The sequence below is a fragment of the Suncus etruscus genome, chromosome 8 (assembly GCF_024139225.1).
Source record: "Suncus etruscus isolate mSunEtr1 chromosome 8, mSunEtr1.pri.cur, whole genome shotgun sequence".
Lineage (NCBI taxonomy): Eukaryota > Metazoa > Chordata > Mammalia > Eulipotyphla > Soricidae > Suncus > Suncus etruscus.
In genome coordinates, this window is record NC_064855.1 from 34,745,805 (window position 1) to 34,817,893 (window position 72,089).

At 40.2% G+C, this 72,089-nt stretch overlaps 5 non-coding genes and 4 gene segments (V, D, J or C); 5 read left to right on the forward strand and 4 right to left on the reverse strand.

Annotated features, from left to right (window-relative positions):
* Nucleotides 1-1,847: 1,847 nt before the first annotated feature.
* Nucleotides 1,848-1,981, forward strand: LOC126016631 (small nucleolar RNA SNORA51). Its single transcript, XR_007498419.1, has one exon. It is a non-coding gene; the product is annotated as a small nucleolar RNA SNORA51 (small nucleolar RNA).
* Nucleotides 1,982-2,324: 343 nt separating this feature from the next.
* On the reverse strand, nucleotides 2,325-2,853 carry LOC126015871 (immunoglobulin heavy variable 4-30-4-like). The segment is given in 2 exon segments: nucleotides 2,325-2,725; nucleotides 2,808-2,853. Coding segments are annotated over 2 exon segments (447 nt in total).
* Nucleotides 2,854-16,654: 13,801 nt separating this feature from the next.
* Nucleotides 16,655-16,784, forward strand: LOC126017247 (small nucleolar RNA SNORA22). Its single transcript, XR_007498879.1, has one exon. It is a non-coding gene; the product is annotated as a small nucleolar RNA SNORA22 (small nucleolar RNA).
* Nucleotides 16,785-33,923: 17,139 nt separating this feature from the next.
* LOC126016582 (small nucleolar RNA SNORA51) lies at nucleotides 33,924-34,058 on the forward strand. Its single transcript, XR_007498374.1, has one exon. It is a non-coding gene; the product is annotated as a small nucleolar RNA SNORA51 (small nucleolar RNA).
* A 372-nt stretch (nucleotides 34,059-34,430) lies between these two features.
* On the reverse strand, nucleotides 34,431-34,892 carry LOC126015872 (Ig heavy chain V region 1B43-like). The segment is given in 2 exon segments: nucleotides 34,431-34,765; nucleotides 34,847-34,892. Coding segments are annotated over 2 exon segments (381 nt in total).
* Nucleotides 34,893-44,090: 9,198 nt separating this feature from the next.
* LOC126016542 (small nucleolar RNA SNORA51) lies at nucleotides 44,091-44,225 on the forward strand. Its single transcript, XR_007498336.1, has one exon. It is a non-coding gene; the product is annotated as a small nucleolar RNA SNORA51 (small nucleolar RNA).
* A 296-nt stretch (nucleotides 44,226-44,521) lies between these two features.
* LOC126015873 (Ig heavy chain V region 3-6-like) lies at nucleotides 44,522-45,060 on the reverse strand. The segment is given in 2 exon segments: nucleotides 44,522-44,932; nucleotides 45,015-45,060. Coding segments are annotated over 2 exon segments (457 nt in total).
* Nucleotides 45,061-66,248: 21,188 nt separating this feature from the next.
* LOC126016579 (small nucleolar RNA SNORA51) lies at nucleotides 66,249-66,382 on the forward strand. The gene has a single exon (XR_007498372.1). It is a non-coding gene; the product is annotated as a small nucleolar RNA SNORA51 (small nucleolar RNA).
* A 298-nt stretch (nucleotides 66,383-66,680) lies between these two features.
* On the reverse strand, nucleotides 66,681-67,221 carry LOC126015874 (Ig heavy chain V region 1B43-like). The segment is given in 2 exon segments: nucleotides 66,681-67,093; nucleotides 67,176-67,221. Coding segments are annotated over 2 exon segments (459 nt in total).
* Nucleotides 67,222-72,089: the final 4,868 nt, after the last annotated feature.

Consider the following 72,089-nt stretch of genomic DNA (forward strand, 5'->3'; position numbering starts at 1 on the left):
AAACTACAAAGAGGGGCCGGAAAGATAGCATGGAGGTAAGGTAAGATAGCATGGAAGGTCAGTGTTTGGAATCTCAGCTTCCCATATGGTCCCCCTGAGCCTGCCTGGAGAGATTTCTGATCATAGAGCCTGGAGTAACCTCTGAGCGCTGCCAGGCGTGACCCCCCAAAAGAACAACCCCCCAAAACAACAAACAAACACCCTCCAATCCAACAACAACAACAAAAACCAAACAAAGGAAAACAGACCAGCAAATTTTTTTGATGATATATATATATATAATTTATTATTTTTTAATTGTTTTCTTTAAACAACTTTATTATATACATGATTGTGTTTGGGTTTCAGTCATGTAAAGAACACCACCCATCACCAGTGCAACATTCCCATCACCAATGTCCCAAATCTCCCTCCTTCCCATCCAACCCCGCCTGTACTCTAGATAGGCTTTCTATTTCCCTAGTACATTCTCATTATTATGATAGTTCCAAACGTAGTTATTTCTTTAACTAAACTCATCCCTGTTTGTGGTGAGCTTCATGAGGTGAGCTGTAACTGCCAGCTCTTTTCTCTTTTGTGTCTGAAAGTTATTATTGCAAGAATATCTTTAATTTTTCTTAAAACCCATAGATGAGTGAGATCATTCTGCATTTCTCTCTCTCTTATTTCACTCAGCATGATAAATTTCATGTACATCCATGTACAGAAAAATTTCATGACTTCATGTCTCCTGACAGCTGCATAATATTTCATTGTGTATATGTACCACAGTTTCTTTAGCCATTCATCTGTTGTAGGGTATCTTGGCTGTTTCCAGAGTCTAGCTATGATAAGTAGTGCTGAAATGAATATAGGTGTAAGAAAGGAATTTTTGTATTGTATTTTTCTGTTCCTAGGTTATATTCCTAGGAGTGGTATAGCTGGGTCATATGGGAGCTCTATTTCCAGTTTTTGGAGGAATCTCCATATCGCTTTCCATAAGGGTTGAACTAGGCGGCATTCCCACCAGCAGTGGATAAGAGTTTCCTTCTCTCCACATCCCCGCCAACACTGCTTGTTTCATTCTTTGTGATGTGTGCCAATCTCTGGGGTGTGTGGTGGTACCTCATAGTTTTTGATATGCATATCCTTGATGATTAGTGATGTGGAGTATTTTTTATATGTCCTTTGGCCATTTGTATTTCTTCTTTGTCAAAGGATAGAGGAGTTTGCATGAGGAGAGAGAGGGGATATGAAGGAGTGTTAGAGAAGTGTATGAGAGGATGGGCAGAAGTGAGAAAGGGCAGAAATGAGAATCAACAACGAGATTCAACAGAGAGATTCAGCATCAGATTATGCATCATCAATTGAGCATCATTAAAGAAACAGCAGCAGTAGCATGAAGAAAGGGAGTTAGTGAGCTAGGATGCCTGGAAAAAGCAGCTGAAAAGAAGACAGAAACTAAGAGAGCCAGAGGAGTAGAGAAGAAGCGCTAGGAAAAGGCATAGAATCCATTTGAGCAAATGTATATGTTAGGTTAGGACCGTGAAATAAAGCTGGGTAACTCCTGAAACTTCATCTGACTGCTCTGTGAATCTCTCTGCCCTCTTCCTGCAACCTTCAGACCTGCCAGTTCCTAGGGGCTGCAGGAGTCTAGTCGAGCCCAGAAAGGCCTCCTCACTATCCCCACACCAACTCTAGGACTCTTAAATTAATATAGTAAAACACCCCACACATACCTGTACACTAGACATGGTAGGGTGGATAGACACTTGGGATATTGGTCATGGGAATATTGCACTGGTGAAGGTTTTTATATATATTAAAAAAATAAAAAAAAAAAAGAAAAAAGAAAAAAGAAAAGAAAAGGCATCCAATTCTTATCACAGGCTGTGTTCTTTACACTAACTGTATAGAAAGAGGAGGTACAGTAAATGTACTTCATATACACCTCAACCCAGGCCCTTTATGCCTGGCCTGTATTGTGATTTGGGGGACAAAAATATAGTAAAAGATCAGTGGTCCTTACAAAATGGCATCTCTCTTTGTTCAGAACCTGAAAGAGGCTGCCACGTAGCCTTTTCAAAATGTCATCCCTCCTTGTTCAAAAACCTGCTTTTAACAATATCTGAGATTTACAGGGTACTGACAGAATTTAATAAGGAAAAAATTCTAACCCCATCGAAATGTGGGGACAAGGATAAAAGCACTTAGAAAGCTTCAATAGAGGAAAACCAAGTTGTCCAGAGTAAAGCAATCATAGGTCAGTCAGCTGCTGTCCTTTCAGGTGCTGCCTCTACTTAATAGGTTGTGAACGCCCCCCTGGTGCCCGCCATCTCTTGAGGCTATACTCCTATATCTTCCTCAGGTTTGTGTCTGGCCTTGCACTGACTTCCTCTCACAGTGTCTCTTGCACAATAATACACAGCTGTGTCCTCAGGGGTCACAGAGTTCAGCTGCAGGGAGAATTGGTTCTGGTTTGTGTCTCTGGAGATGGAGATGCGGCTCTTCACAGATGGGCTGTAGTAAGTGCGGCTCTTCACAGATCGGCTGTAGTAAGTGCTTCCTTCATAACATATGCACCCCAACCACTGTAGGCCCTTCTCTGTTGGCTGGCGGATCCAGCTCCCGCAGTAACCACTGGTTGTGATGGAAAATCCAGAGACAGAGCAGGTGAGAGAGAGTGTCTTGGAGGGGGTCACCAGTCCTGGGCCTGATTCCTGCAGCTGCACCTGGGACAGGACACCTGAAGACAAAGAGAATAAGTCACTGTCAGTCCCTGCAGTCTCTCCTTTTCTAGAGTCCTGGGTGGTCCTCAGGACACTCACCTGGGGCAGCTGTCCCAAGGCAGAGGAGAAGACCCCACAGTCTCATCTTCTTCTGGCTCAAAGCTCTGCCTTCCCCAGAGACTCAGCCCTGTGTGAGGAGACAGCTGGGAGCTCCCCCAGCCCAGAGTGGATTTGAGCCCAGAGCCTGAAGAGGAATTTGCATAAGGTGATCCGCTCTTATTAATGGGCAATAAAGTCTGACCATGATTCCCTTTCTCCTACTGGGGCACAGAACTCACACACCCTGTCTACTGGTGTTTAGCAGTAGGTTAATGTGGCCCATTGAAACAGGCTATAGGATGGTCCTGACTTTCTCATTGTAATAATGTCAGAGGAAATGAAGATATCGTGTTGTTTTCAATATGATGGTATTTCAAGAATTTCATATAGGTAGTTCATCTTCCCATGTGATGACCTTTAAGAAACTCCAGTATCTACCTTTTAAAAAAATTTTTTATTGAAACTATTGTGATCTACAAAGTCCTTCATAGTTGAATTTCAGATATACAGAGAATCAGGGCCATTCTCAACTCCAGTGTTGACCTCCCTCCACCAATGAACCCAGAGTGCATCCTGTACCACCTCCATTTGTCCCCCTGGCCTGTCAGTTTAACAGGCCCATTTAACTTTAGATTGGTAAAGTTTAAACCTCTTGATTCTATTGTTGTTGAGTTTGGCTTGGTGATTGAATTCTGCCCTTATTTTTTTCTTTACCAATACATCTGAGACCACTTGGCCCCTGACTCCCAGCCTTTCTTTTTTCCATTCTTCTTATATTTATAGAAAAATGCAAAAGTATGCGGTAAAATAAAATAATTTATGTCCCAAGGTTCTTTGAAAAGGATGGGAGCCCCTATTGAAAAGATAAAAAAATTAAAAAAAAGAAAAAAATGTGTGTGTTTACTTTTTTTTTTTCTGCATAGACACAGTAAATGATGGGAGAAATCGAAAGGGAAAACCTTTGGCCTAAAAGCAGGGAGCCCCTATCCATGAAGCATCATGCCACAAAACCAACTGCTGGCTTTGGACATACAAAGTTGTCCAGCTTCAAAATCTCAAGTCCCAGTAAAAGTTCTCAATTCCAGTTGTTACAGTCAGGTTTCTGTAGTTAGAGAACCTGGCTTTTGCACAGATCCTATGTTGAAGTCAAGGTATCATGGAGCACATTCTGGTCAGAATCTACCTTTTTTTTATCCTAACTATGATTTTATTTAATCAGTGCCTGATATCTGTATTTATTAAATTAAAAAAATTAGGAAATTAATGTCCTTCCAGAACCCACTTCTTTCTATGACATATTTATGCTATAAGTTATTCTAGTTACCAATACATGGTTCATGAAGGAGTTAGAATCCCTGACCCAAAGAACTGATGACTTAATATGTAGCCTGTTGTGCTTTTGCTCAGTGCAGACACATGTTGAAGATTATATTTAAATATGCCTAATACATATATTGACATAGTCATTCTGACATTAGTTTTAGTTAATTTTTATTCATGAAACAACATATGTAATTTTCACTATATAAACTGGAAATTAATGCTTGACTGCTCAGGTTTGCTCATTCTTTTTCATCATACAGAATTTGACTCAGTTGCCTTGTTGTGCTCAGTAATCTTGTCAACCTCCACTAGGCACATTTACTGTTGCTCCCTCAGTTGGTTCTGCCATTGTGTAAAAGTCTTCACTGATATTTCTGTGGAAATAATGTTTGTGGAGGAGTAAATTGAGACAAATACAAGGTTTTTGACAAACTTTCCTCATGCAATCAATTAATCTTTGATAAACGGTTAAGAAATGAAAAATGGAACAAGAAAAGCTCCTTCAACAAGTGGTGCTGAGACAGCTAGTCAGCCACATGCAAAAAAAGCAAACTCAGACCTCCATCTAACACCATGCACAAAGGTCAAAACCAAATGAAATAAAGACCTTGATATCAGACCTGCAACCATGAAGTATATAGAACATATTGTGCTCCTTGGTCACTGGCATAATTCATACACCATACACACACACACACACACACACACAAACCAAACCCCCTCAAACAACTCAAGAACAATCAGTGCTAGTGAGGATTGAGTGGGGAGAAAGGAACTCAGTTGGTTCTGCCATTGTGTAAAAGTCTTCACTGATATTTCTGTGGAAATAATGTTTGTGGAGGAGTAAATTGAGACAAATATAAGGTTTTTGACAAACTTTCCTCATGCAATCAATTAATCTTTGATAAACGGTGAAGAAATGAAAAATGGAACAAGAAAAGCTCCTTCAACAAGTGGTGCTGAGACAGCTAGTCAGCCACATGCAAAAAAAGCAAACTCAGACCTCCATCTAACACCATGCACAAAGGTCAAAACCAAATGAAATAAAGACCTTGATATCAGACCTGCAACCATGAAGTATATAGAACATATTGTGCTCCTTGGACACTGGCATAATTCATACACCATACACACACACACACACACACACACACAAACCAAACCCCCTCAAACAACTCAAGAACAATCAGTGCTAGTGAGGATTGAGTGGGGAGAAAGGAACTCTCTTTCACTGCTGGTAGGATTGCATATCCCTTGGTGTTGGTCCCAGATTCTTTTTCTAGTCATTTAGAAAACTGTCATCTTTGTAGGTGGGCCAAGACTCTGGATTTAAGCTACAAACTGAGGATTTTTTTTTTTTTTGCTTTTTGGGTCGCACCCAGTGTCGCTCAGGGGTTATTCCTGGCTATGTCCTCAGAAATCACTCTGGGCTTGGGGGACCATATTGGATGCTGGAGATCAAACTGCAGTTCATCCTAGATTAGCACATGTAAGGCAAATGCCCTATTGCTTGTGACCCTGCTCTGGCCCTCAGTCTAAGTATTTTGACATGTGCTTCATTTTGGGATGCCCCTGCTCATGCTCCATAATTCTGTGATCCCAACACTGGGTAGGGACATCTAGGTTTAGACATACAACCCATGAGCAGTGAAGCCCACCCAGGCAGTCTCTGACCCTGCTCCTCTCCTCTCTGGTCCCTGGTGTGCAGAGCCTGAGCTCAGGTGTCCAGGGATGGTGTTTTATTGTTTCAATATATTTATTTAGGCACTATGATTACAAGCATGTTTGCAGTTGGGATTTAGTTATTAAAACAAATGAACAAAAAACAACTTCCCCTTCAGCAGTGCAACATTACCACCAATACTCTCCATCTCCCTCCTTCCCCACTTTCTTGTATTTAACACATGCATTCTATTTTCTCACTTCCATTGTCAGTGGTTGTCATTGTAGTTATTTCTCTAACTGGACTCACACTCTTTCTGGTAAGCTTCATATCATAGACTGGACCTTCCAGCGCCCATCTCTATTGTCTCCTTGTATTATTATAATGATGTCTTTTAACATTTTTTTTATTTTTTTATTCTGAGAAGAAAGATGCAAAGAAAGAGGACAAGGTAAAGTTACAGTGGGAAGACAATCACCCATAAACAGAATTCTCAGAAGAAATCCCCTTGCTAACAACTTAAATTTGAACTTTCCCCCAAAGAACATTAAGAAAAATAAACAGAACCCATGTACAATTACTTTGTCTCTCAAGTCCCCAGATTGTATTACATTATAACATTTCATAGCAGTGCACAAAGCAGTCTAAAGCCACAAAATTTATGTAACTCCTTTAACATTGAAGGCATAGTATTTTTTTTTTACAGTTCCATGCACATGCATATTAGTTTAAGTTAACCTCAAAAGTTTAAGTGGTTTTCTTAAGGTTTAGAGTCAAAGGAGCCCAGCATAAAATGGTGTTCCAGTGGCAATTGTTGTTTGCATAGTCTCAGCAATTTATGGGGAACATGGAAAGGAAAAGCCTTGACCTAAATACAAGGAGACCCTACCCCTGAAGTTTTCTGGTGTAAGACCAAGTCTAGGTTCCAGGCATACTAGGTTGTCCAACCCAAGTCATTGTCTGTACTTCCAATACACTTTTATTTTTCACACAGTGTCTGTTGTTGGTGTCAGGTTTCTGTAGTTAAAGACCCTGGAACCTGCATATTCTACATTGAATTCAGGATGATGTGGAGAGTCCTCTAATTTCACCTAATAATTAGAAGGTAATGCAGAGAGCCCTGTCCTGAAAGCAGGTCCTTGTTGTTAATTCTTCTCGGAATTAAGGGAAGTCTCTTTTAAGTAGTTCGATGTGAGAGCAGTGGTACTGTCTTCTCTGGTAGAGGATTGCTCCCAGGTGATGTTATAGACAACTTGGTTGTTTCATAGATGGCTTCCCTGGTTCAGGGGTGAATAAAGAATGCTCATTCTTCTGAGGCCTGAGCCAGGTAATTATGTCAATATTCAGGGTGTAACGTCCCATTGCACTACAAGATTTGTATGTTCCTATCTCTATTGGATAGAACTTGTTTGTATGTATAGTATTTTCCTATTTTAATGTGACTATGCAAAAGAGGAACAATGCCACGTGGTGTTATTGTTGCCTATGGGGGTCCCTAGAACAAGTTCAACAATCCCTGTGACTTGGCTATAACATAAACATTATTCTAAGGGACTCTTACCAGAATTCCTTATTGAACAGCTCACAAAGAGAACAAACAAAATTGGGGAAAATTTGTCACTGTATAAGAGAATATTTAGTAAGAATTATCGCTGTTAAGGAAATACATATAAACTATTCAAAAGACATATACGTGTCCCTTTTATGTCTTTTGAAATAGTTGGGGGGCTGTTAAATCCAGTGCACCTCTTTGGTCTGTGATTTGGCCTGTGCAGTACTGAAGTTAAAAAGGGTAAATATGGGCTAATGATGGATGGGGGTGAAAGAGTGAAGGACTAAAAATGAACTTATAGGGGTGTGGGTAAGGGCAGAATACAAGATGGACATTCTGCATATGCAAAACATACCTTACTTATAGGGAATACTATTAATGTATACTGTACATTAATACAGTATATCATGCCCCTGTGCAATATTGAAAATCGAGACCAGTGAGAAGTTGCCAGTGACTGCCTTAGTGCAGCCCAGCAACTCCCAGCACCCCCCAAGCTAGGGACCCACCATTCTGGCTGCCTGGGATGGCACCCAGGGAATGCCTGGAGAATGGGGGAAGAAGAGAGGCATAGCTTGGGGCCTGCCAAGGCTCCCAGCACCCCCAAGCTAGGGAGAGGGCCTTTGGCCTGGGGTCCACTCAAACCCCATGCTGGCTAAGCTAGCCTCCAGATCAAGAAAGGATTTATTAGAGAACGAGAAGCCAGACATCTGCCTGCCCTCCTCCCTGTGCCCTTCCCCCCTAGTGCCGAAAGAGTGGCGGGGAAAGCCTAGGGGCCCCTTTAAGAGAGTCCTCCCAGAACCCACATTTCTGGCCACCTGGGAACAAGCGATGGCCTAGAGACCAGGGTATGAAGAATGGGATTGCTGGGGGCCTGCCAAGGCTACCAGCATTCCCAGGCTTTGGAGAAGTCCTTCGGCCTGGAGTTTCCCAAACCCCATGCCGGCTAGAATATTGATGTCTTTTATTTTTCTTAAGACGTATAGATGAGAGAGAGTATTTTGTGTCTATCTCGCTTCCTCTGACTTATTTCACTTAGCAATAATAGTTTCCATGCCCATTCATGTGTAGTAAAATTTCATGATTTAATTTTTTCTGACTGCACTGTATTCCATTGTGTAGATGTACCACTGTTTCTTTCTTTTTTTTTAAACACTGTGATTACGAACATCATTGTAGTTTGGTTTTAGTCATACAAAGAACACCTCCTTTCATTAGTGCAATATTCCCACCACCAATGCCTCTTATCTCCCTCCTCCCTCACCTCCTGCCTGTATTCAAGACAGGTATTCTACTTCTCCTACTCATTAACATTATCATGGTAGTTGTTAGTGTAGTTATTTTTCTAACTGCACTCAGCACACTTTGTGGTAAGCTTCATATCATGAGCCAGTCTTTCTGGCCCTAATCTCTTGGGATCATAACAATAATATCTGTTTATTTTTCTCAAAACCCATAGATTAGTGAGATTATTTTGTGTCTTTCTCCTTCCCTTTGGCTTTTTTTTACTCAGCATAATAAATTCCACGTACATCTATGTATAGGAAAATTTCATGACTTCATCTCTTCTGATGACTGTATAATATTCCATTGTGTATATGTACCAAGGTTTCTTTATCCAGTTATCCATTGAAGGACATCTTGGTTGTTTCCGGAGTCTGGCTAATGTAAATAGTGCTGCAATGAATATAGCTGTGAGAAAGGGATTTTTTAAATGTATTTTTGTGTTCCTAGGGCATACCCCTAGGAGTGGTATAGCTGGATCATATGAGAGCTCAATTTTCAATTTTTTGAGGAATCTCAATATTGTTTTCCATAAAGGCTGAACTATACAGCATTCCCACCAGCAATGAATGAGAGTTCCTTTCTCCCATGTCCCTGCCAGCACTGATTGTTTTTGTTCTTTGTGATATGTGCCAATCTCTGAGTCATGAGATGGTACCTCATTGTTGTTTTGATTTGCATCCCCCTGATGCTTAGTGATGGGAGCATTTTTTATAGTACCATAGTTTTTTTAGCCACTTAACTGTTGTTGGGAATCTGGACTTTTTTCAGAGTCTGGCTATTGTAAATAGCACTGCAATTAATATATATCTGTGTAGAAGGCATTTTTTGTTGTGTGTGTGTTTTTGTTTTTGTTTTTGTTCCTAGGGTACAGCTGGATCATATGGGAGCTCAATTTCCAATTTTCTGAGGACTTTTCATATTGTTTTTCATCGACTGAACTAGACTGCATTCCCATTAGTAGTGAGTGAGAGTTCCTTTCTCCCCATATCTCCACCAGCACTGTATGTTCTTATTTTGTGATGTGTGCCAGTCTCTGTGGTGTGACATGGTACCATTTGTTTTGATGTTCATCTCCCTGATTATCAGTGACAAAGAGCATATTTTCATGTGTATTATTTCAATATCATGCTGTTTTAGTGACTATACTTTGTTATACAATTTAAAGTTTTTTATTTCTTTCTTCTTGTAGATGTGATGTATGATGTTGATTGATGTTGAACTATCCTTGCATCCTGGGATGAAACCCATTTGGTCATGGTGTATAATTTTTTTGATGTAATGCTGGATTCGGTTTGCTAAGATTTTGTTGGGGATTTTTGCATCTATGTTCATTAGTGAGATTGGTCTGGAGTTTTCTTTCTTGGCAATGTCTTTGCCATCTTTGGGGATGAGTGTGATATTTGCCCCAATAAAAGGACTTAGGAAGGATTCCTGTCTTTTCAATATATTGGAAGAACCTGAGGACCAGTGTTTGTAATTCTTCTCAAAATGTTTGATAAAATTCACCTGTAAAATCCTCTGGACCTGGACTTTTGTTTTTGGGGAGTTTCTTAATTGCTATTTCAAGTTCCTCAGATGTGATTGGACTGTTTACTCTTTCTACATCCTCCTTATTCAGTCTCAGAAGATGATATATTTCCAGAAATCTGTTGGTCTCTTCAGGGTTCTCTAGCTTTAGTACAGTTGTTCATAGAATCCCCTCTTGATGTCTTGGATTTCTTGGGGTTCTTATGTAATCTCTCCCCTTTCATTTGTGTTCCTATTTATTTGAGCGTTTTCCCTTTTTTGTGTGAGTCTTGCCAGCAGTTTGTCTATTTTGTTTATTCTTTCAAAAAACAACTCTTGGTCTCATTAATTTTTTTGTATTGTTTTCTTTGTTTCTATGTTGTTTATTTCTGGCCTGGTTTTTATTATTTCTTTTCTTCTGGCTCTGTTTGTTGTTGCTTTTCCAGCTCCTTGAGGTGTCCTTGTAAACTGTTGATTTTGTCATTTTCCTTTCTCCTGACATAGGTCTGTATTGCTATGAGTTTCCCCCTAATTACTTCTTTTGCTGTGTCCCTTAGATTTTGACAGTTTTTATCCTCATTAGCATTTGTTTTAAGAAATCTTTTTATTTCCTCCTTAATTTTCTCTTTGATCCAGCTATTGTTGAGTAGCATGTTGTTTAATCTTCAGATGTTGGATTTTCACTACAGTTTTTTTTATAATCATCTTGATCTCTGTTGCAATATGGTCTGTTGAGGTGTTTCTAATAATCCTTATGTTTGTGACTGTGCATACGAGGGCCATAAGAACAAGTCCAAAAGTCCCCATGACATGGTACAATCATAAACATTAAACTGGAGGACTCTTTCACCAAAATTCCTTATTGAACAGCTCACAAAGTGAATAAAAGATAAAAAGTGGTTAGAATCGTCACTGTATAAGAGAATATTTAGTAAGACATATACATGTCAGAGAAAAAACACAAAATATTCAAATGACATACGTGTCCATTTTATGTCTTTTGAAATAGTTGGGGTTTGTTAGCTCCAATGCACAGCTTTGAACTGCAATTAGGATTGTGCAGTACTGAAGTTAAAAAGAGTAATGTGGAAACTATTTCTGCCCAGTGTTGGCCTGAATGTGAAAAATTGTAGTGCTGCCTGTGGGTGTCTGTCTCCTGTCCTGTCATGTGAAACTCATGAGAGTGGGCCGAAAAGAGGCTCCAGAAATCTCGCTCTCCCAGAAGCTCATCTAGGGCGGGAACACCAAGGAACTTCTTCATAATGTGAAAACTGGCTATAAGCAGTACTTTGCAGAAGAAGGTCCCTTGCTTGTGATGTCAGGCTGAGAAAATCTACAAAACTACGCCTGCCAGTGGGCCCGACAGTGAAAAATTGTGAGTGCTGCCTGTGGGTGTCTGTCTCCTGTCCTGTCACTTGAATCTCTTGGGAGTGGGCCAATAAGAGGCTCCAGAAGTGCACAGCAGCTTTGCTTGGCTATGCGGCCGTGCACTCTTTCTAAGGAAAGAACATCACAACAAGAAGAAAAAAATCACACTAAAAATTGTGCTGGATGACTGAAGCCCAGGATTTCTCTCTGGACTGTCTTCTCTGATGTGTGGTCAGGCCTAAGATTTGATCCTGTGAGAGGCTTCATCCATGGAGGAGTCCCCTTCCTTGGAGGCAATTTGACCCATCCAGAAAGGGTGGAGCCAGAGGAGTGTGGCTGCATACATCAGTTAGCCAAAGAATACCACCACGACATGTAGAGAAACCCACAATATAAGTGTGACAATGTGGAAACAATGCAGGCCAGCATCAGACATAGAGAATGAAGATGACAATTCTGATGACCAGATAATGACCAACCAACTAATCAACCTCTCAGATAAGGACTTTAGACAAGCAATATGGAAGATGCTCAAAGAACTCAAAGAAACCATGGATTGAATTGAACATAACACTAACAAGAACCAAGAAAATGTGAAGACAGAAATCACAAAACTACAAACTGAAATAATCAACCTCTCAGATAAGGACTTTAGACAAGCAATATGGAAGATGCTCAAAGAACTCAAAGAAACCATGGATTGAGTTGAACATAACACTAACAAGAACCAAGAAAATGTGAAGACAGAAATCACAAAACTACAAACTGAAATAGCATGTCAACTAACAGGCCTGAAAAACTCAGTAAACGAAGTGAATGACAAAATGGATAAGCTCTGGGACAGGGTAACAGAAGCTGAGAATAGAATTGGTGCTGTGGAAGATGAGATACATAACAATTCCATACAGCGGGAGAGATTGGAAAAAAAATTAAAGCAAATGAACAGAAAATGGAAAAATTAGTCAAAGAATGGGAACAGATGAAAAGAGAATTCTATGATAAGCTCAACAGAAACAACCTAAGAATCATTGTAGTCCCAGAGACCGAGGAAGGAAATTTCCAGGAAGAATCAACAGTCAAGAACATCATTAAAAAGGAACTTTCAGAGCTAAAGAATATATGTGATCAAATTCTGCATGCTTGAGAGTACCAACCAAAAGAGACCCCAGAAAAAATACCCCAAGACATATCCTAGTCACAATGACGAATCCCAGAGATAGAGACAGAATTCTGAAAACAGCAAGGTCAAAAAGGGAAATTACATTCAAGGGAGCATCTTTGAGTTTTACAGACCTGTCACCAGAAACACTTTAGGCCAGAAAGCAGTGGTGGGATATTGTGACAAGACTGAATGAAATGAATGCTGCACCTAGAATACTGTACCCAGAAAAACTCACTTTCCGGTTTGACGGAAGATACATGGTTTCACAGACAAAAAACAGCTCAGAAAATTTACAGACTCAAAACCAGTCTTATGAGAAAAACTGCAAGACCTAATTTAAGACAAGACTAACCAAAAGACACACCAAATTTCGATATAAAGATGGCATTAAATCCCAGGACAATTCTTTCTCTCAATGTCAATGGAATAAATGCACCAGTTATGAGACACAAAGTGACTAAATGGATCAAAAAACTTAATCCAACCTACTGCTGCCTACAGGAAATGCGCCTGAATAGTAAGAACAAACATAGATTCAAAGTAAAAGGCTGGAGAAAAATTATCCAAGCAAAGAACAGCCATTGAAAAGCTGGAGTGGCCATCCTAATATCAGATAATGTAAACTTTATACTTAGGAAGGTTTTAATGTGTTGGATACTGTGACTTGATAGTGGCCATTTTGCTGCTCTCTGCCATATTCCAGCTTTTCACCCACAAGCTGCCTACGTGCAGTTTTGCTGTGAGTCCTTGAGCTAACAGGAAAGAATGTGCAGCTGCAGGAGATAATTAACTTTGTAGCCCGGAGGAGAGCAACACGGCCCGGTACCATTCCCAGAAATGAGGTCCCACTCCCTCAACTGCATTCCTGAGTTAACAAGGCATTTTTCATTATGTATATGTTACATTGTCTGTTCAAGATCATTTCTGTAAGAACACTTACCCCCACCTCCTAATTGTTAAGAGTTTAGGAATGTAGCTAGAAGTTCACAAGATGTTTCCATGGAAAATGCACGTTCATCATGACTTGCAGGTTGTCCTGCCCCCTATCCCACTGCCCATTTGCCTTATTTGGAAAATGATTTACTTTCTTTGTTTCATTTAGCCTGAGCTGTAATTTTACCTTATATGGAGCAATGTAGTGGCTTTCGCGCCAAAAGTATGATTGACACTGCCTTTTGCCTGCCTCCTTCACCTTCCCTATATAAGAAGGTGTTGGACTCCATTAAAGTACCTTTGAATGGTCTGATTGTCTTAGGTCGTTATTAGTAACCTCTCTCAGATTTTTCACAGGTGTGGTCGTGCTTCTAGCCCTGCTAAATAAAGGTGCGGTCGTCCGTGATCCTCTCGACTGATTCCTGCTGGCCGGGCCCCTCCGGGGGGCTTGCAGGACCCCGCATTTTGGCGCCCAAACGTGTGGCAGGACCACCACCACACTCGGACGACCAGAGGCGGCGAGTCCGGAGCCATTTCGTAAAACGCAGGTACCCCATCAGGGTCGCGTAGAAATTGGTTAGCCTAACAGACTGCAGTATATCCGTCGTCTCCCCCCCCCCCCCCGCTGCCCCTGATTGGCTTTTGGGGCTTCACCCATAGGATCCGCTACCATGGGTGCCGCATTGAGTACTGAGCTTAAATTCATTCGAGATATACAGTCTGAATTGAAACGCAGACATGTAGAGGTTACCAAAAAATATATTTATAATTTCTTGATGTTTGTTCATGATGTTTTTGCCCTTGGTTCGTTATAACCTGCCCAGAAATTGTTGCATCTACCTGGGATAAGATTGGTAACGAGCTAAGTGATCATTTTAGTGCTAATAATGAACCTGATAAGGAAAAGGTAATTTTACAATATTGGAGTTTGCTTAGAGACATTATTGTTGCCAGAGACAGTGAAGCAACTGCCAGCAGAATTGTCGTGCTGCCGAATCCCATCTTAAACTGGCTTCTTGTGAGTGTTCTCGGGCTCCCTCTCACTCTGACTCTGTTTCTTAATTTCCTTCTTCTTCCTCTGACCCTTTATCTCTGCCCTCAACTACTTCTGCCACTACGACCTCTGTAAAAAATCCTAAACAGCCCTTCACTTCCCTAGCCTCAGCTCCGTCCCTGTTCCACCAAAACCTTTACTCCCCTCACCATCCTCCCCTCCTTAGCCAGCAATTGCAACAGTACAAGGCCTTTAATTGGAAAAGCCTCAAAGAGCCATTTCAAGCTGTAACCTCCTATGACCCCCAAGCCCCTTACACGCTCTCCTGCTTAGAATCTGAAAGCTGAACTCTTTATCTCCTAGGAAGCTGACTTTTTTCCCACTGCAAAGCCCTTGCGGGCAGGAATTCTGATCTCTATGCTCCTATAGCTGGCCTCGCCCCTTTTCATACCTTAAAGGTACAGCACACACTTTCCAGGTCCCAGCTTGCCAACATGGCTCTTGCTGCCCTCCGTGCCTGGAAGTCGCTCCCCAGAGCCGGCATTCCAGCAGCTCCCCCACACGCGGCAACAAACTGTTGCTGCTTTCTCCCCCCCACCCCCTTCTGACTTGAGTTCCCAACTCACCACAATTACATCCATGGTCTCTCACCTCTCTAACAGACCTGATAATGCTCTTAGCTCAAAAACCAGCGCTACTACCTTTCCTGTCTTTCTCCCTAATGGAGAAAGTCTTCCCCCGCCTGCTCAGCAGCCTTCGCAGCAGCTCCCTTCTCAAACGCCTCCCACTGGTCCCCGCACCCCAGGGGAAAAATTCTAAATGCCCAGGACGCTCAGTCCCTAACCATGGCAGATTCCCTCCTCTCACCGCTCCCCCTCTTAAAGCTATAGAAATGAAACTACTTGGCCAAATTGAAGATCTTAAACAAATCTTAAGCCTTCAAAAACAGGCTGCTTCTCTTAATTCACAAGTTTCTGCCCTTCAGGCTTTCCCCCACCCTCCTAAATCTATAGTTGTCTGTCCTCTGCCCACTGAATTCCATGGCCAGGCCCCCCCTCTTGAGAATTCAGAGGGACAAACTAATAAAAGTGAGGCTGAGTGCCATAAAACAGAAACTGCTGCAGTGCCTACAAAAAATTCTAAGAGCCCAGTGAGCAGGATAATTACAAAGTATCAGCTGCTAAGCCATAAAACCTTGCGATATCTACACTTTGCTGTTAAAACTTTTGAGCCTAATGCACCCTTTACTCAGTACATTTTGCTCAAACCAGCCCTCAGCCTCCTTCAGCCTCTTTCCTGCCAGCCTTGGTAAACAGCCAGCTCAGGCCCTGCCACTCCCACTTTAAGCCTTCCAATTCACCTTGAAATACCCAATCTTTGTTATTCAAAAGAAATCTGAAAAGTGGCATCTCTTGCATATTCTCAAATCAATTAATAAAACCATGATCCCCATGGTGCTTTTGCAACCCAGACTCCCCTCTTCGGTTGCCATTCCCTCCAATTCCAATAAATTAGTAATTAATCTTAAAAGATTGCTTTTTTTTCTCTATATCATTACATCCTGCTGACTGTAAAGAATTTGCCTCTAGCCTTCCTGCTGTTAACTGTGCTGGCCCCTCCCCGAGTTATCAGTGGAAGACTCTGCTTCACCTTCTCAGCCCTACACTTCGTCAGAAATGTGTAATTAGGTTTAGTGCATTAAGTGGTGTAAAGTAATTATTAAAACATTGAAAATTAGGAAACTTTTTAAATTCAGGTCTGTAAGGGTTAAAAAATTTTTTTCTAGGGAGAAAAAGCAACAGGAAGATAAGAGCAATAAACTTTTTTTTTATGCCTGTCAGAAAATTTTAGAGCAAGGTCATAATTCTGTCACTTTACAGATAACAAAATATTGGTAAAAGAAAAACTTCTTGGTGTTTTAAAATCCAAACGAACACAAAAGTGTTAAATTTAAGTCTTTTATATTTCTATTAAAATTTTTTATTTTAATTTTTAAGGTATTTACAAAATTATGTGAAAAATAATGTGGTTAGCCTTTTTAAACAATATAGTTAATTTAATGCACAGTGAACACCTAAGTGTGTTGTATAGCACCCTTGGTTTTAACTTTGTGCTACAGCAATGGTTGTTCTTTATTTCTGCATTGAAAGAACTATTATTTTAAGTGCATTCAAAATATCAGCACATTATACAAATCTGTATATTTGTGTCACAGTGAAAAAATAATATTAATAAAAATATATTATATATAATTTTATAAGTAATATTATAAAAGTAACTAAACTTTATAAGCAAATTAACTAGTATTAAATATAATTTTAGTCTTAAGTTCTAAGTGTGTAAATGCATCAGATGTCTTTAACTATATTTTATAATAATCTAAGCATTTAGTTAATTTAGTATATAATATTTTTTTACAAATTATTCACTTAAAGTCTTCAAAGTAAAAACAGTTGTTTGTTTTTTAAAGTCAATTTTTCATACCTTTAATAATCATAGTTCATGCTATTGTGTTTAATCATAAAAAATTTAGCACTTTATTGCAGCTGTCTTACTGTTCTACTGTAAAAACAATTTAAAGAAAACCTATTCATTTACAGCAAATGATTTCATACTTCAGAGTGAAAACTCCTTCTACAGTGCTCATTAACCATTTTACTTAAAAATTTTTTACTGCTTATTAACCATTTTACTTAATGTTTTAAACTTCAAATTAAAATTATTTTAAAAATGTTTTGTGTTAAATCTAAACCTTAAAATTTATTTTCAGCAAAGTTCCACTCCATCTACATTAAGTACTTCTCAAAACTAAAAAAGTTTTTCTACAAAATTTTTTTTTTCTTCTCACAAACATGCTGGCTAAATATTTAAAAGTGCTTGTCAATTTTTTTTAAATAAGTCTTGAATCAATCCTTTTGTCTGTTTATGTGTGTGTTGTGATGAATGAAAGTGGCCATAAGTGTAAAATGTTGTGTTTAGTGTTGTTTTGTTTTGTCTGTTTATTTGTTATCTCTACATTTTATAATAATACAATTTTTAAAGCCTTATCCATTTTTCAAATTTCAATTAATTTTTTCAACCTGGTTCAGTCTGGTCAGTTCACAGACTGGCATCTTGCAACTAAAAATCATGTGTTAAAAATTATGTATTAAGCTAGCTTTGTCCTTCTAAAACATGGCGGAGAGTGTAAGAGATGGCAAACCCCAGATTTCTCAATGGCCATCGGGGATAACTTTTCCCTGGAGAATTTCTGGACTTTGCAGTCACCCGGCTTTCCTGCTATGTGTAAGTTCAAGCCTATAGAATATGTATTTATAGCTAAAAAATAGCATCCAGCTTTAACATAATAACTAGAAGTTTAAGAAAGATCCTTTATATTGTTTAAAAAATTTTTTTAATTGGCAATTGTTAATTATAAATTTTCTTTTATGCCAAAGTCTAACAGAGGTCAAATAACATTCCCGTGGTATTCAAAAATAACTAGTGTAATGTAAATTGCTAATGTTTTCTGCCTGTAAACCCAGTCCAGAAAACTAAGTAAATTCCCAATTTTTATATGAAGTAACCATTTTGCCTCCTGCCAAGCTGTTTTCTTATAAACCTCCTGCAGCCTCCCACAGTCCTGTCTTCATCCACTTCAAAAAAGCCTGTCACCCCTCCTGCTAGCCGCCATTCCTGCAAACCTGTTTCTAACTGACTCCACCTTTGACAATGCTGAATTGAGCACTCTGCCTGGCTGCCCTGGATGCCCACCACTGCCACCAACAACCTCCATTGCAAACAGGTCACGGGCGTGGAACTTTGCTTACTCAAACCATATATGTGCCCCCCTGTTCAACAATCAGACATTTGCAATCAAACCATTATGGATAACAACTCTTCCATCTTCATTGAAGCCCTCAACTCCACTTATTTTGTTTGCTCCACTGAATTTTCTCCCCATATTGTTACTGAAATGTTTCTTGCTTATCATGATTATTATGTTTTAGCTTTGTTAATGCCTAAAATAACCATCAAACCTGTTGGTCCGGTTTCCACCTCGAACCTCATCCTGCAAATGGTCAATGCCTCTGCCCAGGCACTCTCCAACACCAGCTATGAACACTGTTGAATCTGCTATTCAACGGTTTCGCCGTTTTATGAAGGCATCACAACGTTTGAATCTCCTATCTACACCAATGACTCTGAACTTCTTCTCTGGGAAGTTCAGCCTCAGCGTCATTAACTCACTGTTGGACAGGTTGTGAGCTATGGACTCTGCCTTCTGGCCCATCCTCCTCCTCTCAAGTTATTTTAAATCTTATAAATGCCTCTGCTCTAGCCCTCACAGACCCAGATTATGAACGTTGTTGGCTTGGCTTCTCTCCTCAACCCCTACCCTTATCCTTCCGTCTTTCGCCGACGTCGCGAGCCCTTTAGAACTGTTACCCTTGCAGTTCTCCTAGCCGTTGGCACCGCTACTGGTGCTGGCACAGAAATTTACTCACTCAGGCTGTAGAACAAAACATTAATGAAATCAAAAATAGTTTATAATTTCTTACTGATACTGTTAGTTCCCTTGCTAATGTTGTGCTTCAAAATCGTCGTGGTTTAAATCTTGCCCTTATGAAGGAAGGGGGAGTCTGTGTGGCCCTTAAGGAAGAATGCTGTGTATTTAAAGACAAAACTGGATTAGTTAGGGATAGTGTTCTACGTATTGGTAACGGTATGAAGGAGTTCAACGTTTTGACCAAGAACAAGGTTGGTACCAGGGCTGGTTTTTCTCTTCTCCTTGGCTCCATACATTACTGTCCACTATTTTGGGCCCTCTTATTAGCCTCATGCTGCTCCTTTCCTTTAGCCCATAGGCTTTCCGCAAACTTACTGCCCTTGTTAAAAACCAGGTAGATGAGACGGCAAAAACCTCTGTTCAAGTTCACTACCAGCGGTTAACCCAACGTGATTCCTGTGAAAACTTGGCTATTGTCACCAAGCCGCCCTTCCAGCCACTAAGTTTTCAGGAGATAGAGCGCATCACTAATAAATGGAGCTCGCTCCGGTCTTTGTGCTCTCGGCTGTGGAGATGCCTACGATGGGATTAGCAGGGTCCCAGCTAAGGCATGGCACCAAAAGGCTACAGCGCATAATTCAGATCTCTGCACACACCCACAGCATCTGTAGCCACCCTTTTAAAATGCGGCTGATGGCCATGTCCGACCTGGTCAAACCCTGTAGCCTAAGACATGGGTCTTCCACCCACTCACGACTTTCCTTCTTTAATTAGAAGAGAAAGGAGGAGATGTTGGATACTGTGACTTGATAGTGGCCATTTTGCTGCTCTCTGCCATATTCCAGCTTTTCACCCACAAGCTGCCTACGTGCAGTTTTGCTGTGAGTCCTTGAGCTAACAGGAAAGAATGTGCAGCTGCAGGAGATAATTAACTTTGTAGCCTGGAGGAGAGCAACACGGCCCGGTACCATTCCCAGAAATGAGGTCCCACTCCCTCAACTGCATTCCTGAGTTAACAAGGCATTTTTCATTATGTATATGTTACATTGTCTGTTCAAGATCATTTCTGTAAGAACACTTACCCCCACCTCCTAATTGTTAAGAGTTTAGGAATGTAGCTAGAAGGTCACTAGATGTTTCCATGGAAACTGCACGTTCATCATGACTTGCAGGTTGTCCTGCCCCCTATCCCACTGCCCATTTGCCTTATTTGGAAAATGATTTACTTTCTTTGTTTCATTTAGCCTGAGCTGTAATTTTACCTTATATGGAGCAATGTAGTGGCTTTCACGCCAAAAGTATGATTGACACTGCCTTTTGCCTGCCTCCTTCACCTTCCCTATATAAGAAGGTGTTGGACTCCATTAAAGTACCTTTGAACGGTCTGATCATCTTAGGTCGTTATTACTAACCTCTCTCAGATTTTTCACAGGTGTGGTCGTGCTTCTAGCCCTGCTAAATAAAGGTGTGGTCGTCCGTGAGCCTCTCGACTGATTCCTGCTGGCCGGGCCCCTCCAGGGGTCTTGCAGGACCCCGCATTTAGTCTTATGAGAAAAACTGCAAGACCTAATTTAAGACAAGACTAACCAAAAGACACACCAAATTTCGATATAAAGATGGCATTAAATCCCAGGACAATACTTTCTCTCAATGTCAATGGAATAAATGCACCAGTTATGAGACACAGAGTGACTAAATGGATCAAAAAACTTAATCCAACCTTCTGCTGCCTACAGGAAATGCGCCTGAATAGTAAGAACAAATATAGATTCAAAGTAAAAGGCTGGAGAAAAATTATCCAAGCAAAGAACAGCCATTGACAAGCTGGAGTGGCCATACTAATATCAGATAATGTAAACTTTATACTTAGGAAGGTTGTAAGGGACAAAGATAGACATTTTATATTAATCAAGGGGTATGTAGAGCAGGAAGAAATCACTCTCCTAAACATATATTCATAGAATGAAGGGCCAGCAAAATATTTAATACAATTGTTGATAAATCTGAAAGATAATATCAATAACAACACAACAATTGTGGGGGACCTCAACACGGCTTTGTCAACACTGGATAGGTCAACCAGACTGAAACCCAACAAGAATATCCTAGACCTGAGGAGAGAAATGGAAGAAAGAGGCCTAGTGGATATATATAGAACACTTCATCCCCAGAAACCTGGATGTACATTCTTCTCCAATGTACATGGGACATTCTCCAGGATAGACTACATGCTGGCACATAAAACATACCTCAATAGTATCAAGAGGATAGAAATTTTGCAGGCTACTTTCGCTGACCACAAGGGTCTGAAATTATTTGTGAATTCCAAAGGGACTCAGAAGAAAAACTTTAACACCTGGAAGTTAAACAGCCTCATATTGAATAATCAGTGCGTCGAGATGAAATCCAGGAGGAAATCAAAAGATTCCTGGAAACAAATGACAATAAAAACACAAACTATCAGAACTCATGGGACACTGCAAAAGCAGTACTGAGTGGCAAATTTATAGCTTTGCAAACACAGATCAGGAAGGAAAAAGGGGCTTACCTGAGTAGCTTAATTTCGCAGCTCATTTCGTTAGAAAGCCGGAAGCCAGGTCTGCCTGCCCTCTACCCTGTGCCCTTCCCACCCTAGTGCTGGGGAAAACGCCGGAAAAGCTTGGGACCCCATCCAGGAGGGACCACCCGACACCCACCTTGTCTGGCCGCATGGGCTGACACCCAGGGAAGGCCTGGAGGACAGAGGCAGAAGAGGGCATGGTTGGGGTACTATCAAGGCTCCCAGCACACCCAAGTTAGGGAGAAGGCCCTCGACATGGGGTCTTCTCACACCCCATGCCGGGTAGAGCTAGCCTCCAGGACAAAAAAGCGAATGATCTATTTCTATCCTTTAATTTTCAGCCTGTGCCTATCCTGTTTTTTTTAGGTGTGTTTCTTGGAAGCAGCAGATGTCCGGTTTTTGTTTTCTGATTCATCCCTCTACTCTGTGCCTTTTAATAGGGGGAACTTAGTTCATTGATATTTAAAGAGATTACCGCCAGAAAGGGTTGTTGTGCTATTGTATTGAGTAGAGTTCCTGTTGTTATAATTAGGAGTTTGGATTGTGTATGATATCTTTGAGAAGTTCATTTAGAGGTGGTTTGGTTAGCTCAAATAGTGTGAGTTCTTTTTTGTTTAAGAATGTTTTTAGTTCTCCTTCCTATAAAAATGAAAGCTTTGCGGGTAGTGTACCCTAGGTTGAAAGTTTATTTCATTCAGTAGTTTAAACATGTCACTCCACCATCCTCTTGCTTAAATAGTTTCAAATGGAGGTCTGGTTTGATTCTTATGTCCCTTCCTTTGTATTTGATGTTTTTTTTCTCTCCCTTATTGCTTTAAAGAATTCATCTATCTCTTCGTTTTTTTTCCAATTGGATTACCACATGTCTTCGTGTTGGTATGTTAGGGTCTATTTTATTGAGCTCTTTTTGCCTCCTAGATTTGTATTCGTTTTTCTTTCCAGAGGGTGGGAAAATTCTTTGCTATTATTTCCCTCACTACTTGTTCTTCTCCTTTCCCCCTTTCCTTCCCTTCTGGTATTCCTACAATTCATAGGTTATTTCTTTTATCTTTGTTCATTAGGTACCTAACATGTTCCTCCAATGTTTTGTTTCTTGCTTTCTTATTGACTTCTTTCTCATTGTTGTTTTGTAATTTTCCTCAAGTTTCTCTATGCTTTCTTCTAACTGTGAAATTCTATCATGTTTTGCTAACATGTTTTCTATTTCCCCTAATTCCTATGGTAAGGATTCTTTCATTTTCTGCAGAAGTTTTTTGAGTTGGTTAAATTGTTCATCTACAGATTTCTTAAACTTACAGGCTAGTGATTCTTTGATTTTCCCTTTTTAGGGCATTCATTACTGCTTCTAAGTCCTCATCTATTGGGCTCGTGCGTTTTGGTGGGCTCAGAAACTTGATAGGATTTCTCTCCTTTTGCCCAGATGCTAGTGTCTTCCTTAGTTTATCCATATTTCTTGCATCTGGTGGTATAGAATGTTGAGTTTTCTGGTTGTTTAATAAAGTGGCCTGTTGTACTGTTTATATTAGAGGTGGTTGAAGGTATATTAGATTTAGAGTTTATTTTTCCTTAGCCAGGTGGCTTGTCTAAGTATGATTGGGATACTAACAACAACTGCTTCAGTGTTTGCTATCTTGTTTTATGGACAATGGTATTATCTGAGGAAATTGAGTGTTAGGTCTGAGCTGAACTGACGTATGTGTTGCAAGTTAAACTATCTCGTGCGTTCATGCAGATTGTGGTCCTGGGGAGGAGAGTGGGCGGTCTCAACTATGCCCAAAGTTCCCAGGCCAAGAAGTGTGCACTTCCTAGTCTGACAGAGGGGGGAAGAAGTTCTCAAACCTGCTCAAAGATACAGCACCCAGGAACGTGCTCTTACCTGCTGGTGGATGGTTCTTGCTGGGGGAAAGGGAGGTCTCATACCAGCCTAAAGGTCCAGGTGCCCAGGTCCATGCCTTACTGGGCCAGTGGAGGGGGTGTTGCAGAGGTGGTGGTTTCAAACCAGCCTAAGTTTTGGGCTACAGGTTGCATACATACCAGGCCAGCAGATGGGTCCTGAGTGGGGAATGACAGTCCCAAACCAAGCAGAGGTCCAGTTGCCCAGGTCTGCATGCTTACTAGGGCGGTTGAGGGGGACCTAAAGGGGGGAAGGGCACTTCCAAACCAGCCAGATGTCTGTGCCCCCAGGTCTGCGTGCTTACCAGGGTATTATGCTATATTTTCATCAATATTAAATAAGATGTATTTCTTTCTCCAACCATCTGGCCTGACATAGCAGGTGTATTACTCCTTGGATATACACTAAATGCACTATCCTAAATTAAAATTGAGCTCTCATATAATCCAGCTATACCACTCCTAGGGATATACCTAGGAACACAAAAATAGGAACACAAAAGGTCTTCCTCAAAACTATATTCATTGCAGTGCTATTTACAATAGCCAGACTCTGTAGTACATATACACAATGGAATATTATGTAGCCATCAGGAGATATGAAGTCATAAAATTTTCCTATTATACTGAGTGAAATAAATCAGAGGGAGTGAGATTGAGTCAGAATAGTCCCAACTCATCTATGTGTTTTAAGAAAAATAAAAGACATTTTAATAATGCCCAGGGACAATAGAGATGAGGGATGAAAGGACTGGCTCCTGATATGATGATCACCACACAAAGTGGTGAGTGTAGTTAGAAAAATTACTACACTAAGAATTACCATGACAGGGCCGGAGAGATTGCATGGAGGTGGGGCGATTGCCTTTCATGCAGAAGGTCAATGGTTCAAATCCCGGCATCCCATATGGTCCCCCATGCCTGCCAGGAGCTATTTCTGAGTGTGGAGCCAGGAGTATCCCCTGAGCACTGCCGGGTGTGACCCAAAAACCAAAAAAGGAAAAAAAAAGAATTACCATGACAATGTTAATGAGTGAGAAATAGAATGCTTGTCTTGAATACAGGAAGTGGGGGTATAGGTGATGGGAATGTTGCACTGGTGAAGGCAGGGTGTTCTCTATATGACTGGGACACAACTACAATACTGTATGTGATCAAGGTGCTTAAATAAAGATATTTTTAAAAAAGAAAAATAAGAACCAACCATCATTCTGTCATGTAGATCCTTCTTTCAAAATTAAAAAGAGAATTGTTACTGGAATAAAAGTCCCCACTGTCTTCTCAGGAAAAGAAGCAGAATTTAGAATCTCAGAAACACATTTTACATTAAGGCAAGTCTTAGTATTTGTGGCTGTTCTAGAAAAAAATCAAAATCATGAACATGTAGCGATGTTTGTTAGAGCATGTTTACTGCAGCACCGAGGAAGTACCATGGAACGGATGTGCACAACCCAGGGCAGGACTCTTTCCTTCATTTCTCATGATCCAGGCTGTCCATCCTCCAATGACTTCATTTATGTTTAAAGAATCATTTTCATTATTTTCTTTAGCCATTCCCATTTGTTGAGTCTTCCTTAAATGGTTTCAGTTCATTGATCATTGTGAGAATTGTTGCTCTGAGCTCAACCCCAGAAATCATCAGATTTTCTGATGATCTTGAGAATTTACCTGGACTTTTGCCTCTGTTTATAGAAGAATTAAAAGTCTTCTTTCTCTTTTATTATTGTGGGGCTCTCAAGAGTGTATATAAAACTCTGAGTACCGGGAGAATTGATTGGTAATCTGAAGAGGGAAGAACAAGGTGAAATATAGCTACACTAGTATATTGAAATGTATTTGTATATTTAAATAAAAAATAAATAAATCATACCAGTCCCTTACAGGCTATTCCATACTTGTCCTGTGGGACAGCTCTTACATCCTTGGAGCAGAGGACTCACAAATTTCCCCAAGAACCTCTGAAACTCCAAGTCTCTCTCACCAGGTTTTTGGCCTTGGTTCAGAGCCACTTCCCTTTACTATGTCTCTTGCACGTAGTATATTGCTGTGCTCTCAGTTACTCAACGGTTCAGTTTGGTGGTATACTTGGCTTTTGTAGGTATCTCTGGTAATGTTGAGCCAGAATGCTGGAGCCCCTATACCACCAATCCAATCTAATCCCTTTCCAGGGCCTGGCAGGCCCAGTATAACTTAATACTAGTTAGAGAGAACCCATAGACTGAACAGGTGAGGGACAGTGTCTGAGAGGGAATCACCAGGTTTGGTGCAGACTTCAGAAGCAGTACCTAGGACAGGACACCTGGGGACAGAAAGCCCTGGATTCAGTAGCACCGTCCCCACCTTTTCAGTCTCTTTCCAAGGATACTCACATCCAGGAGTTGCCATTATAAAGAAGAGAACCCCGACATGTTCCTATCCCTAAAATCCATAATCCTAGACACTGTGTCAGGGAGAGAGAACCCAAATGGGAGTGAGTGTGGACCCTGTTTTAACCCTGGGCCTTAGGAGAAGATTGCATTGGTTGTGAGTATGTAGACATAGAAGGGGACCTACAGAGGCTGGTTTCTGGTTTCTGTCTCTCCTGGGAGGAGTTGTAGCCTGGGGCTCAAAATACTTTTAGGCCTCTTCTTTTTTTGTGTGTGTGTGTGGAAATATTAGCTTTATTCGTTGGACAAGACTCTTACGCCTCTTCTTGAGGTACTACTCAGACCCAGGAAACATGCTGAGGAGCTCTCAGTAAATACAGTTTTCTCAAAGGGAAACAGCAGATTGGGGAGGACATTCCCTGTACATCAGGTCTCTAATCACCAAATCCACCATCAGTGGGGACTCTCAACTGTATGGCACTGGCTCCCACTTCTCCCAGCATATATATATAAAATTTGGGCAAATAGTCAGTGTAAGTGTCCCACTCTGTCTAATATTCATATATTTATGAAGCAAAGATGTAATTCCATAAACTGAGGAAAGGAAGTAAAAGTAGTTAAGGAATATTTTTATGTATCTTCACCATTGGGAACACCCTTTGGTGCGGGCCCTCTATTATCTTTTCTGCTACTTCTTACAGAGAAAATTTTATGAGATCAATACAGTCCAGACTTCTGTATCCACCACAATTCTCCCCTTTCTATGTCTGAGTAAATGCAGAGTTTGAGGCCTGTTGATTTAATATAAAGTAATATAGAGTCTAAAGTCCAAGCTGTCATGTGAGGCTTTTTAGCATGCATAGTGCCTGTTGTCCCTTCAGGGGACTGGTCTGAAGATGCAGTGTAGTAACAGTGGGGAAATAGTCACAAGCAATCAAAGTTTCTTCAGAGAAATCTTGGTTTCTCTATATCCCTATCAGCCATGTACTGACTGCACCATGTCTGCCTAGCTCTTCTCTCTTTCAGGAGCTCTCTGTCTTCTTTTCAGCTGCTCTCCATGTTTCATCTCTTCCCCTTATTTCTCCCCAGCTGGTTATTTTACTCTTTGTTCCAAACCTCAGACCCTTCCAGATGTAGGTAGGTCTGACCATCAAGGTCATCTACTGAAATAAAAAACCTCACAGGATCTTCCCGCATCATTTTTTTCTTTTGATGATAACAATGATAATGACTCATTCTAAGCAATAAATATTGTTTGGTGTTGTGTCTTGGCTCTTAGTATAATGGGTTCTTATGCCAGGACCCCTGTTTTTCTCCATTATGTTTTATTGTTCTTTTAAACAGTGTGGTGCCCCTGCTTTAGATCATATTACCCAGTCCCATCTTCCCCAGCACAGTGAATTGTCAAAGGTGAACCTAAATTATGGACAGTCAAATTATCTTTTAATTTTTTTTTCAAATACTCATACTCTTCATCTCGGAGGTGCTTTAGTCTTCAATATCCAATGTTGTTATTAGGATGTTACTTCTCACTGATAATTGTTTGTATGGGGACAGTGAAGATGACACTGCTGAAGTGCCTTATTTATTGTCTGAGTGGCCTGTCTAAGAGTTTCTCTTCCTGCTTTGTTTTATTGACAATTCATCAGCAGAGGGTGATCATAAATCACAGGGTCCTTTTCTTGGGTGTCTTCACTAAGAAAACACAATCCTAAATGTTCCTAGAAAAAAGCTAGGAGGGTGTAGATATGGATTAAGCTGTTTTGTTTGAGAATTTAACGTATAAAACCTTTACAGTCAAGCCTCATGTGCAGTGATTCCTAGAAATTAAAAATTACAGTACCTGGTTTCAAGTTTTCTTTCTTCTTTTTTAATGTGTAATCTCATTTTATTAATATCTTTATTTAAACACCTTGATTACAAATATGATTGTAGTTGGGTTTCAGTCATGTAAAGAACACCCCCTTTCAACAGTGCAACATTCTCATCACCAATGTCCCAGATCTCCCTCCTTCCCACCCCACCCTCACCTGTACTCTAGACAGGATTTCTACTTCCCTCATTTATTCACATTATGATGATATTTCTCAGTGTAGTTATTTCTCTAAATGAACTCACCACTCTTTGTTGTGAGCTTGTGTCATGAGCTGGACCTTCCAGCCCTTTTCACTTTTGTCTCTGAGAATTATTGAAAAATGTCTTTTATTTTTCTTAAAACCCATAGATGAGTGAGACTGTTTTATCTCTCTCCCTCTGATTTCAGTCAGCATAATAGATTCCATATCAATCCATGTATAGAAAAATTTTATGACTTCATCTCTCCTGACATCTCTCCTGGAATAATATTCCATTGTGCATATATACTACAGTTTTTTTTTTAGCCATATATTTGTTGAAGTGTATTTTGGTTGTTTACAGAGTCTGGCTATATTAAATAGTGCTGCAATGAATATAGGTGTTAGGAAGGAATTTTTGAATTGTGTTTTTGTGTTCCTAGGCTATATCCCTAGGAGTAGTATAGCTGGATCATATGGAAGCTCAATTTCCAGTTTTTGGAGGAATCTCCATATCGCTTTCCATAAAGGTTGGACTAGAGGGCATTCCCACCAGCAGTAAATAAGAGTCCCTTTCTCACCACATCCCTGCCAGCACTGCTTATTCTCATTCTTTGTGATGTGTGCCAATCTCTGGGTGTGAGATGGTACCTCATAGTTGTTTTGATTTGCATCTCCCTGACGATGAGTGATGTGGAACATTTTGTCATGTGCTTTTTGGTCATTTGTATTTCTTCTTTGAGGAAGTGTCAGTTAATTTCTTCTCCCCATTTTTCGATGGGATTAGATAGTTGTTTTAACTACAAGAGATATTGAAAACAGCCATTCTGTCTTTAGTTTCAATTTATTTTATTTTGTGAAACAAGATATGTCAAATATCACTATGTAGACTATAAATCAATAAGATTCTGCTCAGAATTGTTTTTTTTTCTATCACACAGGATTTTCCTGGACTCAGATGACATATTGCCCTTACCCTTGAGATTAAACACTTGGCACAGTCTCTTATTGTTGTTCTCACAAGTGCCTCGACATTGTTTTAAGTCTTCAGTGACATATATATATATATATATATATATATATATATATATATATATGATATATCTCATATACATATTTTGAGGGGCCACAACCAGTGACACTCAGGGGTTTCTCCTGGCCATATGCTCAGAAATTGTTCCAGGCTTGGGGACCATATGGACTGCCGGGGGATCAAACCACGGCCTGTCCTAGGCTAGAGCTGGCAAGGCAGACGCCTTACCGCTCTGTGCACCACTCCATACCCTTTAGTGATATTTTTGTGGATCAAATGTCTGGGTAGAAGTGAATGATGACCTATAAGTATTTCTGCCTGACTTTCTCCAAACCCCGTTTCCTTTAATTATTCAGGCACAACCCTTGGTATAGGACTCCGATCCTTTCGTTGAGTCATTGACAAACCTTTTTCATCTCAGCTGGTGGTGCTCAAACTCTGAATTTGGGCTTCAAGACACACTCAATCCTGGACATATTGATCCAGCTGATGTTCACACCAGGAGTGGTTGGGAATTTTTCATATGTCCAAGCCAACACTGATTATTTTTGTACTTGGTTCTTTATGATATATGAGAATTGCTATGGTAAGAAGTCTTTGTTCTTTTAATTTGTATTTGATTATAATTGATATAGGTGATTATTGATAAGGAGCATTTTATGTATTATTTATTTTGGGGGGTTTGGGCCACTCTTGGCTTCCCTCAGGGGTTACTCCTGGATCTGTGCTCAGAAATCACTCCCAGTAGGTTCAGAGAGACCATATGGGATACCAGGAATCAAACCTGGGTCTTTCCTGGGTTGGACACATGGAAGGCGAATACCTTATTGCTGTGTTATCACTGTGGTCCTGATAAAGGGCATTTTTATATATTTATTTTCATCTTCATATCTGGCAATTAAAATAATGGTCATGCTCTGAACAAAATGATTAATAAAGGCATCTTCTGTGTTGGGTGAAAACAAATTCTATGTAGCTATGAGAAAATAAAATACTGAAGTATATGGAAGGAACTGGAGACTATCAGATAAAGTGAAGTCAAAGAGAGTGAAATGCACCAATTTAGATGAACTTGTTCTTCTGTGGGATATAAAGGACAAAGCATCAGAATGCACAAGATCCAACAATAACAGGCCATGTGTGGAAACTACATTCCTAGGTAACTGAGCATTTGTGCAGCTGAGAAAAGCACTGAGAAAAGATGCTGACCCAAGGGACACTACAATGTGAGGCATTGTTGCTGGTAGAACTTTTTCAGCACCAATTCTGGAGCATGTGCACCACCAGAATAAACATTCCCATTGTCATCATCACATTTCTTCAATGGTCATGAGCAGGAGATGAGGCATAGAGGGTGTTCTGTCTGTGAAAAGGAATGATCTTTGCAAGACAGCAAAGTCAACACACTGTACTAAATGGTCTATAAGTCTTGGACATGAAGAGTCATGCAGAAATTCATAACAGAGGAGAAATAATACTTCAGATGTGTGTAACTTAGGTTACCAAATTTGATTTATTTATCTTAGTAATTGAGAAAACAAATCCATTCCCATCAGGCCTCTCCCATTCCTTCTCTACAGCACAGTTTATAGTCCTGTGAGCAGACACCCTCTGGTGGCCTCCACCATGCTTGGAGATCCCCCTGTCTTTTCAATAGGTTTGTGTCTGAGCTCACAGCCACTTCCCTCACTGTGTGTCTTGCACAATAATACATGGCTGTGTGCTCAATTTTAAGTAGACTTCACTCTTGGAGGTTTCCCTGGTGATGCTGAGTCGGGACTCTAGACTTGGTTTATAACTTGTGCTACCATCATTTCATATAACGCCAATCCAATCCAGCCCTTTTCCAGGGGCCTAGCGAATCCAGTGAACATGATTGCTGGTTAGCGTGAGCCCAGAGGCTGAACAGGTGAGGGACAGCGTCTGTGAGGGCGTCACCAGGTTTGTGCCCAACTCCTGCAGCTGTACCTCAGACAGAACCCCTGGGGACAGAGATCCACAGTGAATACTGAGCTCAGAGGCACCATCCCCAACTTGTTGGCCTCTGTCCAGTGATACTCACAGCCAGGAGCTGCCACCAGAAAAATGTTCCTGTCCCCAAGCTCCAGGACCTCCGACTCTGTGACAGGGAGAGGAAACCTATGTAGAAGTGAGTGTGTACCTGGTTTTAACCCTTGGTCTAAAGTGGAGATTTACATGTGTAATGCCTATGTAGGCAAAGGAGGGAACCCAAGGAGGTTGTTCTCTGGCTCTCTTGGAGTGAGGTACAGCCTGGAACTCAGAGCACACAGACTTCTCAATGGGTTCTTCCTCAAACCCAGCCCCTTCCTCATCCCAGAAAATATGTCAAGGAGCTCTCAGAAAAGTTTCCTTAGGGAAAATCTTATGTGTCAGGATCTGATAATAAAATCCATTCTTACTGGAACCTTTCAACTACAGAATGTCACTTACCCCCATTTTCTGATGTGTTTGCTACTGTTCTTCCACCATGTACAGAATTTGGGGCAAACAATAAATGTAACTGACCCACTCTGTCAGATAATCATACATTTCAAAAAACACTTAGTTCCATAGACGGAGGAAAGGCACTTGATAGGTAATTTAGGGGGGGGCATATTTCCAGATGCTAGAACCATAGGAAATAATTTCTTGGTGGGGATTATCTCTGCCACTTGTCCCAGAGAAAATTCCTATGAGATTAATATATTCCAGAGACTTCTTTCCCAGATACAGTTCTCCATTGAAATATGTACCAGATTAGCCTGAGTTTTCTGATTGTGTTCTCCTTAGCTTTATCTATTCTTTATTTGTGTTCTATGATAATCTTCCTTCCTTGCCACCTAATAAACATATGACTGGTACAAATGGTACCATTGAGGGAGAAAGGCAAACAAAAAAGAAAAAATAGCAGGAGTACATTTAGATGTTATAAATATCTATTTATAGGAAGTAAGGGAAAAAAGATAAAGAAAAAAGGTAACAATACAAAAACAAAAAGTAATATGGGAGAAACAATAAAAGTACAAAAAGAATAAAAAAGAAAAAACCAAAACCAAAAACCATTAACTATGGAAATAAACAAACAAACAGGGGCCAGAGAGATAGCATGGACGTAACGTAAAATAGCATCAAGATCAGTGTTTGGAATCTCAGCTTCCCATATGGTCCCCTGATCATTCAGGAGAGATTTCTGATCGTAAAGCCTGTAGTAACACCTGAGTGCTGCCAGTCGTGACCCCCCCCAATAAACAACCCCCCAAAACAACAAACAAACACCCTCTAAACCAGCAACAACAACAAAAACCAAACAAAGAAAAACAGACCAGCAAATTCTTTTTTTGATGATAATATATTTATTATTTTATTATTTTTTATTTTTTTCTTTAAACAACTTTATTATATACATGATTCTGTTTGAGTTTCAGTCCTGGAAAGAATACCACCCATCACCAGTGCAACATTCCCATCACCAATGTTCCAAATCTCCCTCCTCCCCATCCAACCCCTGCCTGTACTCTAGACAGGCTTTTATTACCCTCGTACATTCTCATTATTAGGATAGTTCAAAACGTAGCTATTTCTTTAACTAAACTCATCCCTGTTTGTGGTGAGCTTCATGAGGTGAGCTGTAACTGCCAGCTCTTTTCTCTTTTGTGTCTGAAAGTTATTATTGCAAGACTGTCTTTTATTTTTCTTAAAAACCATAGATGAGTGAGACGATTCTGCATCTTTCTCTGTCTCTCTCTGACTTCTTTCACTCAGAATGATAGATTTCATGTACATCCATGTATAGAAAAATTTCATGACTTCATGTCTCCTGACAGCTGCATAATATTTCATTGTGTATATGTACCACAGTTTCTTTAGCCATTCATCTGTTGTAGGGTATCTTGGCTGTTTCCAGAGTCTTGCTATGGTAAATAGTGCTGAAATGAATATAGGTGTAAGAAAGGGATTTTTGTATTGTATTTTTTTGTTCCTAGGTTATATTCCCAGGAGTGGTATAGCAGGGTCGTATGGGAGTTCGATTTCCTGTTTTTGGAGGAATCTCCATATTACTTTCCATAAGGGTTGAACTAGTCGGCATATCCAACAGCAGTGGATAAGAGTTCCTTTCTCTCCACAACCCCGCCAACACTGCTTGTTCTCATTCTTTGTGATGTGTGCCAATCTCTGGGGTGTGAGGTGATACCTCATAGTTGTTTTGCTTTGCATCTCCCTGATGATTAGTGATGTGGAGCTTTTTTTTACGTGTCCTTTGCCCATTTGTATTTCTTCTTTGTCAAAGGATAGAGGAGTCTGCATGGATAGAGAGAAGGGATAAGAAGGAGTGTTAGAGAAGTGTATGAGAGGATGGGCAGAAGTGAGAAATAGCAGAAGTGAGAATGAACAGCGAGATTCAACAGAGAGATTCAGCATCAGATTATGCATCAAATATTGAACATCATTAAAGAAGCAGCAGCAGTAGCTTTAGCAAAGGGAGTTAGTGAGCTAGGATGCCTGGAAAAAGCAGCTGAAAAGAAGACAGAAGCTAAGAGAGCCAGAGGAGTAGAGAAGTAGCGCTAGGAAAAGGCATAGAAGCCATTTGAGGAAATGTATATGTTAGGTTAGGACTGTGAAATAAAGCTGGTTAACTCCTGAAACTTCATCTAACTGCTCTGTGAATCTCTCTGCCCTCTTCCTGCAACCTTCAGACCTTCCAGTTCCTAGGGGCTGCAGGAGTCTAGTCGAGCCCAGAAAGGCCTCCTCACTATTCCTACACCAACTCTAGGACTCTTAAATTAATATAGTAATACACCCCACACAGGCCTGTACTCTAGACAGGGTGGGGAGGAAGGACACTTGGGATATTGGTCATGGGAATGTCGCAATGGTGAAGGTTTTTAAATATGTTAAAAAAATCAAAAAAAAAAAAAGAAAAAAGAAAAGATAAGGCCTCCCAATTCTTACCATAGGCGGTGTTCTTTAAACTAACTGTATAGAAAGAGGAGGTACAGTAAATGCACTCTATATACACCTCAACCCAGGCCCTATATGCCTGGTCTGTATTGTGAATTGGGGGACAAAGATATAGTAAAAGACCAGTGGTCCTTACAAAAAAGCATCTCTCTTTGTTCAGAACCTGAAAGAGGCTACCATGTGGCCTTTTCAAAATGGCATCCTCCTTGTTCAAAAACCAGTTTTAAACAATATCTCAGATTTACAGGGTACTGACAGAATTTAATAAGGAAAAAAATCTAACCCCATCAAAATGTGGGGACAAGAATAAAAGCACTTAGAAAGCTTCAATAGAGGAAAACCAAGTTGTCCAGAGTAAAGCAATCATAGGTCAGTCAGCTGCTTTCTTTTCAGGTGCTGCCTCTACTTAATAGGTTGTGAACGCCCCCTGGTGCCCGCCATTTCTTGAGGCCTTCCTATCTTCCTCAGGTTTGTGTCTGGGCTAGCCCTGACTTCCTCTCACTGTGTCTCTTGCACAATAATACACAGCTGTGTCCTCAGGGGTCACAGAGTTCAGCTGCAGGGAGAATTGGTTCTGGTTTGTGTCTCTGGAGATGGAGATGCGGCTCTTCACAGATGGGTTGTAGTTAGTGTTTCCATTATAACATATGAGCCCCAACCACTGTAGGCCCTTCCCTGTGGGCTGGCGGATCCAGTGCCAGCAGTAACCACTGGTTGTGATGGAAAATCCAGAGACAGAGCAGGTGAGGGAGAGTGTCTTGGAGGGGGTCACCAGTCCTGGGCCTGATTCCTGCAGCTGCACCTGGGACAGGACACCTGAAGACAAAGAGAATAAATCACTGTCAGTCCCTGCAGTCTCTCCTTTGCTAGAGTCCTGGATGGTCTCTGGATACTCACCTGGGGCAGCTGTCCCAAGGCAGAGGAGAAGACCCCACAGTCTCATCTTCTGGCTCAAATCTCTGCCTTCCCCAGAGACTCAGCCCTGTGTGAGGAGACAGCTGGGAGCTACCCCAGCCCAGAGTGGATTTGAGCCCAGAGCCTGAAGAGGAATTTGCATAAGGTGAACTGCTCTTATTAAAGGGCAACAGAGTCTGACCATGATTCCCTTTCTCCTACTGGGGCACAGAACTCACATGCCCTGTCTACTGGTGTTTAGCAGTAGGGTAATGTGGCCCGTTGAAACAGGCTATAGGATAGTCCTGACTTTCTCATTGTAATAATGTCAGAGGAAATGAAGATACCGTGTTGTTTTCAATATGATGGTATTTCAATAATTTCATATACGTAGTTCATGTGAGGACCTTTAAGAAACTCCAGTATCTACCTTTAAAAAATTTATTTTATTGAAACTATTGTGATCTACAAAGTCCTTTATAGTTGAATTTCAGATATACAGAGCGTGTGGGCCATTCTCAACTCCTGTGTTGACCTCCTTCCACCTATGAACCCAGAGTGCATCCTGTACCACTTCCCTTTGTCCTCCTGGCCTGCCAGTATAACAGGCCCATTTAACTTTAGATTGGTAAAGTTTAGACCTTTTGATTCTATTTTTGTTGAGTTTGGCTAGGTGATTTATTACTGTCCTTATTTTTTCCCCACCAATACATCTGAGACCACTTGTCCCCTGGCCCCCAGCCTTTCTTTTTTCCATTCTTTTTATTTTTATAGAAAAATGCAAAAGTATGTGGTAAAATAAAATAATTTGTATCCCAAGGTTCTTTGAAAAGGATGGGAGCCCCTATGTAAAAGATAAAAAAATTTTAAAAAAGAAAAAATATGGTGTATGTTGCAGATATTTTTTCTGCATAGACACAGCAAAAGATGTGAGAAATAGAAAGGTAAAACCTTTGGCCTAGAAGCAGGGAGCCCCTATCCATGAAGCATCATGCCACAAGACCTACTGCAGGCTTTGGACATACAAAGTTGTCTAGCCCCAAATCTTTCTCAAGTCCCAGTAAAAGTTCTCAATTCCAGTTGTTGCAGTCAGGTTTCTGTAGTTAGAGAACCTGGTTTTTGCATAGATCCTATGTTGAAATCAAGGTATTATGGAGCACATTATGGACAGAATCTACCTTTTTTATCCTAACTATGATATTATTTAATCAGTGCCTGATATCTGTATTTTTAAATTAAAATAATTAGGAAATTAATGTCCTCCAAACCCCACTACTTTCTATGACATATTTATGTTATAAGTTCTTCTAGTTACCAATACATGGTTCATGAAGCAGAGAAAATCCCTGACTCAAAGAACTGATGACTTAATATATAGCCTGTTGTGCTTTTGCTCAGTGTAGACACATGTTGAAGATTATATTTATAAATGCCTAATACATATATTGACATAGTCATTCTGACATTAGTTTTAGTTAATTTTTATTCATGAAACAACATATGTAATTTTTACTATGTATACTGGAAATTAGTGGTTGACTGCTCAGGTTTGTTCATTCTTTTTCATCATACAGAATTTGACTCAGTTGCCTTGTTGTGCTCAATACTCTTGTCAACCTTCACTAGGCACATTTACTGTTGCTCCCTCAGTTGGTTCTGCCATTGTGTAAAAGTCTTCACTGATATTTCTGTGGAAATAATGTTTGTGGAGGAGTAAATTGAGACAAATATAAGGTTTTTGACAAACTTTCCTCAAACAATCAATTAATCTTTGATAAACGGTCAAGAAATGAAAAATGGAACAAGAAAAGCTTCTTCCACAAGTGGTGCTGAGACAGCTAGTCAGCCACATGCAAAAAAGCAAACTCAGACCTCGATCTAACACCATGCACAAAGGTCAAAACCAAATTAAATAAAGACTTTGATATCAGACCTGCAACCATGAAGTATATAGAACATATAGGTAAAACACTCCCTGACATTGAGACTAAAGACATTTTCAAGAATGAAACAGCACTGTCCAAACAAGTAGAATCAGAGACAAACAAATGGGATTATATTAAGATTAGAAGCTTCTGTACCTCAAAGGAAATAGTGATGAGAATACAAAGGCCACCCACAGAATAGGAGAAACTATTCACCTAATACCCATCATATATAGCACTAATATCTGAGATATACAAGGTACTGACAAAAATTAACAAGATAAACACATTTGACCACTCAAAATATGGGGAGATAAAATGAACAAACATTTCCTCAAAGAAGAAATACAGTTGGCCAAAAGACACACGAAAAAATTCTCCACACCACTAAATATCAGGAAGATGCAAATCAAAATAACAATGATGTACCATTTTGTGCTCCCTGGACACTGGCACAATTCATACCACACACACACATACACACACACACTCACACAGACACACAAAGCAACACCCCCCCAACAACTCAAGAACAATCAGTGCTGGTGGGGATTTGAGTAGGGAGAAAGGAACTCTCTTTCACTGCTGGTGAAATGCATATACCTTGGTGTTGGTCCCAGATTCTTTTTTTGGTCACTGAGAAAACTGTCTTCTTTGTAGGTGGGCCGAGACTCTGGATTTAAGCTGTACAGAATGAGGATTTTTTTTTTTTGCTCTCTGGGTTGCACCCAGTGACGTTCATGGGTTATTCCATTCCTGGCTATGTCCTCAGAATTCACTCTGGGTTTGGGGGACCTTATGGGATGCTGGAGATCAAACTGCAGTTCATCTTAGGTTAGCACATGTAAGGCAAATGCCCTATTGCTTGTGACCCTGCTCTGGCCCTCAGACTAAAGATCTTGACATGTGCTTCATTTTGGGATCCCCTGCTCATGCTCCATATTTCTGTGATCCCAACACTGGGTAGGGACATCTAGGTTTAGACATACAACCCATGAGCATTGAAGCCCACCCAGGCAGTCTCTGACCCTGCTCCTCTCCTCTCTGGTCCCTGGTGTGCAGAGCCTGAGCTCAGGAGTCCAGGGATGGTGTTTTATTGTTTCAATATATTTATTTAGGCACTATGATTACAAGCATGTTTGTAGTTGGGATTTATTTACTAAAAACAAATGAACAAAAAACAACTTCCCCTTCAGTAGTGCAACATTACCAACTACCAATGCTCTCCATCTCTCTCCCTCCCCACTCTCCTGTATTCAAGACAGGCATTCTATTTTCTCACTTCCATTGTCAGTGGTTGTCATTGTATTTATTTCTCTAACTGGACTCACACTCTTTCTGGTAAGCTTCCTATCATAGACTGGACCTTCCTGCCCCCATCTCTATTGTCTCCTTGTATTATTATAATAATGTCTTTTAAAATTTTTTTTATTTTTTTATTATGAGAACAAAGATGAAAAGAAAGAGGACAAGGTAAAGTTACAGTGGGAAGACAATCATCCATAAACAGAATTCTCAGAAGAAATCCCCTTGCTAACACCTTTATTTTGAACTTTCAGCCAAAGAGCATTAAGAAAAATAAAACATAACCCATGTACAATTATTTTGTCTCTCTAGTCCCCAGATTGTATTGCATTATAACATTTCATAGGAGTACACAAAACAGTCTAAAGGCACAAAATTTATGTAACTCCTTTAAGATTGTAGGCATAGTATTTTTTTCCTTTAACATTAAAGGCATAGAATTTTTTTTTTACAGTTCCATGCACATGCATCTTTGTTTAAGTTAACCTCAAAAGTTTAAGTGGTTTTCTTAAGGTTTAGAGACAAAGGAGCACAGCATAAAATGGTGTTACAGTGGCAATTGTTGTTTGCATAGGCTCAGCAAAATATGGGGAACATGGAAAGGAAAAACCTTGACATAAATACAAGGAGACCCTACCCCTGAAGTTTTCTGGTGTAAGACCAAGTCTAGGTTCCAGGCATACTAGGTTGTCCAGCCCAAGTCATTGTCTGTATTTCCAATCCACTTTTATTTTTCAAACTTTCTCTGTTTTTGGTGTCAGGTTTCTGTAGTTAAAGACCCTGGAATCTGCATATTCTACATTGAATTCAGGATGATGTGGAGAGTCCTCTAGTTTCACCTAATAATTAGAAGGCAATGCAGAGAGCCCTGTCCTGAAAGCAGGTCCTTGAGGTTGAATGCAATTTTACCTGATATAAGAATGGCTTTCCTGGCTTTCCTTTTGTTTTCCATTAGCTTGAATAATCGATTTTTTACATTTTTATTTTTAATTATGAGAACAAAGATGCAAAGAAAGAGGACAAGGTAAAGTTACAGTGGAAAGACAATCACTCATAAACAGAATTCTCAGAAGTCCCCTTTCTGATATCTTAACTTTGAACTTTCAGTCAAACAACATTAAGATAAATACAGAACCCATGTACAATTACTTTATCCCTCAAGTCTCCAGATTGTAATACATTATATTTCTTATCAGCACACAAAGCAATCTAAACCATAAAATGTATGTAACTCCTTAAACATTAAAGGCATAGTAATTTTTTTTACATTTCCATGCACATGCATATTAGTTTAAGTTAACCTCAAAAGTTTAAGTGTTTTTTTTTTTTAAGAATTAGAGGTGATGTTCACACCAGGAGTGGTTGAAAATTTTTCATATGTCCAAGCCAACACTGGTTATTTTTGTACTTGATTCTTTTTGAAACATGACAATTTCTATGGTAAGAAGTCTTTGTTCTTTAATTTGTATTTGATTATAATTGATATAGGTGATTGTTGATAAGGAGCATTTTATTTATTATTCATGTTGGGGGGTTTGGGCCACTCCTGGCTTCCCTCAGGGGTTACTCCTGGATCTGTGCTCAGAAATCACTCCCGGTAGGTTCAGAGAGACCATATGGGATATCATGAATCAAACTTGGGTCTGTCCTGGGTTGGATGCATGCAAGGCAAACACCTTATTGCTGTATTAACACTGTGGTCCTCATAAAGAGCAGCATTTTTATATATTTATTTTTATCTTCATATCTGGCAATTAAAATAATGGTCATGCTCTGAACAAAATGATTCATAAAGGCATCTTCTGTGTTGGGTGAAAACAAATTCTATGTAGCTATGAGAAAATAAAATATTGAAATATATGAAGGAACTGGAGACTATCAGATGAAGTGAAGTCTATGAAAGTGAAATGGACCAATTTAGATGACCTTGTTTTTCCGTGGGATATAAAGGACAAAGCATCAGAATGCACAAGATCCAACAATAACAGGCCATGTGTGGAAACTACATTCCTAGGTAACTGAGCATTTGTGCAGCTGAGAAAAGTACTGAGAAAAGATGCTGACCCAAGGGACACTACAGTGTGAGGCATTGTTGCTGGTAGAACTTTTCAGCACCAATTCTGGAGCATGTGCACCACCAGAATAAACACTCCCATTGTCATCATCACATTTCTTCAATGATCATGAGCAGGAGATGAGCTATAAAGGGTATTCTGTCTGTGAAAAGGAATGATCTTTTCAAGACAGCAAAGTCAACACATTGTACGAAATGGTCTATAAACCTTGGACATGAAGAGTCATGAAGAAATTCATAACAGAGGAGAAATAATACTTCAGATGTGTGTAACTTAGGTTATCAAATTTGATTTATTTATCTTAGTAATTGAGAAAACAAATCCATTCTCATCAGGCCTCTCCCATTCCTGTCTCTACAGCACAGCCTATAGTCCTGTGAGCAGAAACCCCCTGGTGCCCTCAACCATGCTTGGAGACTCCCCTGTCTTTTCAATAGGTTTGTGTCTGAGCTCACAGCCACTTCCCTCACTGTGTGTCTTGCACAATAATACACGGCTGTGTCCTCAGTAACTGAGTTGCTCAATTTTAAGTAGACTTCACTCTTGGAGGTGCCCCTGGTGATGCTGAGTCGGGACTCTAGACTTGGTTTATAACTTGTGCTACCATCATTTCATATAACGCCAATCCAATCCAGCCCTTTTCCAGGGGCCTTGCGAATCCAGTGAACATGATTGCTGGTTAGCGTGAGCCCAGAGGCTGAACAGGTGAGGGACAGCGTCTGTGAGGGCGTCACCAGGTTTGTGCCCAACTCCTGCAGCTGTACCTCAGACAGAACCCCTGGGGACAGAGATCCACAGTGAATACTGAGCTCAGAGACACCATCCTGAACTTGTTGGCCTCTGTCCAGGGATACTCACAGCCAGGAGCTGCCACCAGAAAAATGATGAGCCATGTTCCTGTCACCAAGCTCCAGGACCTCAGACTCTGTGTCAGGGAGAGGGAACCTACGTAGAAGTGAGTGTGTACCTGGTTTTAACCCTGGGTCTAAAGTGGAGATTTGCATGTGTAATGCCTCTGTAGGCAAAGGAGGGAACCCAAGGAGGTTGTTCTCTGGCTCTCTTGGAGTGAGGTACAGCCTGGAACTCAGAGCACACAGACTTCTCAATGGGTTCTTCCTCAAACCCAGCCCCTTCCTCATCCCAGAAAATATGTCAAGGAGCTCTCAGAAAAGTTTCCTTAGGGAAAATCTTATGTGTCAGGATCTGATAATAAAATCCATTCTTACTGGGACCTTTCAACTACAGAATGTCACTTACCCCCATTTTCTGATGTGTTTGCTACTGTTCTTCCACCATGTACAGAATTTGGGGCAAACAATAAATGTAACTGACCCACGCTGTCAGATAATCATACATTTCCAAAAACACTTAGTTCCGTAGACGGAGGAAAGGCACTTGATAGGGAATTTAGGGGAGGGGTGGCATATTTCCAGATGCTAGAACCATAGGAAATAATCTTTTGGTGGGGATCATCTCTGCCACTTGTCCCAGAGAAAATTCCTATGAGATTAATATATTCCAGAGACTTCTTCCCCAGTTACAGTTCTCCATTCAAATATGTACCAGCTTAGCCTGAGTTTTCTGATTGTGTTCTCTTTAGCTTTATTTATTCTTTATTTGAGTTCTATGATAATCATCCTTCCTTTCCACCTAATAAATATACGACTGTTACAAATGGTACCATTGGGGGAGAAAGGGAAACAAAAAAGAAAAAATAGGAGGAGTACATTTAGATGTTATAAATATCTATTTATAAGAAGTAAGGGAAAAAAAGAAAAAGAAGAAAAAGGTAACAATACAAAAACAAAAAACAATAAGGGAGTAACAATAAAAGTACAAAAAGAATAAAAAAAAGTATAAACCAAAACCGAAAACCATTAACTATGGCAAAAACCAAACAAACAGGGACCGGAGAGATAGCATGGGGGTAAGGTAAAATAGCATGAAGGTCAGTGTTTGGAATCTCAGCTTCTCATATCATCCCCTGAGCCTGCCAGGAGAGATTTCTGATCATAGAGCCCGGAATAACCCCTGAGCGCTGCCAGGCATGATCCCCCCAAAAGAACAACCCCCCAAAACAACAAACAAACACCCCCCCAAACCAGCAACAACAACAACAAAAACCAAACAAAGAAAAACAGACAACCACATTCTTTTTCTTGATGATAATATATATGTATTATTTTATTATTTTTTAATTTTTTTCTTTAAACAAGTTTATTATATACATGATTGTGTTTGGGTTTCAGTCATGTAAAGAACACCACCCATCACCAGTGCAACGTTCCCATCACCAATGTCCCAAATCTCCCTCCTCCCCACCCAACTCCCTCCTGTTCTCTAGACAGGCTTTCTATTTCCCTGTACATTCTCATTATTAGAATAGTTCAAAATGCAGTTATTTCTTTATCTAAACTCATCCCTGTTTGTGGTGAGCTTCATGAGGTGAGCTGTAACTTCCAGCTCTTTTCTCTTTTGTGTCTGAAAGTTATTATTACAAGAATGTCTTTCATTTTTCTTAAAACCCATAGATGAGTGAGACCATTCTGCATCTCTCTCTGACTCATTTTACTCAGCATGATAGATTTCACGTACATCCATGTATAGAAAAATTTCATGACTTCATGTCTCCTGACAGCTGCATAATATTTCATTGTGTATATGTACCACAGTTTCTTTAGCCATTCATCTGTTGTAGGGTATCTTGGCTTTTTCCAGAGTCTTGCTATGGTAAATAGTGCTGAAATGAATATAGGTATAAGAAAGTAATTTTTGTATTGTAATTTTGTGTTCCTAGGTTATATTTCAAGGAGTGGTATAGCTGGGTCGTATGGGAGCTCATTTTCCAGTTTTTGGAGGAATCTCCATATTGCTTTCCATAAGGGTTGAACTAGGCGGCATTCCCACCAGCAGTGGATAAGAGTTCCTTTCTCTCCACATCCCCGCCAACACTGCTTGTTCTCATTCTTTGTGATGTGTGCCCATCACTGGGGTGTGAGGTGGTACCTCATAGTTCTTTTGATGTGCATCTCCCTGATGATTACTGATGTGGAGCATTTTTTTTTTTTTTGGTTTTTTGGGCCACACCCAGTAACTCTCAGGGGTTACTCCTGGCTATGTGCTCAGAAGTTGCTCCTGCCTGGGGGACCATATGGGACACCGGGGGATCGAACCGCGGACCATCCAAGGCTAGCGCAGGGAAGGCAGGCACCTTACCTTTAGCGCCACCGCCCGGCCCCATGGAGCATTTTTTTATGTGTCCTTTGGCCATTTGTATTTCTTCTTTGTCAAAGGATAGAGGAGTCTGCATGGGGAGAGAGAGGTGATAAGAAGGATTGTTAGAGAAGTGTATGAGAGGATGGGCAGAAGTGAGAAAGGGTAGAAGTGAGAATGAACAGCGAGATTCAACAGAGAGATTCAGCATCAGATTATGCATCAGCTATTGAGCATCATTAAAGAAGCAGCAGCAGTAGCTTCAGCAAAGGGAGTTCGTGAGCTAGGATTCCTGGAAAAAGCAGCTGCAAAGAAGACAGAAGCCAAGAGAGCCAGAGGAGTAGAGAAGTAGCGCTAGGAAAAGGCATAGAAGCCATTTGAGGAAATGTATATATTTGGTTAGGACCGTGAAATAAAGCTGGCTAACTCCTGGAACTTCATCTGACTGCTCTGTGAATCTCTCTGCCCTCATCCTGCAACGTTCAGACCTGCTTGGTCATAGGGGCTGCAGGAATGTAGTCGAGCCCAGAAAGGCCTCCTCACTATCCCCACACCAACTCTAGGACTCTTAAATTAATATAGTAAAGCACTCCACACAGGCCTGTACTCTAGACAGGGTGGGGAGGAAGGACACTTAGGATATTGGTCATGGGAATGTTGCACTGGTGAAGGATTTTATATATATTAAAAAAATCAAAAAAAGAAAAAAAAAGAAAAAAGAAAAGATAAGGCCTCCCAATTCTTACCATAGGCTGTGTTCTTTACACTAACTGTAAAGAAAGAGGAGGTACAGTAATTGCACTCCATATACACCTCAACCCAGGCCCTTTATGCCTGGTCTGTATTGTGAATTGGGGGACAAAAAATATAGTAAAAAACCAGTGGTCCTTACAAAATGGCATCTCTCTTTGTTCAGAATCTGAAAGAGGCTGCCATGTGGCCTTTTCAAAATGGCATCTCTTCTTGTTCAAAAACTAGTTTTAAACAATATCTGAGATTTACAGAGTACAGACAAAATTTAATAAGGAAAAAAATCTAAGCCCATCAGAAATGTGGGGACAAGAATAAAAGCACTTAGAAAGCTTCAATAGAGGAAAACCAAATTTTCCAGAGTAAAGCAAGCATAGGTCAGTCAGCTGCTGTCCTTTCAGGTGCTGCCTCTACTTAATAGGTTGTGAACGCCCCCTGGTGCCATCTCTTAGGGCCATACTCCTATCTTCCTCAGGTTTGTGTCTGGGCTGGCCCTGACTTCCTCTCACTGTGTGTCTTGCACAATAATACACATCTGTGTCCTCAGCGGTCACAGAGTTCAGCTGCAGGGAGAATTGGTTCTGGTTTGTGTCTCTGGAGATGGAGATGCAGCTCTTCACAGATGGGCTGTAGTTATTGCTTCCATCATAACATATACGCCCCAACCACTGTAGACCCTTCCCTGTAGGCTGGCGGATCCAGCTCCATGCAGTAACCACTGGTGATGGAAAATCCAGAAACAGAGCAGGTGAGGGAGAGTGTTTTGGAGGGGGTCACCAGTCCTGGGCCTGATTCCTGCAGCTGCACCTGGGACAGGACACCTGAAGACAAAGAGAATAAGTCACTGTCAGTCCCTGCAGTCTCTCCTTTTCTAGAGTCCTGGGTGGTCTCAGGGACACTCACCTGGGGCAGCTGTCCCAAGGCAGAGGAGAAGACCCCACAGTCTCATCTTCTTCTGGCTCAAAGCTCTGCCTTCCCCAGAGACTCAGCCCTGTGTGAGGAGACAGCTGGGAGCTCCCCCAGCCCAGAGTGGATTTGAGCCCAGAGCCTGAAGAGGAATTTGCTTAAGGTTAACTGCTCTTATTAATGGGCAACAATGTCTGACCATGATTCCCTTTCTCCTACTGGGGCAGAGAACTCACACACCCTGTCTACTGGTGTTTAACAGTAGGTTAATGTGGCCCATTGAAACAGGCTATAGGATGGCCCTGACTTTCTCATTGTAATAATGTCAGAGGAAATGAAGATATCGTGTTGTTTTCAATATGATGGTATTTCAATAATTTCATATAGGTAGTTCATTTTCCCATGTGAGGACCTTTAAGAAACTCTAGTATCTACCTTTTTAAAAAATTTATTTTATCGAAACTATTGTGATCTACAAATGCCTTCATAGTTGAATTTCAGATATACAGAGAGTCAGTGTCATTCTCACCTCCAGTGTTGACCTTCCTCCGCCAATGAACCCAGAGTGCATCCTGTACCACCTCCCTTTGTCCCCCTTTCCTGCCAGTATAACAGGCCCATTTAACTTTAGATTGATAAAGTTTAGACCTTTTGATTCTATTGTTGTTGAGTTTGGCTTGGTGATTTAATTCTGCCCTTACATTTTCTCCACCAATATATCTGAGACCACTTGGCCCTTGGACCCCAGCCTTTCTTTTTTCCATTCTTCTTATTTTTATAGAAAAATGCAAAAGGTTCTTTGAAAAGGATGGGAGCCCCTATTTAAAAGATAAAATAACTTAAAAAAAGAAAAAAAATATGGTGTGTGTTGCAGTTTTTTTTTTTTTTTTTCTGCATAGACACAGTAAAAGATGGGAGAAATAGAAAAGGAAAACCTTTGGCCTAAAAGCAGGAAACCCCTATCAATGAAGCATCATGCCATAAGACCAACTGTAGGCTTTGGACATACAAAGTTGTCTATCCCCAAAATCTTTCTCAAGTCCCGGTAAAAGTTCTTCTCAATTCCAGTTGTTGCAGTCAGGTTTCTGTAGTTAAAGAACCTGGTTTTTGCACAGAATGTATGTTGAAGTCAAGGTATCATGGAGCACATTCTGGTCAGAATCTACCTTTTTTTTTTAATTCTAACTATGATTTTATTTAATCAGTGCCTGATATCTTGTATTTATTAAATTAAAAAAAACATTAGGAAATTAATGTCCTCCCAGAACCTACTTTTTTATGACATATTTATGCTATAAGTTCTTTAAATTACCAATACATGGTTCATGAAAGAGTTAGAATCCCTGACTCAAAGAACTGATGACTTAATATGTAGACTGTTGTGCTTTTTCTCAGTGCAGACACATGTTGAATATTATATTTAAATATGCCTAATACATATATTGACATAGTCATTCTGACATTAGTTTTAGTTAATTTTTATTCATGAAACAACATATGTAATTTTCACTATGTAAACTGGAAATTAGTGGTTGACTGCTCAGGTTTGTTCATTCTTTTTCATTATACAGAATTTGACTCAGTTGCCTTGTTGTGCTCAATACTCTTGTCAACCTCCACTAGGCACATTTACTGTTGCTCCCTCAGTTGGTTCTGCCATTGTGTAAAAGTCTTCACTGATATTTTTGTGGAAATAATGATTGTGGAGGAGTAAATTGAGACAAATATAAGGTTTTTGACAAACTTTCCTCATACAATCAATTAATCTTTGATAAATGGTCAAGAAATAAAAAATGGAACAAGTGGTGCTGAGACAGCTATTCAGCCACATGCAAAAAAGCAAACTCAGACCTCCATCTAACATCATGCACAAAGGTCACAACCAAATTAAATAAAGACCTTGATATCAGGCCTGCAACCATGAAGTATATAGAACATATAGGTAAAACACTCCATGACATTGAGTCTAAAGACATTTTCAAGAAGGAAACAGCATTGTCCAAACAAGTGGAATTAGAGACAAACAGATGGGACTATATTAAGATTAGAAGCTTCTGTACCTCAAAGGAAATAGTGATGAGAATACAAGGCCACCCACAGAATAGGAGAAACTATTCACCTAATACCCATCATATAAGGCACTAATATCTGAGATATACAAGGTACTGACAGAAATTAAAAAGATAAAAACATTTGGCCACATCAAAATATGGGGAGATAAAATGAACAGACATTTCCTCAAAGAAGAAATACAGGTGGCCAAAAGACACACGAAAAAATTTTCCACACCACTAATTATCAGGAAGATGCAAATCAAAATAACAATGAGGTACCATTTTGTGCTCCCTGGACACTGGCACAATTCACACACACACACACACAAACACACACACACACACACACACAACCAAACCAAATCCCCCCAAACAACTCAAGAACTATCAGTGCTGGTGGGGATTTGCCAAAGAACATTAAGAAAAATAAAACAGAACCCATGTACAATTCCTTTGTCTCTCAAGTCCCCAGATTGGATTACAATATAACATTTCCTAGCAGTACACAAAACAGTCTAAAGCCACAAAATTTATGTAACTCCTTTAATATTGAAGGCATAGTATTTTTTTCCTTTAACATTGAAGGCATAGTATTTTTTTTTAGAGTTCCATGCACATGCATATTAGTTTAAGTTAACCTCAAAAGTTTAAGTGGTTTTCTAAGGTTTAGAGTCAAAGAGCACCGCATAAAATGGTGTTACAGTGGCAATTCTTGTTTGCATAGGCTCAGCAAAATATGGGGAACATGGAAAGAAAAAGCCTTGACCTAAATACAAGGAGACCCTACCCCTGAAGTTTTCTGGTGTAAAACCAAGTCTAGGTTCTAGGCATCCTAGTTTGTCCAGCCCAAGTCATTGTCTGTACTTCCAATACACTTTTATTTTTCACACAGTGTCTGTTGTTGGTGTCAGGTTTCTGTAGTAAAAGACCCTGGAATCTGCATATTCTACATTGAATTCAGGATGATGTGGAGCATCCTCTAGTTTCACCTAATAATTAGAATGTAATGCAGAGAGCCCTGTCCTAAAAGTAGGTCTTTTTAAGTCTTCTGGGTGTTAAGGGAAGTCTCTTTTAAGTAGGTCGATGTGAGAGCAGTGGTAGTGTCTTCCCTGGTAGAGGATTGCTCCCAGGTGATGTTATAGACAACTTGGTTGTTTCATAGATGGCTTCCCTGGTTCAGGGGTGAATAAAGAATGCTCATTCTTCTGAGGCCTGAGCTAGGTCATTATGTCAATGTTCAGGGTGTCAGGTCCCATTGCATTACAAGATTTGTGTGTTCCTATCTCTATTAGATAAGAACTTGTTTGTATGTATAGTATTTTCCTAATTTAATGTGCCTATGCAAAAGAGAAACAATGCCACGTTGGTGTTATTGTTGCCTATGGGGGCTGCTAGAACAAGTTCAACAATCCCAGTGACTTGGTTATAACATAAATATTAAACTGAGGGACTCTTACCAGAATTCGTTATTGAACAGCTCACAAAGAAAACGGAGAATAGAGAGGAAAAGTCGTCACTGTATAAGAGAATATTTAGTAAGAGTTATCTCTGTTAAGAAAATACATATAAAATATTCAAAAGACATATATGTGTCCCGTTTATGTCTTTTGAAATAGTTGGGGGTGTTAAATCCAGTGCACCACTTTGTTCTGTGATTTGGCCTGTGCAGTAAGTTAAAAAGGGTAAATATGGGGTAATGATGAATGGGTGTGAGGGAGTGAAGGACTAAAAATGAGCTTGTAGTGGTGTGGGTAAGGGCAGAATACAAGATGGACATTCTGTTTATGCAAAATGTACCTTAATTATAGGGAATACTATTAATGTATACTGTACATTAATACAGTATATCATGCCCCTGTGCAATATTGAAAATGGATACTAGTGAGAAGTTGCCAGTGACTGCTTTAGTGCAACCCAGCAACTCCCAGCACCCCCTAAGCTAGGGACCCACCATTCTGGCTGCCTGGGATGGCACCCAGGGATGGCCTGGAGAGTGGGGGAAGAAGAGAGGCATGGCAGGGGGCCTGCCAAGGCTCCCAGCACCCCCAAGCTAGGGAGAGGTCATTTGGCCTGCGGTCCACTCAAACCCCATGCTGGCTAGAGCTAGCCTCCACATCAAGAAAGGATTCATTAGAAAACCAGAAGCCAGACATCTGCTCACCCTCCTCCCTGTGTCCTTCCCCCTTAGTGCTGGGAGAGGGGTGGGGAAAGCCTAGGGGCCCCTTTAGAGACAGTCCTCCCAGAACCCACATTTCTGGCCACGTGGGAACAAGTGAAGGCCTAGAGACCAGGGTATGAAGAATGGAATTGCTGGGGGTCTGCCAAGGCTACCAGCATTCCCAAGCTAGGGAGAAGGCCTTCGGCCTGGAGTTTCCCAAACCCCATGCCTGCTAAAATATTGATGGCTTATTTTTCTTAAGACTTATAGATGAGAGAGACTATTTTGTGTCTATCTTGCTTCCTCTGACTTATTTCACTTAGCAATAATAGTTTCCATGCCCATTCATGTGTAGTAAAATTTCATGATTTAATTTTTTCTGATGACTGCACTGTATTCCATTGTGTAGATGTACCACAGTTTCTTTCTTTTTTTAAACACCGTGATTACAAACATCATTGTAGTTTGGTTTTAGTCATACAAAGTACACCTCCTTTCATTAGTGCAACATTCCCACCAACAATGCCTCATATCTCCCTCCTCCCTCCCATCCTGCCTGTATTCAAGACAGGTATTCTACTTCTCCTACTCATTAACATTGTCATGGTAGTTGTTAGTGTTGTTATTTTTCTAACTGCACTCACCACACTTTGTGGTAAGCTTCATATCATGAGCCAGTCCTTCTGGCCCTAATCTCTGGGGATCATAACAATAATATCTTTTTATTTTTCTCAAAACCCATAGATTAGTGAGATTATTCTGTGTCTTTCTCCTTCCCTTTGGCTTTTTTCACTCAGCATAATAAATTCCATGTACATCTATGTATAGGAAAATTTCATGACTTTATCTCTTCTGATGACTGCATAATATTCCATTGTGTATATGTACCAAAGTTTCTTTATCTATTTATCTATTGAAGGGCATCTTGGTTGTTTTCAGAGTCTGGCTAATGTAGATAGTGCTGCAATAAATATAGGTGCGAGGAAGGGATTTTTGTAATGTATTTTTGTGTTCCTAGGGCATACCCCTAGGAGTGGTATAGCTGGGTCATATGGGAGCTCAATTTCCAATTTTTTGAGGAATCTCCGTATTGTTTTCCATAAAGGTTGAACTAGACAGCATTCCCACCAGCAATGAATGAGAGTTCCTTTCTCCCATATCCCTCCCAGCACTGATTGTTCTTGTTCTTTGTGATGTGTTCCAAACTCTGAGGCGTGAGATGGTACCTCATTGTTGTTTTGATTTGCATCTCCCTGATGATTAGTGATGTGAGCATTTTTTTATAGTACCATAGTTTTTTTTAGCCACTTAACTGTTCTTGGGAATCTGGGTTCTTTTCAGAGTCTGGCTTTTGTAAATAGCACTGCAATGAATATATAGCTGTGTAGAAGGCATTTTTTGTTCTGTGTTTTTTTTTTCCTAGGGTATATCCCTAGGAGTTGTATAGCTGGATCATATGGGAGCTGAATTTCCAATTTTCTGAGAACTTTTCATATTATTTTTCATCAAGACTGAACTAGACAGCATTCTCATTATTAGTGAGTGAGAGTTCCTTTCTCCCCATATCCCCACCAGCACTGATTGTTCTTGTTTTGTGATGTGTGCCAGTCACTGTGGTGTGACATGGTACCAAATTGTTTTGATTTTCATCTCCCTGATTATCAGTGACGAAGAGCATATTTTCATGTGTATTATTTCAATATCATGCTGTTTTAGTGACTATACTTCATTATACAATTTAACGTTTTTTTTTTTCTTTCTTCTTGTAGATGTGAGGTATGATGTTGATTGATGTTGAACCATCCTTGCATCCCTGGGATGAAAACCCACTTGGTCATGGTGTATAATTTTTTTGATGTAGTGCTGCATTCGGTTTGCTAAGATTTTGTTGGGGATTTTTGCATCTATGTTCATTAGTGAGATTGGTCTGGAGTTTTCTTTCTTGGCAGTGTCTTTGCCATCTTTGGGGATGAGTGTGATATTTGCCCCAATAAAAGGAGTTAGGAAGGATTCTTGTCTTTTCAATGTTTTGGAAGAACCTGAGGACCAGTGGTTGTAATTCTTTTCAAAATGTTTTATAAAATTCACCTGTAAAACCCTCTGGACCTGGACTTTTTTTGGGGGGGAGTTTCTTAATTACTGTTTCAATTTCCTCAGATGTGATCGGACTGTTTAGTCTTTCTACATCCTCCTTATTCAGTCTCAGAAGATGATATATTTCCAGAAATCTGTTGGTCTCTTCAGGGTTCTCTAGCTTTAGTACAGTTGTTCATAGAATGCTCTCATGATGTCTTCGATTTCTTGGGGTTCTTATGTAATCTCTCCCCTTTCATTTGTGTTCCTATTTATTTGGGCTTTTCCCTTTTTTGTGTGAGTCTTGCCAGCAATTTGTCTATTTTGTTTATTCTTTCAAAAAACAACTCTTGGTCTCATTGATTTTTTGTATTGTTTTCTTTGTTTCTATGTTGTTTATTTCTGGCCTAGTTTTTATTATTTATTTTCTTCTGGCTCTGTTTGTTGTTGCTTTTTCAGCTTCTTAAGGTGTCCTTGTAAACTGTTGATTTTGTCATTTTCCTCTCTCCTGACATAGGTCTGTATTGCTATGAGTTTCCCCCTAATTACCTCTTTCACTGTGTCCCATAGATTTTGACAGTTTTCCTCCTCATTAGCATTTGTCTCAAGGAATCTTTTTATTTCTTCTTTAATTTTCACTTTGATCCAGCTATTGTTGAGTAGCATGTTGTTTAATCTTCAGATGTTGGATTTTCACTACAGTTTTTTTTATAATGCATCTTGATCTCTGTTGCAATATGGTCTCTTGGGGTGTTTCTAATAATCCTTATGTTTATGACTTTGTGCAAGTTAGATAAGGTTTCATATGCACTTGAGAAGAATGTGTATTTTGCTTTCTTGGGTGGTGAGCCCTGTATAGGTCTGTTAGGCCTATTTCCTCTAATTCTTCATTTAGGGCTCTTATGTCTTTGCTAGTTTCCTGCCTGGTGGATCTGCCTAGCGGTGATAGTGTAGTATTGCTATCCCCTACTACTATCACATTTCCTTCATATGTTTCTCTAGATTTGTGAGCAAATACCTTACATATTTTGTTGGCTCTCAATTGGCACATAAATATTGACCAGGGTTAGTACTTCTTGGTCTAATGTTCCCCTGATCAGTAGGTAGTGACCCTATTGGTCTCTAAGCACTTTCTTTTTTTATTTAATTAATATCTTTATTTAAACACCTTGATTAAAAACATGATTGTGGTTGGGTTTCTGTCATGTAAAGAACATCCCCCCTTCACCAGTGCAACATTCCCACCCCCAATGTGCCAGATATCTAAGCACTTTTTTGAGGTTGAATGCAATTTTGCCTGATAGAAAAATTGTTTTCCCGGCTTTCCTTTTGTTTTCCATTGGCTTGAATAATCGATTTTTTAAATTTTTATTTTTAATTATGAGAACAAATATGCAAAGAAAGTGGACAAGGTAAAGTTACAGTGGAAAGACAATCACCCATAAACAGAATTCTCAGAAGAAGTCCCCTTTCTGATATCTTAACTTTGAACTTTCAGCCAAAGAACATTAAGATAAATAAAACAGAACCCATGTACAATTACTTTATCCCTCAAGTCCCCAGATTGTAATACATTATATTTTTTATCAGCACACAAAGCAATCTAAACCATAAAATGTATGTAACTCCTTAAACATTAAAGGCATAGTATTTTTCTTTTACATTTTCATGCACATGCATATGAGTTTAAGTTAACCTCAAAAGTTTAAGTGTTTTTTTTTTTTTTTTTTAAGAATTAGATTTAAGATGGAGGGACTACAGAGCATGAAAACCGGCAAGGCTTTGCAAAAGCCAGCTCCCTGTGTGTGACACCAGGTGGGGAAAATCCGCGAAAGTACACCAGCCCAGTGGGGCCCAACTGTGAAAAACTGTGAGTGTGACCTGTCTATGTCTGGCTAATGTCCTCTTGCGTGAAACTCTTGTAAGTAGGGCAAAAAGAGCCTCCAGAAACCTCACTCGCCCAGAAGCCATTTTCAGGGAGGGACTACAGAGCATGAAAACCAGCAAGGCTTTCAAAAGCCAGCTCCCTGTGTGTGACACCAGGCGGGGAAAATCCGCGAAAGTACACCGGCCCAGTGGGGCCCAACTGTGAAAAACTGTGAGTGTGACCTGTCTATGTCTGTCTACTGTCCTCTTGCGTGAAACTCTTGCGAGTGGGGCAAAAAGAGGCTCCAGCGGAGCATGGCCGCTCCGCTTCGCTACGCGGCCGAGCACTCTTTCTAAGAAAGAACACCATTGCAACAAGAAGGAAAAATTACACTAAGAACGGCGCTATATCACAGAAGCAACCATTTCTCTCCAGACTGTCTTCTCTGTTGCATGCTTGGGCCTAAGATTTGACCCAGTGTGAGGCTTCATCCACGGAGGACTCCCCTCCCTTAGAGGCAAGTCAGCCCATCCAGAAAAGGGAGGAGCCAGAGAAGTGTGCTGCCTGCATCATATAGACAATGAATACCACCACAACACGGAGAAAAACCCACAATACAAGTGTGACAATGGGGAAACAATGCAGGCCAGCATCAGACATAGAGAATGCAGATGACAATTCTGAGGACCAGATAATGACCAACCAACTAATCAACCTCTCAGATAAGGACTTTAGACTAGCAATATGGAAGATGCTCAACGGACTCCAAGAAACCATGGATCGAGTTGAACAGAACACTAATAAGAACCAAGAAAATATGAAGACAGAAATCACAAAACTCCAAACTGAAATAACATGTCAACTAACAGGACTGAAAAAAGTCAGTAAACGAAGTGAATGACAAAATGGATAAGCTCTGGGACAGGGTATCAGAAGCTGAGAATAGACTTGGTGCTGTGGAAGATGAGATACATAACAATTCCATACAGCAGGAGAGATTAGACAAAAAAATTAAAGCAAATGAGCAGACAATGGAAAAATTCATCAAAGAATGGGAACAGATGAAAATAGAAGTCTATGATAAGATCAACAGAAACAACTTAAGAATCATTGGCGTCCCAGAGACCCAGGAAGAAAATTTCCAGGAAGAATCAATGGTCAAGAACATCATTAAAGAGAAACTTCCAGAGCTAAAGAATATATGTGATCAAATCCTGCATGCCCGAAGAGTACCAACCAAAAGAGACCCCAGAAAAACCACCCCAAGACACATCCTAGTCACAATGACAAATCCCACAGATAGAGACAGAATTCTGAAAACAGCAAGATCAAAAGAGGAAATCACGTTCAAACAAGCTTCCCTGAGATTTACAGCAGACCTGTCACCAGAAACACTCAATGCCAGAAAGCAGTGGTGGGATATTGTGACAAGACTGAATGAAATGAATGCTTCACCCAGAATACTATACCCAGCAAAACTCACTTTCCGGTTTGACAGAAGAATACATGGCTTCACAGACAAAAAACAGCTCAGAAACTTTACAGACTCAAAACCAGTCTTAAGAGAAAAAACTGAAAGACCTAATTTAAGACAAGACTAACCAAAAGACACACCAAATTTCGATATAAAGATGGCATTAAATCGCAGGACAATTCTTTCTCTGAATGTCAGTGGACTAAATGCACCAGTTAAGAGACACAGAGTGGCTAAATGGATCAAAAACCTCAATCCAACCTTCTGCTGCCTACAAGAAACGCACCTGAATAGTCAGAACAAACATAGACTCAAAATAAAAGGCTGGAGAAAAATTATCCAAGAAACAACACCCATAAAAAAGCTGGAGTGGCCATACTAGTATCAGATAATATAAACTTTATACTTAGGAAGGTTATAAGGGACAAACATGGACGTTTTATATTAATCAAGGGGTATGTAGAGCAGGAAGAAATCACTCTCCTAAACATATATGCACCGAATGAGGGGCCAGCAAAATATTTAATACAGTTGTTGACAAATCTGAAAGATAATATCAATAACAACACAATAATTGTGGGAGACATCAACACGGCTTTGTCAACACTGGATAGGTCAACCAGACTGAAACCCAACAAGAATATACTAGACCTGAGGAGAGAAATGGAAGAAAGAGGCCTAGTGGATATATTTAGGACACTCCATCCCCAGAAACCTGGATGTACATTCTTCTCCAATGTACATGGAACATTCTCCAGAATAGACTACATGTAGGCACATAAAACATACCTCCATAGTATCAAGAGGATAGAAATTTTGCGGGCTATTTTCGCTGACCACAAGGCTCTGAAATTATTTGTGAATTCCAAAGGGACACAGAAGAAAAACTTTAACACCTGGAAGTTAAACAGCCTAATACTGAATAACTAGTGGGTCTGAGATGAAAGCAAGGAGGAAATCATAAGGTTCCTGGAAACAAATGACAATAAAGACACAAACTATCAGAACTTATGGGACACAGCAAAAGCAGTACTGAGAGGAAAATTTATAGCTTTGCAAGCTCACATCAGGAAGGAAGAGGGGGCTTACCTGAGTAGCTTATTTCGCAGCTTATTTCGGTAGAAAGCTGGGAGCCAGGTCTGCCTGCCCTCTACCCTGTGCCCTTCCCACCCTAGTGCTGGGGGAAGGGTGGGGAAAGCTTGGAACCCCATCCAGGAGGGACCACTGACACCCACCTTGTCTGGCTGCCTGGGCTGCCACCCAGGGGAGGCCTGGAGTCCAGAAGCAGAAGAGGGCATGGCTGGGGGTCTATCAAGGCTCCCAGCACATCCAAGTTAGGGAGAAGGCCTTCGTCATGGGGTCTCCTCACACCCCATCCTGGGTAGAGATAGCCTCCAGGTCAAGAAAGCTAATGATCTATTTCTATCCTTTAATTTTCAGTCTGTGCCTATCCTGTTCTTTTAGGTATGTTTCTTAGAAGCAGTAGATGTCTGGTTTTTGTTTTCTGATCAATCCCAATACTATGTGCCTTTTAATGGGGGGAACTTAGCCCATTGATATTTAAGGAGATTATCACCAGGGAGGGTTGTTGTGCTATTGTATTGAGTAGAGTTCTTGTTGTTACAATTAGGAGTTTGGATTGTGTATAACATCTTTGAGAAGTTCATTTAGAGATGGTTTGGTTAGCGCAAATAGTGTGAATTCTTTTTTTGTCTAAGAATGTTTTTAGTTCTCCTTCCCATAAAAATGAAAGCTTTGCTGAGTAGTGTACCCTAAGTTGGAAGCTTATTTCATTCAGTAGTTTAAATATGTCACTCTACCATCTTCTTGCTTGAATTGTTTCAAATGGAGGTCTGGTTTGATTCTTATGTCCCTTCCTTTGTATTTGAGGTTTTTTTCCTCTCCCTCATTGCTTTAAAGAATTCATCTATCTCTTTGTTTTTTGCTAGTTGGATTACCACATGTCTTCGTGTTGGTATGTTAGGGTCTATTTTATTGAGCTCTTTTTGCCTCCTGTTTTTGTATGCATGTTTCTTTCAGAGGGTGGGAAAATTCTTTTCTATTATTTCCCACACTACTTGTTCTTCTCCTTTCCCCCTTTCCTTCCCTTCTGGTATTCCTACAATTCATAGGTTATTTCTTTTATCTTTGTTCATTAGGTACCTAACTTTTTCCTCCAATGATTTGTTTCTTGCTTTCTTATTGACTTCTTTCTCATTGTTGTTTTGTAGTTTTTCTCAAGTTTCTCTATGCGTTCTTCTAACTTGAAATTCTACTATTATGGCTTGCTAACATGTTTTCTATGTCCCCTAATTCCTATTGTAGGGATTCTTTCATCTTCTGCAAACGTTTTTTGAGTTGGTTGAATTTTTCATTTACAGATTTTTTAATCTTACAGACTAGTGATTCTTTGATTTTCCTTTTTAGGGCATTCATTGCTGCTTTTAAGTCCTCATCTATTGGGCTCGTGTGTTTTGTTGGGCTCGGAAACTTGATAGGATATCTCTCCTTTTGCCCAGATGCTAGTGTCTTCCTTAGTTTTCCCATATTTCTTTGCATCTTGTGGTTTTGAATGTTGAGTTTTCTGGTTGTTTAATGAAGTGGCCTGTTGTACTGTTTATATTAGAGGTGCTTGAAGGTATATTTGATTTAGAGTTTATTTTTCCTTAGCCATGTGGCTTGTCTAAGTATGATTGGGATATTAACAACTGCTTCAGTGTTTGCTATCTTGTTTTATGGACAATGGTATTATCTGAGGAAATTGAATGTTAGGTCTGAGCTGAACTGACCTATATGTTGTAATTTAAACTATCTCGAGTGTTCACGAAGATTGTGGTCCTGGGGAGGGGAGTGGGCAGTCTCAACTATTCCCAAAGGTCCTAGGCCAAGATGTGTGCACTTCCTTGTTTGACAGAGGGGGGCAGAAGTTCTCAAACCTGCTCAAAGATCCAGTGCCCAGGTATGTGCTCTTAGCTGCCAGTGAATGGGTCCTGCTGGGGGTGTGAAAGGGAGGTCTCAAACCACCCTAAAGGTCCAAGCGCCCAGGTCCGTGCACTTACTGGGCCAGTGGAGGGGGGTGCTGCAGAGGTGGTGGTTTCAAACAGCCTAAGTTTTGGGTGCCCAGGGTGGATACTTACCAGGCCAGTGGATGGGTCCTGAGTGGGGAATGACAGTCCCAAACCAAGGAGAGGTCCATGCGCCCAGGTCCGCATGCTTAACAGGCTGGTGGAGGGGACCTGAGAGAGAGGGAAGGGCAGTTCTAAACCAGCCATATATCTGTGCACCCAGGTCTGTGTGCTTACCGGGGCTATTATGCTATATTTTCATCAATATTAAATAAGATGTATTTCTTTCTCCAACCATCTGGCCTGACATAGCAGGTGTATTACTCCTTGGATATACACTAAATGCACTATCCTAAATTAAAATTGAGCTCTCATATAATCCAGCTATACCACTCCTAGGGATATACGTAGGAACACAAAAATAGGAACACAAAAGGTCTTCCTCAAAATTATATTCATTGCAGTGCTATTTACAATAGCCAGACTCTGTGGTACATATACACAATGGAATATTATGTCGCCATCAGGAGAGATGAAGTTATAAATTTTTTCTATTATACTGAGTGAAATATATCAGAGGGAATGAGATAGAGTCAGAATAGTCCCAACTCATCTATGTGATTTAAGAAAAATAAAAGACATTATTTTAATAATGCCCAGGGACAATAGAGATGAGGGCTGAAAGGACTGGCTCATGATATGATGATCACCACACAAAGTGGTGAGTGTAGTTAGAAAAATTACTACACTAAGTATTACCATGATGGGGCCGGAGAGATAGCATGGAGGTGGGGCGTTTGCCTTTCATGCAGAAGGTCATTGGTTCAAATTCGGCATCCCATATGGTCCCCCGTGCCTGCCAGGAGCGATTTCTGAGTGTGGAGCCAGGAGTATCCCCTGAGCACTGCCGGGTGTGACCCAAAAACCAAAAAAGAAAAAAAATAAAAGAATTACCATGACAATGTTAATGAGTGAGAAATAGAATGCTTGTCTTGAATACAGGAAGTGGGGGTATAGGTGATGGGAATGTTGCACTGGTGAAGGCAGGGTGTTCTCTATATGATTGGGACACAACTACAATACTGTATGTGATCAAGGTGCTTAAATAAAGATATTTTTAAAAAAAGAAAAATAAGAGCCAACCATCGTTCTGTCATGTAGATCCTTCTTTCAAAAGTAAAAAGAGAATTGTTACTGGAATAAAAGTCCCCACTGTTTTCTCAGGAAAAGAAGCAGAATTTAGAATCTCAGAAACACATTTTACATTAAGGCAAGTCTTAGTATTTGTGGTTGTTCTAGAAAAAAATCAAAATCATTAACATGTAGCGATGTTTGTTAGAGCATGTTTACTGCAGCACCAAGGAAGTACCATGGTGAGGTACAACCCAGTGCAGGACTCTTTCCTTCATTTCTCTTGATCCAGGCTGTCCATCCTCCAATGACTTCATTTATGTTTAAAGAATCATTTTCATTATTTTCTTTAGCCATTGCCATTTGTTGAGTCTTCCTTAAATGGCTTCAGTTCATTGATCATTGTGAGAATTGTTGCTCTGAGCTCAACCCCAGAAATCATCAAATTTTCTGATGATCTTGAGAACTTATCTGGACTTTTGCCCCTGTTTATAGAAGAATTAAAAGTCTACTTTCTCTTTTATTATTGTGGGGCTCTCAGAGTTTATATAAAACTCTGAGTACCTGGAGAATTGATTAGTAATTTGAGGAGGGAGGAACAAGGTAAAATATAGATACACTAGTATATTGAAATGTATTTGTATATTTAAATAAATAAATAAATACAACCAGTACCTTACAGGCTATTCCATACTTGTCCTGTGGAACAGCTCTTACTTCCTTGGAGCAGAGGACCCACTCATGTCCCCAAGAACCTCTGAAAATCGAAGTCTCTCTCACCAGATTTTTGGCCTGGGTTCAGGGCCACTTCCCTTCACTATGTCTCTTGCACTTAATACATGGTTGTGTTCTCAGTTACTCAACTATTCAGTTTGGGGTATACTTGGCTTTTGTAGGTATCTCTGGTGATGTTGAGCCAGAATGCTGGAGCCCATATACCACCAATTCAATCTAACCCCTTCCAGGGCCTGGCAGATCCTGTATACCTTAGTACTGGTTATAGAGAACCCAAGACTAAACAGGTGAGGGACAGTGTCTGAGAGGGCATCACCAGGTTTGGTCCAGACTTCAGAAGCAGTACCTAGGACAAGACAGCTGGGGACAGAGAGCCCTGGGTTCAATAGCACCGTCCCCACCTTTTCAGTCTCTTTCCAGGGATACTCTCATCCAGGAGCTGCCATCAGAAAGAAGAGAACCCAGAGTTGAGACATGTTCCTATCCCTAAAATCCATAATCCTAGACACTGTGTCAGGGAGAGAGAAACCCAATGGGAGTGAGTGTGGACCCTGTTTTAACCCTGGGCCTTAGGAGAAGATTGCATTGGTGGTGACTATGTATACATAGGAGGGGACCTACAGAGGCTGGTTTCTGGTTTCTGTCTCTCCTGGGAGGAGTTGCAGCCTGGGCTCAAAATACTTTTAGGCCTCTTCTTTTTTTGTCTGTGAGTGGAAATATTAGCTTTATTCGGTGGACAAGACTCTTAGGCCTCTTCTTGAGGTACTACTCAGACCCAGGAAATATGCTGAGGAGCTCTCAGTAAATACAGTTTCCTCAAAGGGAAACAGCAGATTGGGGAGACAGTCCCTGTACATCAGGTCTCTAATCACCAAATCCACCATCAGTGGGGACTCTCAACTGTAAGGCACTTGCTCCCACTTCTCTTTGTGTTTTCTCCTTTAATCCCAGAATATATATAAAATTTGGGCAGATAATCAGTGTAAGTGTCCCACTCTGTCTAATATTCATACATTTATGAAGCAAAGAGTTAATTCCATAAACTGAGGAAAGGAACTAAAAGGCAGTTAAGGAATATTTTTATATACCTTCACCATTGGGAACACTTTTTCAGTGGGGGCCCTCTTTTATCTGCTACTTCTTACAGAGACAATTTTATGAGATCAATACAGTCCAGACTTCTGCATCCACCACAATTCTCCCCTTACAAGCTTAGCCTGAGTAAATGCAGAGTTTGGGGTCTGTTGATTTAATATAAAGTAATATAGAGTCTAAAGTCCATGCTGTCACGTGAGGCCTTTTCAGCATGCACAGTGCCTGTTGTCCCTTCAGGGGGACTGGTCTGAAGATGCAGTGTAGTAACAGTGGAAAAATAGTCACAAGCAGTCAGTTAAAGTTTCTTTAGAGAAAGCTTGGTTTCTCTATAGCCCTATCAGCCATGTACTGACTGCACCATGTCTGCCTAGCTCTTCTCTCTTTCAGGAGCTCTCTGTCTTCTTTTCAGCTGCTCTCCATGTTTCATCTCTTCCCCTTTCTTCTCCCCAGCCGGGATATTGTACTCTTTGTTCCAAACCTCAGACCCTTCCCAGATGTAGGTAGGTCGGACCATCCAGGTCATCTACTGAAATATAAAACCTCACAGGATCTGCCCACATCTTTTTCTTCTTTTGATGATAACAATGATAATGACTCATTCTAAGCAATAAATATTGTTTGGTGATGTGCCTTGACTCTTAGTATAATGGGTTCTTATGCCAGGACACCTGCTTTTCTCCATTATGTTTTTATTGTTCTTTTAAAAAGTGTGGTGCCCCTGCTTTAAATCATCTTACCCAGTCCCATTTTTCCCAGCACAGTGAATTCTCAAAGGTGAACCTAAATTATGGACAGTCAAATTATCCTTTAGTTTTTTTTAAATACTCATACTCTTCATCTGGGAGCTGCTATAGTCCTCAATATCCAATGTTGTTATTAGGATGTTCCTTCTCACTGGTAATTGTTTGTATGGGGACAGTGAAGATGATTCTGCTGAAGTGCCTTATTTATTGTCTGAGTGACCTGTCTAAGAGTTTCTCTTCCTGCTTTGTCCTATTGACAATTCAACAGCAGAGGGTGATCATAAATCACAGGGTCCTTTTCTTGGGTGTCTTCACTAAGAAAAGAAAACACAATCCTAAATGTTCCTAGAAAAAAGCTAGGAGGGTGTAGATATGGATAAAGCTGTTTTGTTTGAGAATTTAAGCTATGAAACCTTTACAGTCAAGCCTCATGAGCAGTGATTCCTAGAAATTAAAAATTACAGTACCTGGTTTCAAGTTCTCTTTCTTCTTTTTTAATGAGTAATCTCATTTTATTAATATCTTTATTTAAACACCTTGATTACAAATATGATTGTAGTTGGGTTTCCTTCATGTAAAGAACACCCCCTTTCAACAGTGCAACATTCTCATCACCAATGTCCCAGATCTCCCTCCTTCCCACCCCACCCTCACCTGTACTCTAGACAGGATTTCTACTTCCCTCATTTATTCACATTATGATGATAGTTCTCATTGTAGTTATTTCTCTAAATGAACTCACCACTCTTGTTGTGAGCTTGTGTCATGAGCTGGACCTTCTAGCCCTTCTCACTTTCGTCTCTGAGAATTATTGAAAAATGTCTTTTATTTTTCTTAAAACCTATAGATGAATGAGACTGTTTTATCTCTCTCCCTCTGATTTCAGACAGCATAATAGATTCCATGTCCATCCATGTATAGAAAAATTTAATGACTTCATCTCTCCTGACAGCTGCATAATATTCCATTGTGCATATGTACCACAGTTTTTTTTTTTTTAGCCATTTATCTGTTGAAGTGTATTTTGGTTGTTTACAGAGTCTGGCTATTTTAAATAGTGCTGTAATGAATATAGGTGTTAGGAAGGAATTTTTGAATTGTGTTTTTGTGTTGCTAGGCTATATCCCTAGGAGTGGTATAGCTGGATCGTATGGAAGCTCAATTTTCAGTTTTTGGAGGAATCTCCATATTCCTTTCCATAAAGGCTAGAGTAGAGGGCATTCCCACCAGCAGTAAATAAGAGTCCCTTTCTCAGCACATCCCCGCCAGCACTGCTTATTCTCATTCTTTGTGATGTGTGCCAATCTCTGGGCGTGAGATGGTATCTCATAGTTGTTTTGATTTGCATCTCCCTGATGATTAGTGATGTGGAACATTTTGTCATGTGCTTTTTGGCTATTTGTATTTCTTTTTTGAGGAAGTGTCTGTTCATTTCTTCTCCCCATTATTTGATGGGATTAGATAGTTGTTTTAACTACAAGAGATATTGAAAAAAGCCATTCTATCTTTAGTTTTAATTTATTTTATTTTGTGAAACAAGATATGTCAAATATCACTTTGTAGACTATAAATCAATAAGATTCTGTTCAGAATTGTTTAGTTTTTTCTATCACACAGGATTTTCCTGGACTCAGATGACATATTGTCCTCACCCTTGAGATTAAACACTTGGCACAGTCTCTTTTTTTTTTTTTTTTTTTTTTTTTTTTTGGTTTTTGGGTCACACCCGGCTGTGCTCAGGAGTTACTCCTGGCTGTCTGCTCAGAAATAGCTCCTGGCAGGCACGGGGGACCATATGGGACACCGGGATTCGAACCAACTACCTTTGGTCCTGGATGGGCTGCTTGCAAGGCAAACACCGCTGTGCTATCTCTCCGGGCCCGTTGGCACAGTCTCTTACTGTTGTTCTTTCAAGTGCCTCGCCATTGTTTAAAGTCTTCAGTGACATATATATATCCTATATATTTTTGAGGGGCCACAACCAGTGACACTCAGGAGTTTCTCCTGGTCATATGCTTAGAAATTTGTTCCTGGCTTTGGGATCATATGGAATGCTGAGGGATCAAACCACTGTCTTTCCTAGGCTAGAGCTGGCAAGGCAGATGCCTTACCGCTCTGTGCCACTGCTCCATACCATTTAGTGATATTTTTGTGGATCAAATGTCTAGGTAGAAGTGAATGATGACCTATAAGGATTTCTGTCTGACATTCACCAAACCCCATTTCCTTTAATTACTCAGGAACACCCCTTGGTTTAGGACTCAGGTCCATTTGTGAGTCATTGACAAATCTTATGTGTTAGGATCTGATAATAAAATCCATTCTTACTGGAACCTTTCAACTACAGAATGGCACTTACACCCATTTTCTGATGTGTTTGCTACTGTTCTTCCACCATGTACAGAATTGGGGCAAACAATAAATGTAACTGACCCACTCTGTCAGATAATCATATATTTCCAAAAACACTTAGCAACATAGACAGAGGAAAGGCACTTTATAGGTAATTTAGGAGAGGGGGAATATTTCCAGATGCTAGAACCATAGGAAATAATCTCTTGGTGGGATTATTTCTACCAATTTCCCAGAGAAAATTCTTATGAGATTAATATATTCCAGAGACTTCTTTCCCAGATACAGTTCTCCATTCGATTATGTAACAGCTTAGCCTGAGTTTTCTGATTGTGTTCTCTTCCGAAATATCTATTCTATATTTGAGTTCTATGATAATCTTCCTTCCTTGTCCCCTAATAAACATATGACTGGTACAAATGGTACCATTGGGGGAGAAAGGCAAACAAAAACAAATAGGAGGCGTATATCTAGATGTTATAAATATCTATTTTTAAGAAGTAAGGGAAAAAAAGAAAAAGAAGAAATTGGTAGCAATACAAATACAAAAATAATAAGGGAGAAACAATAAAAGTACAAAAAGAATAAAAAAAGAATAAACCAAAACCAAAAACCATTAACTATGGCATAAAAAACACAAACAGGGGCCGGAAAGATAGCATGGAGTTAAGGTAAGAGAATGGAAGGTCAGTGTTTGGAATCTCAGCTTCCCATATGGTCCCCTGAGCCTGCCAGGAGAGATTTCTGATCATAGAGCATTGAGTAACCCCTGAGCACTGCCAGGCATGACCCCCCAAAAGAATAACCCCCCAAAACAACAAACAAACACCCTTCAATCCAGCAACAACAACAAAAACCAAAGAAAAACAGACCAGCAAATTTTTTTTGATGATAATATATATATAATTTTATTATTTTTTAATTTTTTTCTTTAAACAACTTTATTATATACATGATTGTGTTTGGGTTTTCAGTCATGTAAAGAACACCACCCATCACCAGAGCAACATTCCCATCACCAATGTCCCAAATCTTCCTCCTTCCCATCCAACCCCCGCCTGTACTCTAGACAGGCTTTCTATTTCCCTCGTACATTCTCATTATTAGGATAGTTCAAAACGTAGTTATTTCTTTAACTAAACTCATCCCTGTTTGTGGTGAGCTTCATGAGGTGAGCTGTAACTGCCAGCTCTTTTCTCTTTTGTGTCTGAAAGTTATTATTGCAAGAATGTCTTTCATTTTTCTTAAAACCCATAGATGAGTGAGACCATTCTGCATCTTTCTTTCTCTCTCTGACTTATTTCACTCAGCATGATAAATTTCATGTACATCCATATACAGAAAAATTTCATGACTTCATCTCTCCTGACAGCTGCATAATATTTCATTGCGTTATATGTACAACAGTTTCTTTAGCCATTCATCTGTTGTAGGGTATCTTGGCTGTTTCCAGAGTCTTGCTATGATAAATAGTGCTGAAATGAATATAGGTGTAAGAAAGGAATTTTTGTATTGTATTTTTCTGTTCCTAGGTTATATTCCTAGGAGTGGTATAGCTGGGTCATATGGGAGCTCGATTTCCAGTTTTTGGAGGAATCTCCATATCGCTTTCCATAAGGGTTGAACTAGGCGGCATTCCCACCAGCAGTGGATAAGAGTTCCTTTCTCTCCACATCCCCGCCAACACTGCTTGTTTCATTCTTTGTGATGTGTGCCAATCTCTGGGGTGTGTGGTGGTACCTCATAGTTGTTTTGATTTGCATCTCCCTGATGATTAGTGATGTGGAGCATTTTTTTTATGTGTCCTTTGGCCATTTGTATTTCTTTTTTGTCAAAGGATAGAGGAGTTTGTATGGGGAGAGAGAGGGGATATGAAGGAGTGTTAGAGAAGTGTATGAGAGGATGGGTAGAAGTGAGAAAGGGCAGAAGTGAGAATCAACAGCGATATTCAACAGAGAGATTCAGCATCAGATTATGCATCATCAATTGAGCATCATTAAAGAAGCAGCAGCAGTAGCTTCAGCAAAGGGAGTTAGTGAGCTAGGATGCCTGGAAAAAGCAGCTGAAAAGAAGACAAGCTAAGAGAGCCATAGAAGTAGAGAAGTAGCGCTAGGAAAAGGCATAGAAGCCATTTGAGGAAATGTGTATGTTAGGTTAGGACCGTGAAATAAAGCTGGATAACTCCTGAAACTTCATCTGACTGTTCTGTGAATCTCTCTGCCCTCTTCCTGCAACCTTCAGACCTGCCAGGTCCTAGGAGCTGCAGGAGTCTAGTCGAGCCCAGAAAGGCCTCCTCACTATTCCCACACCAACTCTATGACTCTTAAATTAATATAGTAAAACACCACACACAGGCCTTTACTCTAGACAGGGTGGGGAGGAAGGACACTTGGGATATTGGTCATGGGAATGTTGCCCTGGTGAAGGTTTTTATATATATATTAAAAAAAATCAAAAAAAAAAGAAAAAAAAAAGAAAAGATAAGGCCTCCCAATTCTTACAACAGGCTGTGTTCTTTACACTAACTGTATAGAAGAGGAGGTACAATAAATGCACTCCATATACACCTCAACCCAGGCCCTTTAGGCCTGGTCTGTATTGTGAATTGGGGGACAAAAAATATAGTAAAAGACCAGTGGTCCTTACAAAAAAGCATCTCTCTTTATTCAGAACCTGAAAGTGGCCTGTCATGTGGCCTTTTCAAAAAGGCTTCCTCCTTGTTCAAAAACCAGTTTTAAACAATATCTGAGATTTACAGGGTACTGACAGAATTTAATTAGAAAAATATCTAACCCCATCAAAATGTAGGGACAATAATAAAAGCACTTAGAAAGCTTCAATAGAGGAAAACCAAGTTGTCCAGAGTAAAGCAATCAAAGGTCAGTCAGCTGCTGTCCTTTCAGGTGCTGCCTCTGCTTAATAGGTTGTGACCGCCCCCTGGTGCCCGCCATTTCTTGAGGCCATACTCCTATCTTCCTCAGGTTTGTGTCTGAGCTTGCCCTGACTTCTTCTCACTGTGTGTCTTGCACAATAATACACAGCTGTGTCCTCAGGGGTCACAGAGTTCAGCTGCAGGGAGAATTGGTTCTGGTTTGTGTCTTTGGAGATGGAGATGCGGCTCTTCACAGATGGGCTATAGTAAGTGCTTCCTTCATAACATATGCACCCCAACCACTGTAGACCCTTCCCTGTAGGTTGGCGGATCCAGTGCCAGCAGTAACCACTGGTTGTGATGGAAAATCCAGAGACAGAGCAGGTGAGGGAGAGTGTCTTGGAGGGGGTCACCAGTCCTGGGCCTGATTCCTGCAGCTGCACCTGGGACAGGATACCTGAAGACACAGAAAATAAGTCACTGTCAGTACCTGTATTCTCTCCCTTTCTAGAGTCCTGGGTGGTCTCAGGGGCACTCACCTGGGGCAGCTGTCCCAAGGCAGAGGAGAAGACCCCACAGTCTCATCTTCTTCTGGCTCAAAGCTCTGCCTTCCCCAGAGACTCAGCCCTGTGTGAAGAGTCAGCTGGGATCTCCACCAGCCCAGAATGGATTTGAGCCCAGAGCCTAAAGAGGAATTTGCATAAGGTGAATGCTCTTATTAATGGGCAACAAAGTCTGACCATGATTCCCTTTCTCCTACTGGGGCACAGAACTCACACACCCTGTCTACTGGTGTTTAGCAGTAGGTTAATGTGGCCCATTGAAACAGGCTATAGGATGGTCCTGACTTTCTCATTGTAATAATGTCAGAGGAAATGAAGATATCGTGTTGTTTTCAATATGATGGAATTTCAATAATTTCATATAGGTATTTCATTTTCCCATGTGTGGACCTTTAAGAAACTCCAGTATATACGTTTTTAAAAAATTTATTTTATCGAAACTATTGTGATCTACAAAGTCCTTCATAGTTGAATTTCAGATATACAGAGAGTCAGGGCCATTCTCCCCTCTAGTGTTGACCTCCTTCCACCAATGAACCCAGAGTGCATCCTGTACCACCTCTCTTTGTCCCCCTGGCCTGCCAGTATAACAGGCCCATTTAACTTTAGATTGGTAAAGTTTAGACCTCTTGATTCTATTGTTGTTGAGTTTGGCTTGTTGATTTAATTCTGCCCTTATTTTTTCTCCACCAATACATCTGAGACCACTTGGCCCCTGGCCCCCAGCCTTTCTTTTTTCCATTCTTCTTATTTTTATAGAAAAATGAAAACGTATGTGGTAAAATAAAATAGTTTGTGTCCCAAGGTTCTTTGAAAAGGATGGGAGCCCCTATTTAAAAGTTAAAAAATATTTAAAAAAGATAAAAGTATGGTGTGTGTTGCAGTTTTTTTTCTGCATAGACACAGTAAAAGATGGGAGAAATAGAAAGGAAAAACCTTTGGCCTAAAAGCAAGGCACCCCTATCCATGAAGCATCATGCCATAAGACCAACTGCAGGCTTTGGACATACAAAATTGTCTAGCCCCAAAGTCTTTCTCAAGTCCCAGTAAAAGTACTCAATTCCAGTTTTTTCAGTTAGGTTTCTGTAGAGAACCTGGTTTTTGCACAGATCCTATGTTGAAGTCAAGGTATCATGGAGCACATTCTGGTCAGAATCTACCTTTTTTATCCTAACTATGATTTTATTTAATCAGTGCCTGATATCTGTATCTATTAAATTAAAAAAACATTAGGAAATTAATGTCCTCCCAGAACCCACTTCTTTCTATGACATATTTATGCTAGAAGTTCTTTTAATTACCAATACATGGTTCATGAATGAGTTAGAATCCCTGACTCAAAGAACTGATGACTTAATATGTAGCCTGTTGTGCTTTTGCTCAGTGCAGTCATATGTTGAAGATTATATTTAAATATGCCCAATACATATATTGACATAGACATTCTGACATTAGTTTTAGTTAATTTTTATTCATGAAACAACATGTAAACTGGAAATTAGTGCTTGACTGCTCAGGTTTGTTCATTCTTTTTCATCATACAGAATTTGACTCAGTTGCCTTGTTGTGCTCAATACTCTTGTCAACCTCCACTAGGCACATTTACTGCTGCTCCCTCAGTTGGTTCTGCCATTGTGTAAAAGTCTTCACTGATATTTCTGTGGAAATAATGCTTGTGGAGGAGTAAATTGAGACAAATATAAGGTTTTTGACAAACTTTCCTCATACAATCAATTAATCTTTGATAAATGGTCAAGAAATGAAAAATGGAACAAGAAAAGCTTCTTCAACAAGTGGTGCTGAGACAGCTAGTCAGCCACATGCAAAAAAGCAAAATCAGACCTCTATCTAACACCATGCACAAAGGTCAAAACCAATTAAATAAAGACCTGGATATCATACCTGCAACAAGAAAGTGTATAGAACATTTTGTGCTCCTTGTACTCTGGCACAATTCATAAACCACACACACACACACACACACACACACACACAGAAACACAACCCCCCCCCAAGCAACTCAAGAACAATCAGTGCTGTTGGGGATTTGAGTGGGGAGAAAGAAACTCTCTTTCACTGCTGGTAGGAATGCATACCCCTTGGTGTTGGTCCCAGATTCTTTTTTTGGTCACTGAAAAAACTGTCATCTTTGTAGGTGGGCTGAGACTCTGGATTTAAGCTGTACAGACTGAGGATTTTTTTTTCTCTGGGTTGCACCCAGTGATGCTCACGGGTTATTCCTGGCAATGTCCTCAGAAATCACTCTGGGTTTGGGGGACCATATGGGATGCTGGAGATAAAACCGCAGTTCATCTTAGGTTAGCACGTGTAAGGCAAATGCCCTATTGCTTGTGACCCTGCTCTGGCCCTCAGACTAAGGATCTTGACATGTGCTTCATTTTGGGATGTCCCTGCTCATGCTAGATATTTCAGTGATCCCAGAACTGGGTAGGGACATCTAGATTTAGACATACAACCCATGAGCAGTGAAGCCCACCCAGGCAGTCTCTGACCCTGCTCCTCTCCTCTCTGCGCACTGGTGTGCAGAGCCTGAGCTCAGGGGTCCAGGGATGGTGTTTTATTGTTTCAATATATTTATTTAAGCACTATGATTACAAGCATGTTTGTAGTGGGATTTAATTATTAAAAAACAAATGAACAAAAAACAACTTCCCCTTCAGCAGTGCAACATTACCACAACCAATGGTCTCCTCCCTCGCTCCCCACTTTCCTGTATTCAAGACAGGCATTCTATTTTCTCTCTTCCATTGTCAGTGGTTGTCATTGCAGTTATTTCTCTAACTGGACTCACACTCTTTCTGGTATGCTTCATATCATAGACTGGACCTTCCAGCCCCCATCTTTATTGTCTTCTTGTATTATTATAATAATGTCTTTTAAAATGTTTTTTTATTTTTTAATTATGAGAACAAAGATGCAAAGAAAGAGGACAAGGTAAAGTTACAGTGGGAAGACAATCACCCATAAACAGAATTCTCAGAAGATATCCCCTTGCTAACACCTAAATTTTGAACTTTCAGCCAAAGAACATTAAGAAAAATAAAACAGAACCCATGTACAATTACTTTGTCCCTCAAGTCCCCAGATTTTAGTACATTATAACATTTCATAGCAGTACACACAGCAGTCTAATACTACAAAATTTATATACTCCTTTAACATTGAAGGCATAGTATTTTTTTTTACAGTTCCATGCACATGCATATTAGTTTAAGTTAACCTCAAAAGTTTAAGTGGTTTTCTTAAGGTTTAGAGTCAAAGAGCCCAGCATAAAATGGTGTTACAGTAGCAATTGTTGTTTGCATAGGCTCAGCAAAATATGGGGAACATGGAAAGGAAAAGCCTTGACCTAAATACAAGGAGACTCTACCCCTGAAGTTTTCTGGTGTAAGGCCAAGTCTAGGTTCCAGGCATCCTAGGTTGTCAAACCCAAGTCATTGTCTGTACTTCCAATACACTTTTATTTTTCACACAGTCTCTGTTGTTGGTGTCAGGTTTCTGTAGTTAAAGACCCTGGAGTCTGCATATTCTACGTTGAATTCAGGATGATGTGGAGTGTCCTCTAGTTTCACCTAATAATTAGAAGGCAATGCAGAGAGCCCTGTCCTGAAAGCAGGTCCTTGTTGTTAAGTCTTCTGGATGATAAGGGAAGTCTCTTTTAAGTAGGTCGATGTGAGAGCAGTGGTAGTGTCTTCCCTGGTAGAGGATTTCTCCCAGGTGATGTTATAGACAACTTGGTTGTTTCATAGATGGCTTCCCTGGTTCATGGGTGAATAAAGACTGCCCATTCTTCTGAGGCCTGAGCCAGGTCATAATGTCAATGTTCAGGGTGTAAGGTCTCATTGCATTAGAAGATTAGTGAGTTCCTATCTCTATTAGATAAAAACTTGTTTGTATGTATAGTATTTTTCTATTTTAATGTGCCTATGCAAAAGAGGAACAATCCCACGTGGTGTTATTGTTTCCTATGGGGGCTGCTAGAGCAAGTTCAACAATCCCCGTGTCTTGGTTATAACGTAAACATTAAACTGAGGGACTCTTACCAGAATTCCTTATTGAACAGCTCACAAAGAGAACAGACAAAAGAAGGGAAATGTCGTCACTGTATAAGAGAATATTTAGTAAGAGTTATCGCTGTTAAGGAAATACATATAAACTATTCAAAAGACATATACATGTCCCTTTTATGTCTTTTGAAATAGTTGGGGGGTGTTAAATCCAGTGCACCACTTTGGTCTGTGATTTGGCCTGTGCAGTACTGAAGTTAAAAAGGGTAAATATGGGGTAATGATGGATGGGGGTGAGGGAGTGAATGAGTAAAAATGATCTGCATATGTAAAACATACCTTAATCATTGGGAATACTATTAATGTGTACTGTACATTAATACAGTATATCATGCCCCTGCACAATTTTGAAAATGGAGACCAGTGAGAAGTTGCCAGTGACTGCTTTAGCGCAACCCAGCAACTCCCAGCACACCCAAGCTAGGGACCCACCATTCTGGCTGCCTGGATAGAGAGAGGGGATAAGAAGGAGTGTTAGAGAATTGTATGAGAGGATGGGCAGAAGTGAGAAAGGGCAGAAGTGAGAATGAACAGTGAGATTCAACAGAGAGATTCAGCATCAGATTATGCATCAGCAATTGAGCATCATTAAAGAAGAAGCAGCAGTAGCTTCAGCAAAGGGAGTTAGTGAGCTAGGATGCCTGAATAAAGCAGCTGAAAAGAAGAAAGAAGCCAAGGGAGCCAGAGGAGTTGAGAAGTAGTGCTAGGAAAAGGCATAGAAGCCGTTTGAAAAAATGTATATATTATGTTAGGACCGTGAACTAAAGCTGGCTAACTCCTGGAACTTCATCTGACTGCTCTG